The following is a 72089-nucleotide window of genomic DNA, read 5'->3' on the forward strand; positions in this document are numbered from 1 at the left end:
TCACCTATAAGCAAGTCTTTATAGCTTATAAATGGACATTGGAATGTAACACTTGTTTGTTTTGTTTTTATTTCTGGCATGTGTCACACCAGGAGTAAATAAATATTTGTGGATTATGCTTCTCTGTTGCAAAGAAAATACTTTGATTGAGTGGAACTAGGAGAAAATATTTTTATTTAAATGATCTACATTATTAAAAACAAAGATGCCAGGGACAAAGTTAATTCAAAACAAATGTCAATGTTCTGGAATATCTTTAAAATAGAAACTGAGAGGCAATTTTCTAATTTTGAATGTAGAAATGTTTCTTGGTTGTATCATCTGATGAGTTGATTTCACATGTTTTGAGCTATGGTAACAAGGAGACAAATTGGTGGGCCACCAAGAGTAAATTCTGAGGGTAAACCAATATTGAGGAGTTAAGCCCTGTTGCTGGGGACTCAGCAACCGGAAGAGAACCCATAATCGGGAGATAAAAACCACCCCAGGATAATATTTATGAAAAGATAAGTAAACAGTGAAACATTCTAAATAGATATTTAGACAGAAGAATAATTTACTTCAAAAAAGATAGTTTACATCCAGTTTATGTGATTATTGACGACTTTGGTGAATGCATATTTGGCAAAAACCAAAGGTGAATAGATGTTCTAATATTATATAGAACACTATCCTAAAGCTTGGTTTTCTATTTTTCTCATGACCTTGTGAGTCAGGAATTTAAAAGGGGCTCAACTGGATGGATGTCTCTGATCTATACAAAAGATAGAAGCTAAAGTGCCTGGGCCAGAAGGACCCACTTCATAGATATTTGGTTCATCCATTTTGGTTGATCTTTCCCCCATTTCTCTCTCTTCTCTTTTTTCTCTATCCCTTTTCCCCTTCTCCTCCACTTTCTCTCTCATCTCACAATAGCTCTTACATCTTCTACCACCATTTCACAGTATTGTGATCGCAGGACAACTATACTTCTTAAATAGTAACTGCCCACCAAAAAGTAGAAAGCAGATGTTGCCAGGCCAATATCTGTACCTGATATTGGCAGAATGTCATTTCTATCATATTTCGTTCATCAAAACTTCATGTTCAAGAAGATGGCAAAAGAAACTCTCCCATTTGATGAGGAAGTTCCAAGTTCAAGTACAGAAGAATATATAAGATTGTGTAGCAATCTGAGAAAATACAGTCAGTCCAATTAGAATTAAGGAAATTGTAAATAGAGAGAAGCCTATCAGAAATGATGAGGAAAGTTCAGTATGTTTGGTATACACTGGGTAGTTCATGGTAGTTTCAACAGATGATATAGTGAAGCGAGTGGTGAGGATTAGACAGAGCTGATATCTTGATCCTGGAGCTAGGAAGAATGCCTGAAAAAATATGTTCATTCAAGACACTGCCAACATTTTTAGCAATAGCATGACAATCAGAATCTACTTTATCATTTTAGAAGTTTTCTCCACAAACAAATAAGCATTTGAGAAGATAGGTATGCTTAGCTTGATTTGAATATCACACAATTTATTGAAGACATCACATCACACCCCATAAATATGAATAATTTTTATGAATCAATTAGAAATAAATAAAAGAAGAAAATAAAATTTAAAAGAAAATGTAGTATAGAGAGACTAGCAGTAAGAGACTGATTAGAAGGCTATTATGGTTATCCACCTAAGATGGCAGTTTAAGTAATATTTTAGCATAACGATAAAGAAGAGGGAATACATTCAAAGGGTGATTCAGCTGTACAGAGGGGTATAGTCATCAACATGTAAAGAATGGCCACAGAAACTAGCAATGAAACTTTTTTTCTGGCTATGGGCAGGACTGAAGGCAATTTTAAATCTTTTTCTCAGCTATCCACTGGAAAGAAATCTTAAAAGGTTTTCAAAAGATTTCATTTAGGTTTACATAATCCCATAGCAAAGATCAAATGACTGCATCTCCATGAGGCAGAACTTTCCTAAGGAGGAGAATACAGCAAAAGAAGAGGCTTACAACTGAAGATGGTGGAATCATCTTCTCATGAAGAAGGATTCATGTGTCCCCAAGGCAGAGAGAGTGGGTCTCCTTGCAGGACTTTCTTATGCCCCTCTAGAGGACAGAAGGGAATTTGTATGTTTAATATTAACATTTAAAAACAGCATTTATATAATTGTGTTTCACTTATTTGATTTCATCTATTATTTTGGTTTTTAAATATGAATCCTTCATATTCTTCTATATTTCAACTTATTTCAAGATTGCTGGTATTAACAACAAATCTCAGTTTTACAACTATTATACATACACACTAATACATATCCTACTGTGGTTGGTATAATGCCTAGCATACTGTAGATACTCAATATATTTTTGTTGAGTATGTGAATGGATATTTAAGTAATTTTAATTCTCATGTGGCTTTTTTTGAAAGTCTTGCTTTATTATGGGTAAATACCATAATACCAATTATTCAGGTCTATTTTGATTCCTTATCTATTAAGACAGAAAATGGCATTAAAAGATATGGGGTTGGGGGATGGTTATGGTGGTCCCAAGAATGTGCTATGCCATAAGCTCAGTAGTGCTCTCTGTCTGTCTGTCTCTGTCATTCTCTTTGTCTCTATGTCTCTCTCTCTCTCTCTCTCTCTCTCTCTCTATATATATATATATATATATATATATATATATATATAAATGTTTTCTTTGATATAAGGAGCAGCCTCCTTATATTCATAGTGGGATACGGAGTGGGAGAATGTGAGGAATAGATGAACTTCAGATAGGGCAGAAGGGTTGGAGGGGAACGGAGAGGGCATGGGGTTATTAATGATGGTGGAATGTGATGATCATGATTATCCAAAGTACAGGCATGAAGACACTAATGGTGTGAATATATTGTGTATACAACCAGATATATGAAAAATTGTGCTCTATATGTATAAGAATTTTAATGCATTCTGCTGTCATATATAAATTAAAAAGAAACAAGAAAAAATATATATTTATATATATATACATATATGTATATATTTATATGTATATATAATACACACACATCTTCTACTTGATATCTCCTTGACTTCAGTGCTTTTCAAAGGTACAGAGAATAGAAAGATTTCACTCTTTTAGAAAGGGACAGCAGTCCTAAAATCTGACATCAAATGAAATATCATCACATTTTCTCCTTTTTACTCAGCCATGGTTCTTCTAGCTTCTACCTAGGGATGCATGTGTTAGGAGTATACAGATCTTTGCAAGAATTCTTAGAATATTAAAATTCTACTATAGTTTTTACATTGAACAAGAATGAGGTATAGGATATAGGAATTAACTGGATTTTTCCCCATGTGCTATAGAGGGCTAGGGCAGGTCTCATGGCTTCTTTGAGATCTGTCAGGCAAAGATCCAAGAAAGTCCTTGAGTCATATTTAGTCTTAATAACAGTCTCATTTTAGTTTTTGAATTACCCAATCTTGTCTAGTAAATGACTTCTGTGGACACCTTATCATCAGGGATTTCTCACCTGTCCTTCAAATGTACTTGATATTTCAAAAAAGCTAGAAGAATGAATTTTTAATATTTTCACCACAAAGAAATAATAAGTGTTTGAGATCATATCTATGCTTACTCTTATTTGAATAATATGCAATGTGAATGTCTATTGAAACATCACATGACACCCCACAAAAATGCATGATTTTTATATATTAATTAAATGAAAAATCAAAATAAACAAAAGCCAGAAATTCCTCTTTCATTTTCTGGGGTTCTGTTAGTCCAGCAGTATTTTATTCACCTTTTTTGCTGCTGTGACTAAAAGGTCTGATGACAACAACTATAGAGGAGGAAACGTTTATTTGAGGGCTCACAGTTTTAGAGGTCTCTGTCCATAGAAGGCCAACTCCATTTCTCAGAGCTCAAGGTAAGGCAGACCATCATGGCTGGAATGTGTGGCAGAGGGAAGCAGCTCCTATCATGATAATCAAGAAGCCGAGAGAAAGTCCTCTGGACAGATTCAAATATATACCCACAGCCACACCCTAATGCCCACTTCCTCCAGCCACATTCAACCACTTCAGTTACCACTCAGTAACTGAACTTAATCCCTATCAGAGGAGTAAATCACTGATTGGGTAAAGACTCCTACAACCCAATCATTTCTCCTTGGAACCTGCTTGCATTGTCTCACACATGAGCTTTTGGGGGAAACCTATCATCTAAACCATAACAAGCAGAGACTCTCTCTGTACCCACTTAGCTCTGTGGCTGTCTTCAGTCATAGAAACATCTTTCCTAGAACCATGTATTCTTTGATTCAGTCTGTTCTGGTTACTTTCTAAATCTATTGAACTGCTGTCAACCTTGACTTTATTTCCACTACCATCTAGAATTTCTTTTTATATTTCTATTTTATTAGATGCTCTGATTTTTGGCTTCCAGGATATTTACATCCTACGTTGGGTGGTACATATTCATACAAGAAAAAAAAGGAAGTTGTTTAAATTCTTTACTTCAAAAGATTTGCATGACATGCATATATGGAAAGTTATTCATTTCTCTCACATACTGGATTGTAAACCAGGCTTGGTACAGGGTTTTAGATAGGGAAACATGACTGGTATGTCTACTCTTTGGCTATGTGATTTTTGAAATTTTCTGTGAGGGGTGTGTGTGTGTGTGTGTGTGTGGTGTGTGTGTGTGTGTGTGTGTGTGTGTGTGTGTGTGTGAAAGGGGGGGAATGAGAGAGAGAGAGAGAGAGAGAGATATCAGGGGCTGGAGAAGGAAATAATGACCACATTCTAGAAAGTTTTATGATCTTCTTTTTATCCTTCCATAACACTCTGAAATTTCTTTATCACTTGCCTTGGTGTAAATCATTTTCTACTTATTTTTCCTGGACACTTAGTAGCCTTTCCTCTTGAAATTCATGTTATGAAAATTTTTCTTTTGCTTCATATTTTAAAGTTTCTTCCTTTGTTCATTTTTTAAATTTTTATCTGTTTTTGTCAGTATTCACTCTTGCATAGTTATGGAATACCCTAAATCAATACTCCAGGTTCTTGTTTGCTCAATTTTTTATCTCTTTGTTGACTTTATCCACTACAGCTTTTTTTCCCCAGAATGTCTGAGACTGGCAACATCAGCATCATCTGCGAGCTTGTTAACAATACACAATACCAGATCCATTCACAGAAATATATAATCAAAGTCAGAATCAGAAGTATTAAAATCCATTGCCAAAAATATTGCATTTAATCAAATTTTTCAAGTTATTTGGGTGCAATAAAAGTTTGAAAATTGTAGCTCTAGTATTACTGGGAATTTTTGCTTTGGTCATTATGTTGAATTTTTAAATTTCTGCTCCTATGTTTCTAATTCCCCATATTCCTTTTGTCCTCTGAACATTACTTTTTAATAATAGCACTGTCTCCTATTTAATGAATAAAGTATCTCATTTTAACTATCTGATGATACAATTATAGATTTCTTTCACCTATACTTCATGTGACCTTTGTTCCTCCAAGTTTCTGGGGTCTGTTTATTTGTTTTTTGTGTCAATCATCCATCATAGAGTTGATTTTCAAATATTTGGTAGTTTTGATTGTTCATTTTTAAAGTTAGACAAAAAAATATGTGTGGTAGCTTTTTGTATGTTTTGTGTTTGTTCAAATGGAGATGAGCTGAATATGTGGCCTTATTATATCGACATGTTTATAAGTTTTTTTTTTCTTTCCTCTTAGAATAGTCAATTTCTATCAGGTTTATAAGCCTGAATGTCATCAGCATTCTAGTGAATTTCAAGAACAGGGGAATGAGAGATGATCACCATTCAGAACATAGATTTTACTTAAGGCATTTTTGTATGCAGTAAAATTAAATGCCCATTTTTCGGTCTCCCTAGTAACCTTAAATTCAAATCCTATTGAATAAACCTACATAGAAACGAAATCTCCCAATAGTTGACATGAGGGAAGGTTAGGAAATTGAACCTCTGCTGGCTCACATGGTTTCCAGCAGTTCAAATGCCCCACGCACTAATTTTCCTATGTTTAGGATCATGCAAGTTCCTTGGCCTTGGGATGGGTTGTCATCAATTCTCAACTCTGTCTGAAGTCTTGAAATGGCAAGTTAGCCTGTTAGATTTGCTCCTGTAGATACATAATTTTCAGCTTTCTTAACTCTAATAAAGCATCTGCCGCCGTCCACATCTCAGCTTTCCAAATTCAAAAATTTTGTTGATGTGTCTAGTCTCCATCATCTTCTGTCTTATCACTTTTGAACTTGTGAACTTACATTTTCTTTTCATTTACTTTCATGTCAGTGGAGTTATTGATGGGGTAGTTTTTAAACGTGCGTGTTCCATTTACCAGAGCATCTGTCCTCTCATTTTATCTGTATTGCACTCTGACCTCTATTGATTATATTACAGTTAGCCAAGAAGGGAGATATCATTTTTCACCAAAGGTGGGGGTAAGTGAAGAGAACCATGGGTGGGATGTTATTGTCTGACTTTCAGTTCTCTGGTCTTTATGTTATTATCTACATCAGTGCTTTGAGCTAATATGTCCCACTGAGTGTTTTTGTGAATAGTTTTATTGAAATACAGGTATGTGCAGTTGCTTACATATTTTCTGTGAATGTTTCCACACAATTTTATTTTATTTTATTTATTTTATTTTATTTTTTTAAAGAGAGAGTGAGAGAGGGAGAGAGAGAAAGAGAGAGAGAGAATTTTAATATTTTTTTTTTCAGTTATTGGCGGACACAACATCTTTGTTTGTATGTGGTGCTGAGAATCGAACCCGGGCCGCACGCATGCCAGGCGAGCGCGCTACCGCTTGAGCCACATCCCCAGCCCTCCACACAATTTTAGAATTCTTATTTTTCCCAAATAGACTGCAGCACGTAAAATATATGTATCTGAATCTATGCAAAAAAGTCTGCCAATTGCTACTCTAAATCTTCATGTTCTTCCTTTTTAGTTAGAGTCCCAATTCTGGAAAATGTACTTTTCTGTATCTCACTGTGCCATGTCCTTTTTAGATAAGTGTGCACATGGATCTGATTCTATTTAACAGCCCCTTAAAATACTGGGTAAGTTACATTAATACTGATTTTATTTATTCCTGAAATTACCTGAGGCAAAGTTTTTACTTTGTAATTTTCTTTTTTTGTTTTATTTTTCTTTCTTTCTTTTTTTCTTTTTCTTTTTTTGTTCTTAACAATATTATTCACTTTCCAGACGCCTGGCAGATTTTTGGAACAGAACACTTGGAAATTGTTATAACTCCTTTGGTCTAAAATGTTTTGTACAGTTTGTGACTTTAGAACTTCAATCAAGCTGTATGAACACATCTGGATTTGGTCAAACAACATCATCATGATCTTGTTAAACAAACAAAAACTTTCTTATGTCTACATGTCTTATCAAATCAGAAGAAACATTGGTCTTATTAAGCATTTACACTCAGACAAGTGCTTAAAATCTGTCTCATTCATCTGATAATTTATTTATATAGATGGTTTTCTATCTCTCTACCCACAAAATAAGTAAATCCAAAGTCTAATCAATATGCACCATTCATCATGAATATAGCTATTCTAAAGTTTTAAATTTGTGTTTCATTAGGAGTCATGTTTTAATTTCAAGGCATGGCTCTGATGAAGAGTTTTCATATGTATATTCAAATACCAGAAATCACAATTTTCAGCATGATGGACTTTACTATTTTGCCATCATTCTTTGGTGATAAGCTAGCAGCATAATAAAATCTCACTTTGAAAAAAAAAAAAAAACAGAAGGGAAGACAGAAAGAAAGAAGTGAAGGAAGAATGGAAGGGAAAGAGATTAACTTTGAAAACTAGGAATATATTTCAAAATGAAAAACAATGCACTGCAAGAATTCTGTATAACAAAATGTTACCAGAGATAGATGTAAGCAGATTCTGAAGGATCAGGTAAGCGTTACTGTAAATACAATGTGGTACAATTCAAAGATAAGTGGGCAGACTCCAAAACTGCATGTACTTGGCATCAAATGACCTGATTTCCATTCTAAAGTTGGCACTACCTTGTTCTGTGACATCTGATGTATACTAGGTATTGACTTCATCATAAAAAGCTAAAACATATTAAAACACAGCTAATGATTCGACAGAATGATTTCATGGGGTCTTTCTAGCTCTTTCAAATTTTAGATCCTATCAATGTTTATAGCAGCATAATTCACAATAGCTAAACTGTGGAGCCAACCTAGATGTCCCTCAGTGGATGAATGGATAAAAAAATGTGGTTTATATACAATGGAATATTACTCAGCAAGAAAAAGAATAATATCATGGCATTTGCAGGGAAAAGGATGGCATTAGAGAAGATTATGCTAAGTGAAGTTAGCCAATCCCAACAAAACAAATGCCGAATGTCTTCTCTGATATAAGGGGGGTGACTCAAAATGGGGTTGAGAGGGAGAACAAGGGAGGAAGAAGATTACCTCTAGATAGGGAGTAGGGGTGGGAGGGAAAGGGAGAGAGAAGGGGAATAGCATGGATGGTGAAAGGAGACTCTCATCATTATACAAAGTACATGTATGAAGATGTGAATTTGGTGTCAACATACCTTATATATAATCAGAGATATGATATATGGTATAATGGTATATTAAGAATTGTAATGCAAAAATAAATAAATAAAATAAAAAATTTAAAAAATATGCTTTCAAAAAAAATTAGATCCCTGTCTCTCACCCTGCAGATAAGTCAAATTAGAGTAGAAGATAGACTTAGACAGAAATTTTGCAACTGCTTGAGAAAACATAGGGTCAATACTCCAACACACTGGCACAGAAACTTAACAAGGCCTCTAAAACTCAAGAAATAAAACCAAGAATCAATAAGTGGGATTATGTGCATTTAAAAAACATATGCACAACAAATGATGGGAAGAAAGAGTCTATTGAATGGAAGAAAACTCTTTGTCATTTACTCCTCTGAAAAGGGATTAATATTCTGAATATATAAAGAACACAAAATACTTATCCCCCCAAAAAAAAGACCCAACAATAATTGAAGAAAGACCTAAACATACATTTCTCAAAATAGTAAACACAAATGGCCAACAAATACACCAAAATTGTTCAGCATCCCTAGCAATCAGGGAAACGCAAATCAAAATTGCATTGAAGCCAGGCACGGTGGTGCATGCTTGTAATCCCAGAAGTTCCATAGGCTGAGACAGGAGGTTTGCAAGTTCAAAGCCAGCTTCAGCAAAAAAAAAAAAAAAAAAAAAAAAAAAGAGGCACTAAACAACTCAGTGAGCTACTGCCTCTAAATAAAATACAAAATAGGGCTGGGGATGTGCCTCAGTGGCCAAATGCCCCTGAGTTAAATCCCTGGTACCAAAACTAACAAACAAACAAAAAACCTACATTGAGATTGCATCTCACTCCAGTGAGAATGGAAATTTAAAAAAATATAAATAATAATAGATACAGGTGTGGATATGGGGAAAAGAATACACTCATATACTGTTGGTAATACTGCAACTTTGAAAGCAATATGAGAATTTCTCAAAAAACTGGAAATGGAACCACCATATGACCAGCTATTCCACCCCTCTATATTTATGCAAGAGTTAAAATCAAGAGTTAAAATACAGCCACATCTTTTTTATAACAGCATAATTCACAATAGCCAAGATATGGAACCAGCCCAACTGCTTTCCAACAGATAGATGGATGAAGAAAAAGTGGTATAAATACCCAATTAAGTTTTACTCAGCCATAGAAAAGAATGAAACTATGGAATTTTCTGGTAAATGGGTAAATTGAAGAATATGATATTAAGTGAAATAAGGCAGACTCAGAAAGTCAAGGGTTGAATGTTTTCTTTCATAGGAGGAAGCTAGAATAAAATTAAAAAAACAAATGTGGCAAGGATTCAATGGAATTAGAAGGGACATGAGTGGAGTAGAGGAAGGGGATTGATTGAAGGGGAAGAAAGAGTGATGGGAAAAGAGAGTAACAGTGGAATTAAATTGTAAATTTTGCTATGTACATATATGAATATACCTCAGTGAATTTCATCTTTTATATATATATATATATATATATATATATATATATATGCTAATTTAAAAAGAAAAGCTATAAGTAGAAGGAAGGCTGGTAGAATATAGAAAGGGAGAGGAAGGAGGGAAAGGGAAAGACAAGTACTCGGGACTGAAGTAGAGCAAATTATTTCTTATGTGTGTATAATAATGTTAAAACGAATACCAATGTTATGTATAATCATAATGCACTAATAAAAACAAAAGTTGCTAGGTGTGGTCATGCACTCCTGTAATCCTAGTATCCTGGGAGGCTGAGGCAGGAGGACCACAAATTCAAAGCCAGTCTCGGCAACTTGATGAGGCCCTATCTCAAAATAAAGAATAAAAAGGAATTGGAGTCTGGCTCCATGGTTCACCCTGTGGGTTCAATCCCTAGTAATAAATAAATAAATGAATAAAACATAAATAAGTAAAATATTAAAAAGTAAAAACAAACAAACTCCAAACTACACTGAGGTTTCATCTCACTCCATTCAGAATGGCAATCATGAAGAATACAAATAAAAATAAATGCTGGTGAGGATACAGGGAAAAGGAAACTATTATACACTGTTAGTAGGATTACAGATTATTATAGCCTTTATGGAAATCATTACAGAGGTTCCTCAGAAAACAAAAAGTAGAAGTACCATATAATCAGGCTATACCATTCCTTGGTAATTATCCAAAAGAAATGTAGTCATCATACTACTTAGATCTCTGAGTGCCCATATTTTTTCATGACACAATTCACAACAATAATGTAATAGAATCAGAAAATGCTTATTATTTGCCCATAAAGAACAAAATCATGTCTTTTTGCAGGAAAATGGATGGCACTGGAAATCATCATGTTAACCAGAAACAATACTCAATAGGCAGATGTCACATGCTTTATTCTCATACGTTAAATCCAGGGGGAAAAATGAGATGACCTGAAAGTAGAAGGGAGACCATTAAAGAAGAGGACAGGGATGAGAAAGAGTGGAGAGATTAGGCTAAAGGGGGGTAATGGAGCATGAAAATATCAGCATTTGTTATATGCACAAATGCATATGCCACAATGAAACTCTTTTCTTTTTAATTAACATGCAGTAATTAGAAAGACATTGACATGTAAACTTATCCCAGCAGTGTTGCTATTATCAAAAAAAATCTAAAGACAACAACTGCTGACAAGAATGTGGAAAAAAATAAGACTTTGCACACTGCTGGTGAGAATGGAATTAGTATAGCCATTGTATTAGTCAGATTGTCATTTCTGTCACCAAAATTCCTGACACAAATGACCTGGGTAGGGAAAGACTTGATTTTGGCTTATGGTTTCAGAAGTTTTAATCCATGGCTGGCTAACACCATTGGTTTGGCCTAGAGTGATGCAGAAGTGTATGACAAAGAAAAACTGTTCAACGCATGGCAGCCAGGGAGCAAAGGGAGAGGGTAGGGTGGCTAGAAAACAAATTCTTCTAGCCATACATTAGTGATTTACTTACTCCCTACACTCTACCTTCAAGTAATTCTTTCAGCCATGAATGAAGTAATCCACTGATGAGTTCTGAGCCCTTGTGCTCCAATCATTTCCCCAAAACCCCACCTCTAAACACTTGAGACTTTAGGGGACAGTAAAGATCCAAACCATAACAACCATTATGGAAAACAATAGGATTGTTCCTGAAATAGTTGAAAACAGAATTACCTTATTTTCCAGTATCTCAATTCATTGGCATAGAGCCAAAAGAAATGAAATCAATATGTCGAAGAGGCATCTGCATACCTATGTTCATTGCAATGGTATTCATCACAGCCAATAAATGCAAACAATTTATCAACCAATGAATGGATAAATAAAATGTGGTACGTATACAAAACAAAATGCTATTTTGTCAAAAAAGTGATGAAATCTTGTTACTTGTGACAACATTGGAGGAACTGAATATCACCATATTATGTGAAATAAATCAGACACAGACTAGTACCAATGATCTCAATCATATATAAAATCTAAAAATATTGATATCAGAGATGTTGAGTGATGTATGGTTACCAGAGTCAAGGAAAACAGGGGTGAAGAAGCAATGGGGAAAGCTTGATCAACGTTACTAAGTACAAGGTTATAAATTACCCTTGACAGCAAGAATTTCTTCACATTATGGTGACTGTGATTAATAATATACTGTACATATCTGAAAATATCATGTGATTTTATTAATATATAAATTTTATGTTTTTATGTATCAGTTGAAATTAAAATAAAAAGGTTTTAAAGACATAACACAAAAATAGGAATGAATGCAAAAGAAAACCCCCCAAAAGTCAACCACATCAAAGATCATATAAGGCAAATAAAAATATGGAACTATACTAGTGTATACACCAGATTACATTTGTTTATATTTAATTAAATGTAAATGGATTAAACATCCAAATTAGAAAGGAGACAATCACCAATCATTTGCAAAAACCAAAATTCAACACTATATTTTCTTTTTTTCAATTATTAATTATTTTTTAAATTTATTTATTTTGCATTACAAATTCTTAATACACCATTATACAATAATTTATCATATCTCTGATTATATATAAAGTATGTTGACACCAAATTAACACTATATTTTCTATGAGAGATAAAGTTTAAATAGAAATGTGATTTCAGTTGAAAGAAACAACATAGAAAGGGATATACTATGTAAGTATTAAACATAAGAAAGGTGACTTGCTTATGTAAATGTTAGAAAAAATAAATATTAATGCCAGGAGCATTTTCACATTAATGGATGACATTTCATAAAGATAAAGTGGTCAGACTAAATGGATGACACACAAACCCTGAAATTATATATATGCACTGACAAGAACCTTCAAAGTACATATAGTTGAGTCACGCACAGTGGCACATATCTGTAATCCCAGCAACTTGGTGGCTGAGGCAGAAGGATCAAAAATTCAAGGACAGATTCAGCAACTTACTGAGACCCTCAAAGAGGTAACTTTGAATGCAGATTTACCTAGCATCTATAACCAGCGGTGTACAGTTTTAGAGAGGTGAGGAGTTAAATACAAGGACTTTGATTCTTCAGGGGTGGCAAATTATGAAAAGACAAATAAATGGTAGACAAATTCTAGTTAGTGAAGTTTGTCACATAGATTCCTGAGATGCCATCTCCAGACCGATAATGGTCTAAAGCCATTTCCAGGTCTCAACTTTGTTCTTAGTGGTAGAGGGAAGGAGGGATGTTTTGTCTTTGTAAACATATGCCCTGCTTTTGGACAAACAGGTAGAAGAGAGAGAGAGAATTTCTCTTGTATATTCCAGCAAACAATTCAAAGTTAAAATAAAAGCAATTCCATTTATAATAGTGTTAAAATATAATATAAATTAAAAGTATGTTCAAGATCTCTACATTGTAAAAATTTTGCCAAAATAAAATAAAGATTAAACAAATTACTAAAGATATATACACATATATGTATATATATGAACACATATGTCTATTTACATTTATTTTTGGATTGCAATACTTGATATAACTAATATAAGAGTTTGCCCCCCAAAATCCACAGATTCAATATAATCAGTCATAATCATAGTAGGCTTTTGCAAAAACAATTAATAGTTCATTTAAAAATGTAAATGGATGGGAATGGAACCACCATTTGACGCAGTTATCCCTCACCTCGGCCTATACCCAAAGGACTTAAAAACAGCATACTACAGGGACACAGCCACATCAATGTTTATAGCAGCACAATTCACAATAGCTAAATTGTGGAACCAACTTAGATGCCCTTCAATAGATGAATGGATTAAAAATGTGTCATATATACACAATGGAATATTACTCAGCAATAAAATCGAATAAAATCATGGCATTTACAGGTAAATAAGTGGAGTTAGAGAATAAAATGCTAAGTGAAGTTAGCCAATCCCCCAAAAATCAAATGCCAAATGTTTTCTCTGATATAAGGAGGCTGATTCATAGTGGGGCAAGGAGTGGGAGTGTGGGAGGAATAGACAAACTTTAGATAGGAGAGAGAAATGGGAGGGGAAGGAAAGGGGTAAAAGGTTAGAAATGATGGTGGAATATGATGGACATTATTGTGCAAAGTACATGTATAAAGGCACAAATTGGTCTTAATATACTTTGTATACAACCAAAGATATGAAAAATTGTGCTCTATAAATGTAATAAGAATTATAATGAATTCTACTGTCATATATAAATAAAATTAATTAAAAAGTATAAATGGAAATTCAAAGAAGTTAGAATAGACAAAAACAATGGAACAGAATATTTAAAAAGATTGAATACTCATAATTCATGATTTCTCTACATAATTTAGAGCAACAATAATCAAAGCAATGTCATAGTGGCATAACAAGTGTCAGATTGGTGATTTAAGCAAAATAATAATCCTGACATACATCCAAACATGTATGGCAATCTGATTCTTTGCAAAAGTTTTAAATCCAATGAATTATAAAGATAAGTTGTTTTCAAAAGGCAGTGGAACAACTAAATATCTGTATATGAAAAAGAGAAGATAAATAAAGCCCTTATCCCATCTCATATCTCACATAAAATTAATTTTAGATAGATCATACTTTTAAATACAAGTGTCAAAGCTACAAATATTTTAAAGGAACACATTGGAGCAATATTTTTATAATCTTTGGCTAACAATTGTTTTCCAGACAGAACACAGAAAGAAATAACTGAAAAAAAATTGATAAAAGAGATCTGTCAAAATGAAAAAGTTCCTCTCATCAAAAACCATCAGTCACAAGCAAGGCAAAGACTTGAAGTGAATATTGGATAGTTTTATATCATAAAAAAACTCCTTGCATCCTGAATATAACATACTCCTACAACTTGGAAAAACTAATCCAATGAAAAATAGACAAAAGAACTGAGCAGATACCTCACAAAGGAATGTATAAAAAATATGCATGTGCACATGAAAAAGTTCTCAATATTATTGATTTTCAGAGAAATTCAAATTAAAATCACAAGGTATCACTAAACATACACTAGAAAGATTGAACCAAGATGTCCCTGATTACTTCTGATGACATAAAATAATACAACCACTATGGGGAAAGGTAGTTTCTTACAAACTTTAAGATGTATCTGATTACAGCCCAATGATCATGTTTGTAGAGACTTACACAGGAAAATTTTAAAAATATATAGTTCTTCATAAAAATTTTATAAAATATTCATGATAATTTAACTCACTAGTAGTCAGTAAACATAAATGTCTATCAACAGGGGATAGAATAAACAAATAGTGGTATGTTCATGCATGGAATATTATTCTGGGATAAAGAGAATGAACTAATGATACATCCAACTTCACCAGTAAATTTCAGTCACTAAACTTAATGACAGAAGTTGGACATAGATGAGTACATGTCATTTGATTCCATTTACTTAATAACATATATAGACAAAAATAATTTATGAAAGAAATCAAAATAGTGGTTACTTTTAGAGGAAATGAATCACAAAGTGTATATAAGTGACCTTTCTCAGTGATAAAAAATATGTTGTATTTTGACATGAATGTGGCCTACAGAGGTATAATTCACTGCTGAGAACCATAGCCAAGTAGGAATGACGCATGGCATTTTGCTTTGAAAGGTGACCCTGCTCAGGGATTAGGGTGGCTCCAGGTTTAGGGTGGATCCTGCTGGGAATAGGGCATATCCTGCTACCTCAGGCTCCCGCTCCTGGAGTTGCTGTGGAGTTCTTGCCGGGTTCTGAGAGTATTTGGTATGCAGAGCCCGGTGGAGGGAGAGTATTTTCCCAGAACGTGCCTGTAGAGTGCCAGTGAAAGTTCGGGAATAAAGAGTTGCTGTTTGAATCTACAAGGCTTGTGGTGGCTCGGTTATTTTGTGCCCAGCCAGACTGCGGCAATTCACCTTAAAACTCTAACTTAAAAACTAATTATAAATTTAAGATTTGTGCATTTCACTGTATGTCAAATTCATCTACACAAAAATGAGTTGCAAATAATTATTGTCTCTTGCTTGTTTTTTCATAATGATATGGGTTACATAAACTAAAACTTAACGCCTGAGGAGCTTTTTACTTTTTATTTTGAGACAGGGCTCAATGAGTTGCTTGGAACTCACTAAATTGCTGAGGCTGGCTTTGACCTTGTAGTCCTCTTGCCTTAGCCTCCCTAACTGCTAGGATTACAAGCATGAATCACCACACCTAGGTGACATTTGAATATTCTAAGTATCAACAAATGAATAAGTACATTCAGAATAAAGCAAGCCAGTTACTCACAATTGAAGAGGTACAAATATGAAGAAAACAATATCTAGAATGTAAATTTTTTTGAGGGGATGGGTACTGGGGATTGAACTCTGGGGCACTCGACAAGAGACAATTTATTTAGAGACAAGATATATATATATATATATATATATATATATATATATATATATATATATATATCACATTTTCTTTATCCATTCATGTATTGAAGGACACCTAGGTTGGTTACATAGTTTAGCTATGGTAAATGGAGCTGCTATAAACATTAATGTGGCTGCACAGTATGCTGATTTTAAGTCCTTTGAGTATAAACCAAGAAGTAGGATAGCTGGGTCAAATGGTGGATTCATTCAGAGTTTTCTGAGGAATCTCCTTACTGATTTACATAGTGATTGCACCAATTTGCTGTCCCACCAGCAATGTATGAGTGTACCTTTTTTCCAACATCCTCACCAACATTTATTGTTGCCTGTGTTCTTGGTGATTGCTATTATGATTGGGTTCTAGTGTAGTTTTGATTTGCATTTCTCTAATTGCTAGAGATGTTGAGCACTTTTTCATATATTTGTAGTTTGATTGTATTCTTCTGTGAAGTGTCTGCTCAGTTCCTTAGCCCATTTATTGATTGGATTATTTGTTTATGGTGTTAAGTTTTTTGAGTTCTTTATATATCCTAGAGATTAATGTTTTATCGAAGGTGCATGTGGTAAAGATTTTCTCCCAATCTATAGGCTCTCTCCTCACATTGTTCATTGTTTCCTTCTCTGAGAAGAAAACTTTTAATTTGAATCCACCCCATTTAAAGCTTCTTCTTGATATTACAGAGACATGTCCAAACCTAAATGGCAAATGCCAGTATGGACAATATTTGGATGAACTCATATTTGCTTCCTGATGTATGGCATTGAGAAGGACAAACTATGAGGAAAACACAGACAACTCCAAATTAAGGAATATTCTTCTCAAAAGAAAAATAATATACTCTTCAAAACAGTTGATATAAAGTCATTGTACAAAAATTATTTTCACACCATTTGTGTCTTCGTAGATATATTTATGGTAATGATGTCTAGCTCTTTAAAATACTTTGTGTACAATCAGTGACTTGAAAAATTGTGCTCTATTTGTGTAATATAAAATGAATTGCATTCTGCCATCATGTATAACAAATTAGAATAAATAAATAGTTTAATTTGAAAAAAAACTCTTGGAATCTTTGGGGGGAAAAAAAAGAAAGAACTACTTATAAGTGACTTCTTGCACTGCTTCTGGCCCTAAGGGTGTCAAATTAAGTGTCAAGGTAAAATAATTTAATTAAATAGAAAAGTTAAGATCAAAGAACAAAAACAAAGCAAAGGAATTTCTCTAAGTAGTAAAATACAAAAAGGAACATGACAATTAAATTCCCAGGATGACTACAGATTAAACCCTGGACCAGGAAAAGATTCAAGCTGTCAATGACCTCATCATGATAATCAGTAACCATTTTTTATAGAATGATGTTTAGATACTAATGTACCAATATTAAATTTCTTAGTTTTTATGACCATTCTTTAATAAGGATGGTTCTTTGATTTAAGAAACAGAAACAAAATCATTTAGGGGAAAGTAAAGTTCATGGTGTCACCAAATTACTCTTCCTTCAAAATGCATTTCAAAAGTCATATATATTTATCTATCTATATAGAGAGAGATAGATATGACTTATACATATATATATATGACTTATATAGATATAATACATATATATGACAAATATATATGAGAAAAAAATAAGGCAAATGTATAGTTATTGAATCAGAACATGTACATAGGATTTCACTGTTTTATTATTGAAAATTCTTATAAGAACTCAGAACTGACTACCACAAGAATGAATTTATAAGTTTAAGACTAGAACTGGTGACAGATGGTGATTATTCCTCAAAAAATGGATTTCAATGAAGGGCATTTTTGACCACACAGTTACCTTTGTGTGGTCAAATCAACAATTTCAAGGAGACTCATCGTAAGTTCCCAAAGCTACATGGAAGTTAACATTTCCACTAACTACAAATTGACTCTCACTGCAAAAAGCAAATCCTTTCATTCAAAAATAAAATTAAAACTCTATTCCTTGGGTGGGAAGGACAGTGGAATTAGATGAACATTATTACCCTACATACATGTATGACTACACTACTGGGGTGACTCTACACCATGTATAGCCAGAAGCATGAGAAGGTGTGCTCTATTTGTACACAATGTGTCAAAATGCATTCTACTGTCATGTATAACTAATTAGAACAACAAGAACAAAAATCTCTCACTTTGCACAAACTCAAAGTGGATAAAGGACCTAGGCATTAGACCAGAGACACTGTGCCTACTAGAATTAAAAGCAGGCACAAATTTCTATCATATTGGCTCAACTTTCTCAACAAGACTCTTAAAGTGCAAGAAGTGAAATAAAGAATCAATAAATGGAAAGGAAACAATCAAGAACATGAACAGGGAGCCAACAGATTGGTAAAAAATTTTTGCCAACTGCTCCTTAGACAGAGCATTAATCTTCAGGATATACAAAGAACTCAAAAACTTAACACCAAAAACAGATAACCCAATGAATTCATGCACAAAGGAACTGAACAGACATTTCACAGAAGAATAAATATGATCAGTCAACAAACATAAAAAATGTTCAACATCTGTATCAATTAAAGAAATATAAATTAAAACTACACTAAGATTTCATCTTAATCCATTCAGAATGGCAATTATGAAGAATACAAGTATAGTTAATGTTTGCTAGGATGTGGGGAAAAAGGTTCACTCACACATTGTTGATGGGACTGCAAATTGGTGCAACTACTCTGGAAAGTAGCATGGAAATTCCTCAGAAAACTTGGAATTGAACCATCATTTTATCCGATTATCCCACTCCTTGGCATAATATACCCAAAGAACTTAAAAACAGCATACTATAGTAGTGCAGCCACTTTAAAAGAGAGCTTTAAAAGAGAATAAAATTATGGCATTAGCTGGTAAATGGATGGAACAGGAGACTATCATGTTAAACGCAATAAGCCAATTCCAAAAACCCAAAGGCTGAATGTTCTCTCTGATATGCAAATCCTAACACAAAATAAGGGATTAATAGAAGTTTATTGTATTAGACAAAGGGGAATAAAGGGAAGGGAGTGGAGATGGGAATAAGAAAGAATAGAATTAACTGGACATAACTTTCTTATGTTCATATATGAATACATGACCAGTGTAACTCCATATCATGTACAAACACAAAAATGGGAAATTATACACCATGAGCTTAACACCAAAAAAACAAAAAAAAACAAAAAAAAAATTAATGAATGGGCTAAGGAGCTGAACAGACACTTCTCGGGAAAAGATGTACACTTGATCAACAAATATATGAAGAAATGTTCAACATCTTTAGTAATTAGAGAATTGCAAATCAAAACTAATGACAGTCAGAATGGCAGTATTAAGAATACAAACAACAGTAAGTGTTGGCAAGAATGTGGGGGAAAGGCACACTCAGACATTGCTGATAGTAGGAAATTCCTTAGAAAACTTGGAATGGAACCACCATTTGACCTAGCTATCCCACTCCTTAGTCTATACCCAAAGGACTTAAATACAGTGTACTATAGTAACACAGCCACTTCAATATTTATAGCAGCACAATTCTCAATTGCTAAACTGTGGAAGTGACCTTGATGCCCACCAAAAGACGAATGGATAAAGAAACTGTGGTAAATATACACAATGAAATATTACTCAGCATTAAAAGAGAATAAAATTATGGCATTAGCAGATAAATCATGGAGTTGTAGAATATCATACTAAGCAAAGTAAGCCAATCCCAAAAAACCAAAGGCCAAAAGTTCTCCCTGATAAGTAGATGCTGACCCATAACTGGGAAGGGTGAGGCATAGAAAAAACTGAGGAACTTTGATTGGGCATAGGGGAGGGAGTGGAGGGAGAATGCATGGGGGCAGAAAAGATGGTGGAACAAAATGGACATCATTACCCTAGGTACATGTATGACTGCACATATGGTGTGGTGCTGCATTGTGTACAACCATAGAAGTGTAAAGTTGTGCTGCAATTGTATACAATAAATCAAAATGCATTCTGCTGACATACATACCCAATTAAAATAAATAAATTTTAAAAATACACTCTATTGTGTAAAACTAAAAAAAAATAAAAATTAAAAATTAAAATTTCAAAAAGGTATTCTAAAGCAATTCTTTATACCCAGTTACCTACCTCACATCCTACTTTCCTAACAATAGGTTATTTGTTTATTAGGTTATTTTTAAAGCTTAGCTTTAAAATTAGCTCTGCTATTTCCCCCAACTCTCCATATCTCTATATCATAATCAAGGTATTCTAAGCCATCAACTATCCTGAATATCTTCCTTCCTGAGAAGAAAAGCTGTTGTTTTTTTTTCCCAAAAACTTTTTTTTTTTAAAGCAACCCTTTCACTTGGCTCTTGGTCTCATTATTACCAGCCTCCTAAATAAGAATCTCACATTGTCACATGGTCAAGAGGCTCCTACACTTCCCATTGTATCTTTACTCCAGCGCTTTTCTAGTAACTCCTTTTCCATTTGGTTACAAATATATTTTAGATCACTTCCTTACCTTAAAAAGTAGCCCAAAAGAAAACAAAAACTCTGGATTGTGTTGACTCTCTGAATGATCTTTATTTATACATCCTTCTATTATCACTGCAGCCCTGCCCTCATATTACCTCCCCAAAAAATGGCTCTTAAACAATTGTGTTGACAAGGTACCAGAATGGTTTACCTGTATTAATTAAATAGTTGCCATGTATCATAGAATCTGTTGTTCATTTTATAGGAGAAACTTAAAGAAATTCAGAGATATTAACTGATTTGCCCAAATTATGTTGCTAATAAGTAGGAAAGTAGGTTTTAAACCAGGGTATCTGACTTCAGAGCTTAGTGTCTCAGTATATTAAATTTTGCAATCCTGAATTATTTTCAAGGCATTCACTCTGGTTTCTCCTCTCAACTGCCTTGGAAAGAGTCACTTGTAGGTAACCATGACTTTTTTCAGTGTCTTTAGGGCTTGACATGGCTAAGAAACAACACAGTATTGTAATTTAAAGCTTAACTACTAAGGAAAAAAAATGGGTTTACATTCCAGTTCTACTTGTAGCTTTGTAGTTTGGGCATTGAGCATTCTAAGCCAGGTTCTTTATTGGTATTAAGTAGAAGTAAATATTAGATCTACCTCATATTGTTTCCTTTAAGAATTAAATTAAATGTAATCACACATTCAAGTATTCTAGTGTTTAACAATATTGTTTGCCATGACTCAATTTCAACAAATGGTAACAATACTTCATTAGCAGACTTTCTTTGCTTTCTATACACTGCCTTAATTAACTTATTTCTTTGATATTTCTTTATGACTTTTACTCTCTTCCCCCTCAAATTACAAAATCCCATTTGGCTTTCTCTTTCTATATATTTTTCTTCACTGCTACAACTATCACATTTTGGCAAATGACTTGGAATTAGTGTCTTTGACTATGAATCTTAATATTCAGAATTGCTTCACCATTTTCACTAATTCAAACTTTGCTAGCTTTTTTTACCTGGCAGCCTACACAATGGTACAAACATTCTTGGTAAATTGTTTTGACACTCTCCACATCCACCTACTTCTTTGTTCTTTGAGCATCTTCTATAACTTCATTTTGAACTATCCTTTCTTGTGTATGTCTCCACCATAAAGGTCAATAGGACTATGGCCAGTGAAGCCTGATGCTAACTTTTCCTGTAGACCAGGCAAGTCAAACATACAGACACTAACCATGCTCAGGCTGACAGGAATACAAGGGGCACAGAGTTCTAAAGACAATCCAAGTATGGAGAAGAAGAGTAAGTTGTGATAACAGAATGGTGGGTTAGACAAGGTTTTAAAGAAGGCCTATTAAGGAGGGCTGGCAGAAAATAGCATTCAAAGACTCATACATAGATTGGCAAGAGGCAAGATGACATCCCATGTAACCTATTAGATAAGCTGTTAGAAAACTTTGTTCTAACATTTTTAAATTCAATTTTTTCCTGAGAAGCTTTATTCCCTAATGACTTTTGTATTGGACAATCTCATAGCTTAATTGATTTTGTTTTATAAGGTTTGATCATTTTTTCAAAGTAAGTCACTACAGACTTGGGATCAGTGAGGTAGTATTATTTTTGTTTTCATAATTACTCTGAGAAGTTTGGTACTGCTTCCTTTTCTGGCATCTAAGGATGGGAAAAAGACTCTAATTTTCCCATTGAATGTGACAATGATCTTTGAATATATCATTCTGAAGTTTTATATAAGAATAAAAAATAGAAACATTATCAAATTGCATATATTATGAAATGATATTTCATAATATCATTTTACCCTACTTTCTAAAAATCTTATTATAACCCAAAATATATTAATGTGGTTATACTTAAAACTTTGCTTCTTCCTTTTACACATTTTTATTTAAACTACTCAAGGAAAATTAATCTGTTGATTTACATAAAATTGATACACAAGTATTATATGAAAGTGCTGACACCATTTAAATCATAAAATATCTTGTATCCTTAACATTGTTTTTCTTCATATGAGTTCTCATTTCTCCCATGCCACTCTGCATGCCACTCCTTATGGCTGCCTTACTTCATAGTCACCAACCATGGACTACAGTGTGAGTTGTACCTTGTAGTCACATAACATTGTGGCTTGATCTATCACACCCACAGAAATAGTCATCCTGAAAAGTATAGAAACCACTTGTGTGTAATGCACATTTTCCTGAAGCTGGGATTGTCCTTGAGTTCATAGTATATATGTAATGCCATACACATACATACATGAAATTTACTATGAATTATATTTAAAAGATGGAAATACATACATATATGTGTATAATATATATATATTAGAAAATTAATCAATGAAATTTACTATGACTTGAATCATATTTTAAAGATACATACATACATATGTATACACACATATTACAATGATTAACAATATAGTTTGCCATGCCTCAATTTCAACAAATGGTAACAATACTTTATTAGCAGACTTCCTTTGCTTTCTATACACTGCCTTAATTAATTTATTCTTTGTTATTTCTCTATGACTTTTACTCTCTTCCTTGTCAACCAAATTACAAAATCCCATTTGGCAGTGTATAGATGTATGTATTTCCATTTTAAAAATATGATAAAAGTCATAGACAAATGTGATTCTGCAACTTGTACAATCAGAAAAATGAGAAATTATATCCCATTTGATTCAAATGTATGAAATGTCAAGATCATTGTACTGTCGTGTGTAACTAATAAAAAAATCATAGTAAATTTCATTGATTAATTTACTTTTAAAAAATTTATTTATTACACGATAGCTAAATGCATTTCAATTCATAGTACACATACAGAGGGCAATTTTTCATGTCTCTGCTTGTACACAAAATAGAGTCACACAATTTTTGTCTTCACACATGTACTTAGGATAAGGGTGTCCATCTCTTTCTACCATCTATCCTACATTCATGCCCCTCCCTCCCTTTTTCCCTATCTAAAGTTTGTTTATTCCTCACATGCTCACCCCCATCCTCATTATGAACCAGCCTCTTTATATTAGGGAAGAAATTCAGCATTTAGTTTTTGGGATTGGCTTACTTTGTTTATCATGATATTCTCCAACTCCATCCATTTACTGGCAAATGCCATAATTTTAATCTCTTTTAATGCTGAGTAATATTCCATTGTATATATGTACCACCGTTTCTTTATCCATTCATCTATTGAAGGGCATAGAGGTCACTTCCACAGTTTAACAATTGTGAATTGTGCTGCTATAAATATTGATATGGCTGCGGTACTGAAGTATGCTGTTTTTAAGTCCTTTGGGTATAGACCAAGGAGTGGGAGAGCTGGGTTAAGTGGTGGTTCCATTCCAAGTTTTCTAAGAAATCTCCTTACTGCTTTCCAGATTGGTTGAATCAATTTGCAGTCCCACCAGCAATGTATGAATGAGTATGCCTTTTTCTTCACATCCTTGCCAACATTTATTGTTGTTTATATTCTTGGTAACTGGGGTGAGATTCTGCTTCTTTCTTTTGATTTGCATTTCTCTAATTAATTAGTGATATTGAACATTTTTTTCATATATTTGTTGATTGATTTTATATCATCTGAGAAGTGTCTATTTAGTTCCTTGGCCCTTTTATTGTTTTGGCTATTTTTTTTTTTTGTTTTAGGGTTTTTTGAGTTCTTTATATATCCTAGAGATTAGTGCTCTATATTATGTGCATGTGGTAAAATTTTGCTCATATTCTGTAGGCTCTATCTTCATTTGAATGATTTTTTCTTTTGCTGAGAAGATGCTTTTCAGTTTGAATCCATCCTATGTATTGATTCTTGATTCTATTTCTTCAGCTATAGGAGTCTTGTTAAGGAAGTAGGGGCCTAATCTGACATGATAAAGATTTGGGGCTATTTTTTCCATTAGGTCTCCAGTTTAATTCCTAATTCCTTGATACACTTTGAGTTGAGTTTTGTGCATGGTGAGAGATAGGGGCTTAATTTCTTTGTGCTGCATATGGATTTCCAGTTTTCCTAGAACCATTTGTTGAGGAGGCTGTATTTTCTCCAATATATGTTTCTGGCACCTTTGTCTACTATGAGATAACTGTTTTATGTGGGTTTCTTCCTGTGTCCTCTGTTCTGTACCATTGGTCTACAAGTCTGTTTTGGTGCCAGTACCATGCTGTTTTTTTTACTGTTGCTCTGTAGTATAGTTTAAGGTCTGGTATAGTAATGCCACCTGCTTCATTCTTCTTGCTAAGGATTGCTTTGGCTATTCTGGTTATTTTATTAATCCAGAAGAATTTCATGATTGATTTTTCTATTTATATGTGGAATGTCATTGACATTTTGATTGGAATTGTATTAAATCTGCATAGTGCTTTTGGTAGTATGGTCATTTTAACAATATTAATTCTGCCTATCTAAGAACAAGGTAGATCTTTCCATCTTCTAAAGTCTTCTTTAATTTCTTTCTTTAGTGTTCTGTAGTTTTCATTGGTAGAGATCTTTCACCTCTTTTGTTGATTCCCAAGTTTTGTTTTTTTTTTTTTTTTGAGGCTATTATAAATGGCATAGTTTCCCTCATTTCCCTTTGATTTATGGGTATTGATTTTATATCCCACTACTTTGCTGAATTCACTTATTAGTTTTAGAAGTTTTCTTGTGGAATTTTTTTTGTATCTTTTAGGTATAGAATCATGTCTTCAGCAAATAGTGATAGTTTGAGATTTTCCTTTCCCGTGTGTATTCCTTTAAATTCTTTCATCTCTCTAATTGTTCTAGCTAGAGTTTCAAGAACTTTGTTAAATGGAGTGTTGAAAGAGGGATCCTTGTCTTTTCCAGTTTTAGAGGGAATGATTTCAATTTTTCTCCATTTAGAATGATGTTGTTCTTGGGCTTAGCCTAGATAGAGTTTACAATGTTGAGATATGTTCCTGCTATCCCTAGTTTTTCTAGTGTTTTGAACATAAAATGGTTCTATATTTTGTGGAATGCTTTTATGCATATATTCAGATGATCATATGATTCTTATCTTTAAGTGTATTGATGTGATGAATTACATTTATTGATTTCCATACATTGAACCAAACTTGCGTACCTGGGATGAACACCACTTGATCGAATTTGGTAACATTTTTACATTCAAAAATTAGACTGTGCTTGGTTATCACTACTACTCGTTCATATAATGCTTAAGTCTGTTTGCTAATATTTTTGATGAACTTTGTAGATATTTCATTTGGGGTACTATTCTACAGCTTTTCATTTTTATTTTGTTTTCTGATTTTGCTTACCTAATTGGAAAATGTTGTTGTTTCTATTTTCTGGAAGATATTGTATATAATTTATGTTAACTTTTCTATAATTGTGTGATAGACATCATAGTGAAGCCACTTGTTCTAGATGTGTTCTAAAGCTTCTTTCTTGGAAAAACTTAGCTGAAAACTTGGTTTATTTAAATGTAAATGGCTCTTCACATAATTTACTTTTTCTTGAGTAAGCAGTAGGGCCTGGGAATGTGGCTCAGTGGTAGAGTGCTTGCCTAGTATATACAATGCTTGGGGTTTAATACCCAGAACTGCAAAATTAAACAATGTGAGTAGGCTTTAGTCAGTTGTGCTAAGTAATTTGTTTTCTTAATGTTGACAACATTTTTGGAAAACAATTTTTACAATTTTCTTTTGGTACAATTTTCAAATTAGTATCTTGATATCTCACTTTCATTCCTGTTGTTTATTTTTGTCTTATCTTTTCATCAGTGTGGTTACAGATATATGATTTTTTTTTTCTGGAGGGGTTTCAATCAGAGAACCATTTTTGTTTCATTAATTTTCTCTCGCTCTTTTTTTAAACTTCCTGTTGTCTTGATGCTTGTTCTTGTTTTATTTTTCTTCTTATACTGGCTTTGCATTTGGGTAACACTTCTTTTACTACTTTGTAGAGGTGGAAGACTATATCACTAATTGACCTTTCACATTTTCTAATATAGCATTTTAATGCTAAAAAAATTTCTTCTTGGCATTTTTTGAGTGTGTTTTATCACAAGGTGTTGTATGCTTCATTTTCAGTTGCACTGAATTTAAAATATTCTTTATTTTTCCTTTATTGTCCTCTGTGACCTACAAATATGTTATTTAATTTCTATACATTTGAGAATTTTCCATGAGCCTTCTGTTAATTTCTTGCTTACTTCCATTTTGCTAAGAGAAAGTACATTAAGATTTAAATTCCTTATGTTTGTGAAGGTTTGTTTTACCGACTATGATAAGGTCCATGTAAGTAAATATTCCACATGCATTTGAAAACAATGTGTTTTCTGATTTTAGGGTAGACTACTCTGTAGATGTCAATTAGATCAAGGTGTTTGATAGTGTTGTTCAATTTCCTATGTCCTCAGTGATTTTATGTTGCCTTTTCAATTAATTTCTAAAAATTGAATATTGAAGCATTCAATTGTACTTGAGAGTTTTTATATGTATTCTGTCAGTTCTAAATGTTTTTGCTTCCAGATACATTAAAGCACATGTTTTAGCTGCATTCCTTAGTTTCTTTCTAGTCTCATATTCCTGAAGAACTTTCCTGAACATTTTTTCCCTGAACATTTTCTGTAGTAAATTGAATTCTTTCAGGTATCGCTTGTTGATATACAAATCATAGTAAATCAATTTCTTTACTATTACTTAATGTACCTTTGCTCCTTGGCATTATTTCTTCTTCCACAGTCCACTTGATTCAATATTAATAGTTTTCATGGTATAGCTTACCTCTTCATTTCTTCCACCTACATATGATTTTATATATAAACTATTTAGTGCACATTTCTAAAACTCAGCATATTGTTTTCTTTCATTCCAAAAGGACAATCAATATATTCTGATTGATATATTAATATTTTGTATGCATTTCACATAATTGATGCGTTTTTTATTAAAATCTCTCATAATCGTAGTTCCTTCTGCTATTTGTTTCTTTTTCTTCAGTTTTATGTGATTTGGAGTTGAATTTTCTTCTTATAATGATTCTGTTTATTTCCACTCTTGCTTATTTGTTATGCCATATTTCTTAATTTTCTTTATTTTAGTGCTTGCTTTATTGTGCCCAATATAAATATGTAATTTATCACAGACTTACTTGCAAATAATATCATTCCATTTCTTGTATAATTTAAGAACCACATGATACACTGTCTTTAGGATATATCCTCCCATTCTATAGTCTATATTGTCATGCATTTTACTTCTCAATAGATCATACACTCCAAAAAATATTGCTACTCTTTTTGGAGCGGTATATGATCATCTAAAAGTGATTAAAAATAGAAAGCCTTTTGAATTTTATTTCATGTTTATCATTTTTTAATCTTTCAATTTATTTTACTTGTGTTATTTTTAGTTTCTTTCTAGTCTCATATTCCTGAAGAACTTTCCTGAACATTTTTTTTCTCTGAACATTTTCTGTAGTAAATTGAATGCTCTCAGATATTACTTGTTAGAAAATTTTTTATTTCCATCTTAATTGCTCAAGGATATCTCCAACTGGTATAGAATTCTGGGTTTGCAGGTTTTGTTTTTCTGCTTTTGTTAGTTTGTGCTTTTGATCAACAGTTTAAAGGTGTTACTCCATTGTCTTTTTTCTTTCATAGTTTCTGACAAAACAATCTACTATAATCCATATCTTTGTTCTGTATGGTAGTATTATTTATCTGGCTTCCCTCACAGATACTATTATTACACAGCTCTGTACACTATATTCAATTTTAATATGCTTGTTTTTCTCTTTGTATTTCAATTTGGTTAATTTTTTTTAAAAATATTTCTTTAAGCTTTCCAACTCCTTTAGTGCTGGTGAATCTAATAGGAATCAGTCAAAGGCTTTTTTAGTCTGTGATTTCTTCTTTAATATTTCTTACATTTTAATGTGGCTCTTTTTTTTTCTCTATCATACTGAAATTTATAACTTATTGATGCCATAATCCACAGTTTGGCTAAATCCTTTGGCATTTTATATATAAACAGATGAAATCCTGGTTTGATATGTCCACATCACATGATTCCTGAGTTCTTTGGAGGTTTTTATCTTTGACAATTGTTTTTTCCTCCTTTATTTGAATATTGTGACTTTTTGGTAAATGCCTTATGTCATTTGCATAACAGTAGTAAATTAAGCAAACAGTATTAATAGCTGAAAACATGATTTTATACAGCAGGGAGTGTTAGGTCAATTTTGTCAGTATTTGAGCTGAGTTTGAGTTTGTGGTTGCTATGGTAACCATCAGTGCACTATAGGTTTCAAATTCCACCAACAGCTTTCTTGTATGAAGAGCTGGGGTGCTGAAGAGTTTTTGTATTTGTTTTCTTCTTCTTTCGCCTTTTGACCAATGCTGAACACCTGTGTCACATTGGTTTCTCCATACATTTTCTGCCCCTCCAAGAATAGTCAATACCATGTAATACTTAATAAAAACTTGGCATATCAGTATTAATATGTTAGTGGAGGTAGCGTTTTTGTCATTGTCCAACTTCAACCCTAAATAAGCCCCATGTGCCTGCATCCTTTGAGCTGTGAGTTTTAATAATTACTGTTACTGTCATTCTTCCCCAAGGAAGGTGCTGAGAGCCATAGCCAAGTAGGAATGACACATGGCATTTTTGGGTTGAAAGGTGACCCTGCTCAGGGATTAGGGTGGCTCCGGGTTTAGGGTGGATCCTGCTGGGAATAGGGCGGCTCCAGGATTGAGGCTATCCTGCTGCCTCAGGCGCCTGCTCTTTGGAGTTCCCGTTGAGTTCTCACGCTGGGTTCTGAGAGAATTGGTGCGCGGAGCCCGGTAGAGGCAGTGTGTTCACGGGTAGTGTGGGAGAGTGTTGGTGAGAGTTCGGGAATAAAGAGTTGCTGTTTGAATCTACAAGGTGTGTGGTGGCTCGGTTATTTTGTGCCCAGCCAGACTGCGGCAAGAAGGCAAACCTTGTTTGTTTTTATGTTGCTTGTCTTTTGTGAGAGAATTTCCAGTTCCTCCCTAATAGGAGACTTCTAATTGCATTTTTCAGTATTTAGGTATGTTCTTTCTTTCCCCAGCAGCAATAGATATTCACTCCCTAGAAGTGACATTGTTTACTGCCCTTCCCACCATGGTTTGAACATTTTGCTCCACATGAGACAATGGAATGGGGCGAGAGGGGATTCATACTTTGCCTGAAACAAGAATTGATCTGTTCTCTAGCAATTAGAGTTCACTAGGAAAACTAGAACCACAAATATATACATAAAAATTTACTACAGGAACATGACCTCAATTAATTTTGCACCTAACAATAGAACTTGAAATCCATAGAGCAGCCAATTTAGGAAAAAATCATGAATGCAAAAATGAAACTGTGATTTTGTTTCTTTTGAACTTGAGAATATGAATGTCCTAGAGAAACTGGACCCATCTCTACAAACCAGTCACACATCTGGTCTAGAAATTAGAAGTTGAATTATCTCGGGAAGGGTGAACAAGTTCCAGGTTGCAAAGATAAATCAGGTATTAACAACAATGTAGGAGAACTACAACAAATTTGCTTATTTCTTTCCACTTTTCAAATCTCCTAGTGACATCTAGTCTGCTATAATTAAAAACATAATTATTCAGGAAAATCTAACGCATGCTAGTCAAAATGAGAGATAACAAAGTCCTCTCCGTCTGCTATTTCTGCACCCCATGGTAAGTTCTCTGTGATTTTTCATCTTGTCCTTAATATTCTCATATGTACCCAGTGTTATTATTGAGTCATCAAAAAGAACTGGAAGTAAATAGGAACTTCAGTTGTGTCTTGTGAGCACAGGGATTCTATGCTGTCATACTAGCTCAATATCATTTTGAAATCTTGCATTTAATCCAGATTTTCATCTTTATGAGGTTGAGGGATACTGTTTTCAGAGGTATATGCATAGGCAGAAGCATAAGTGCCAGCCTCCAGATATTGTCTCATCATTTCCCAAATCCTGACATTTTAGATGATATCTCCAACGATTTTTTATTTACTTAATTTTATTTTATTTTTTACACAAATGAAACACAAGTTTTCATTTTTGTTGAGTAACACCATTCATGCAATCATATCCATACACAGGGTAATAATGTCCATCTCACTCCACTGTCTCCCCACCTCAAAACACCCTCTCCCCTCCCCTCCCTCCACTCTGCTCAATCCAAAGTTTCTTCATTCTTCCCTTGTTCCCCCTATTGTAGATAAGCATTTGCTTATCAGAGAAAACATTTGGCCTTTGTTTTTTTTTTTTTTTTTTTTTTTTTTTGTGTGTGTGTACGTGTGTGATTGGCTTACTTGATTTAGCATGATATCCTCCAACACTGTCCATTTACCTGTAAATGCCTTAATTTTATTCTTCTTTAAGGCTGTTTAATATTCCATTGTGTATATATACCATAGTTTTTTATCCATTAATCTATTGAAGGGCATCTAGGCTGTTTCCACAAGTTAATTATTGATGAGTTGAGCTGCTATAAATATTGAGATGGCTGCATCACTGTAGTGTGATGATTTTAAGACCTTTGGGTATATACCAAGGAGTAGAGTAGCTTGGTCAAATGTTGGTTACATTCTACATTTTCTAAGGAATCTCCATACTGCTTAAAATATATTTTCTTCTCTTTTATATATCTCCCACATGAGTAGTTCATGGGATATCTTTTCCATTAGATCCAATATTGGATTTGAAATATTTATCAGGATGGTATAAGATTTAAACTTGCTTACTTTAAAATACAGAAGACTTTGGACATGTATAATACTACATAGGGAAGATTTGGCTTAACAATATTTTATATGAAGAAAAATATTGTCCGCATTTAAGTTGAATACAAATCAAATATAAAATTGTTCGATGTGACTGTGAAACTAAACCAATGAATGTTCTAGTTGCCTTAGAGGAATATTGTCAGCAACAGCATTTGACAATTGGAAATGAGTTAAGGAACACACCATCTCAAGGTCTAAGGACAATACTATGAAAACTAAGAAAATTATACTTAGAAAAGAGAAAGTTTGGGGGAATCTCAAGTATTTTAAGTATAATCATAAATAAGATGAAACATTCTGTTTTAATACTTGTAGAACTTGTGGTAAGGCAAATGTTGATCAGTTATATGCATAATATAAGAAAGAATAAAAATAATTCATTAAAATAGGCCTACTTGTGAAATAGTGCAATATCACTGAGAATGTTCCTGCAATATCTGGGTGTTCCCTGGTCCAGTTACTTGGACAAGAATAGAGTTGCAAATATTCAATAGGTATTTACATGAAAGTCATCTGAAAATGTTGTAGAAATGTACCAAGCTGGATCCCAAATAAGAGGCTCTAATTTAAATAAGTCTGGAATGGCCACCAGGACTATATTTTAAAGCACATCAACAGATACACTAATTGTCCTGAGACTCTCTGGAAAATGAAGTTGGGAGAGAAAGGGTAAGAAATGGATTCATAATTTTAAAAATATATGTGAGAACATTTGAAGTTGGAGTCAATATACCTTATATACAAACAGAGATATGAAAAATTGTGGTATATATGTGTATTAAGAATTATAATGTAAAAAAAAGAGTACATGTATAATGGCATAATTTGGCATGAACATACTTTATATACAGAGTTAAGAAAACTTATGCTGTAAATGGATAATAATGAGTGTAATATATTCCACTATTGTCATGTATGTAAAAAATAAATAAATTAAAATAAATTTAAAAATTATCTTCACAAAATGATCAATTTTAAAGTTAATCAGAGCCCTAAAACTTAGAAAGTCCAATTTAATAACTGTAGGAAGAGAGGGCTTGGGAAAGAGGATGTTAAAAGATTGTCCTAGATGGATTTAACAGACTGCCATGGTCAAAATTCAGTGTACCAGAAGGTCTGCAGGATCAAGACAAACTCTGTCTAAATCTTGGGATCTTCTTTAGGCTAAATTTCAATGTTAAAGATGGAAAGATATAATAGGACCACATTATTTTCATCATGGTTTTCTTCTGAGGTTGATAAGTACAAAGGTAAATTCATATATCAACCTTGTTCTGGTTCATCTCCTGCAGTTATTCTATTCTAGCATAATTGCTGCTCCAATTCATCCGGTTCTCCTGCTCTTAATGGCTGGTCCAGTTTTGATTTTTGTTTATAAATTCTTTCTTTTAATGAATTCAGTTTTTCTATTTTAGTGTCATAATATTGATGCCACTTTATGTACTGAATCCTTCTTTTCCAATATTCACAGGCTTTCATGTCTGTGTCACTCATAAGAACTTTTACCTGAAGCAAACAGAGATACTTTTGGATTATATCTGGAGATAAAGACACTTTCTCCATCTGAAATTAAAGTCTTTTTGTAGCTTTCCAAATTTTTATCCAAATCTCCAACATTTTTACTATCATTTATAAGGCCCTAAAGATCTACCATCTCATTTATCCTCAGTAGTTATCTTCTGCTGTACTTCCTGTCATTGCCTCTACTTGAGTTTCATGGGTATTCTTGCTGTTCCTCTTGCATACCCAGAACACTCTTCCTCTGTAGGGTCTTTCACATGTTGAATCCTGTGCATGGTGCATTCTTAATAGAGAGCTATAGAACACTCTAACAGTTTCCTCTCTAACCAAATCAGAGATACTAAATCACCCTATCAGAGATACCCTCCCTTAGTAACCTATGAAGGATATAACTACTTTGTCTCTATTGCTCATACCCTTTGGTAACCTTTCATACCACTTACTTCGTGTCTTAGTTTTAATTAATTAATTTCTAATAGATAAGCTAAAAGATAAGATTCATAAAGGGAGAGATACAGTGAATCTTGACTATTGATTTATGACTAGTGATCATATCCAATATGTTACATGTATTAAGTACTCAGTAAATATTTGTGGAATAAATAACTATTTAAAAGAATGGGTAATAAAGAATTTTAGTATCAGGGATCACAACTTGCCAGTCAGTTGGGACTGATATTTCAGCAATATCTGGAGTGTCCTCACTCCTGCTTTTCTCTATATTAATGTCACTAGTTCCAAAGAGGACAGGCAATGCAAGGAGAAGTAAAAGGATTTGAAAGCTGGCCAAGTTGAGCTTCAGATATTTATTCTTTTAGTGACGGTTGTAAAACTGTGTACTAGTTAATTTAACTCATAATTAGATACACAAGAGAGCCATCATGGACAGATATGGAGACATATAAACTACTAGGAATGGGAGATGCAATTTCCAGACCCAGCACAATAGAGGGGCATGCTGTGTGCACTGCTACACTTTCAAGGTAGAATATGATCTTGGTTTTTACAGAGTATTCCCCTAAAGCAATAAGCATAGTAATTCAATTATCTATTCCATTTAATTACTGTGTAATATACTTAATTGATATACTCTAATTTCAGCCCTGTTAAATGTAAGAAACCTCTAGTGTGAAATAATTTTAACAATCAATATGAAAATGATGATCACACTAGTGTTCTTTTATATTTTGCATAGATCTTAAGAGTTTAGCTCAGCCCATAATTAAAGCTTATAGTACAAATATGAATGGTTTGTGTACATAAGTGGTTTGCATTTGAAACAGCTGCCCTTATAAATAAAAATTGTAAAAATACGCTTATCAAATTAACTTGTTTTAAGTTTCTCTGGAGGATATTTTTGAAAAAAAAGTTTTAGCCAGCAGAAGTCTCTGTCAATTTGTGAAAATTTCAACACTGCTACTGTATATGTCAGACATTGCCCATAGCCAGTTAACCCATTGTGGCTCCTAGCCTTTCCTATAATCCTTTACATATTCTTATGTTTACAGAACAAAACTCTGTTTTAGTCAAATTCTTTGTCATTCTCTAAGTGACAAAATCCCATATATCAACTATAGAAAAGTAAATAGAAATATGAATTGCTTGTTTTGATGTATTATTGAATTTAATTGGAAGTATATAAAATGTATATAAATAAAATAAATAAATATGGACAAATTGTACCTGACAAATACTGCTGACCATATCTAAGCCAAGTATACATGTATACATATCTAGCCTTTTAAACTGGTTTTTGTCACATAGGAATATGTATTTAAGTTTCCTTTGTGTCTTTTCATACCCTGAAAGTTGGTTTTAGTGCTGAATAATATTTTATTGTTGAAATATACCATAGTTTATTTATCCAATATTCATCTATTGAAGGACTCCTTAGCTTCTAACTTTCAGCAATTAGATATTAAGCTGCTATAAATATTCATGTGCAGGTTTTTGGGTAGACATTACTTTTTAACCCATTTGGGTAAACACTAAGGAGCATGACTGCTGACGTGTTGGGTAAGAGTATGTTCACTTTTGTAAAACTCCCAAACTATCTTCCTAAGTGGCTGTGCCATTTTTCATTCTCACCAACAGTGAAGAAAAGTTCCTTATGCTCCACATCCTAGACAATGTTTGGTGTTGTAGGTGATTTTGAGTTGACTGATTCTAAATGATGTGCAGTGCTTTCATTGTTTTTTTTTTTTTTTTTTTTTGCTTCCCTAGTGATATAGGACACTGAGCATCTTTACATTTCTTTCTTTTCCATCTGTTTATCTTCTTTAGTGAAGGGTCTATTCAAATATTTTGCTTACTTTTAAAATTAAATTGTTTGTTTTGAGGGATCTGTATAGATTGCATATAGTCTTTAATAAGGTATATGTTTTACAAATGTTTTCTCACATTCTGTGACTTGTCTTTTTAAACTCTTAATTCATTGACTTTTTATTCAAGAATAGCACTGCCCTAAGTGAAATATCAAACAGAAACATTCAAAGAATATGTCAGGCATTGGGAATGGGGAATAATGCCAAATAAGATGATCTTTGCATTCAAGAAGCTCAGAACACAAAGAGAAAGGCAAGAATGAATAAATAGATAATTACTCCAAAATGAGTGTTTTGATAGGGGATAAAGGAGGCATATTCAAAGAGAAGATAACAAATTACAGAGAATCAGTCAAGGCCTTTTGGAGGAGATGCCTTCAGGTATGAGATTCAAAATATATTAGAAAGTAGGTAAGGAAAAGACTGTAGGAAGTGGGGCCATCCTGAGGCAAGGTATCTAAAAGAGAATGGCATGATTTGTGAAGGGTACCACTACTATTTGGTGTTTAAATCAGGGCATGGCAAGAGATGAGGCTGGAGGGCTGAGGTGGAAATTGATTAAGAAGTCCCCTCATATTCCCAAAGATATTGACCTTTATCCCAGAGGTGGTTAGGAGCATGTGGAGAAAATTAAAAACTGGGTGAAATTGGAGTTCTGTAACCAAGAAAAGCAGACAGAAGAAAGCATAAGTAAGAAATAATATTTGTACAAAGTGGATTGCAATCAAAAGAAGGCTATGGTTTCTTAAATTGAGGAAAAGAGCAGGATAAAAAACAATGCTTAGTTTGAGGGTTTTTTTTTTTTTCGGGGGGGGGGGGCAGGTACAAGGAGAATTTGAGTACTCAACTACTGAGCCACATCCCCAGCCTTATTTTGTGTTTTTATTTAGAGACAGGGTCTCACTGAGTTGCTTAGCATTTCGCTTTTGTGGAAGCTGGCTTTGAAGTCGAGATCCTACATCAGCCTCCTCAGACACTTAGTTTGAGTTTTAAGGAATATGCAGAAGTTCATATGCAGGAGTGTTTAATTTGGCAAATAATATGAAAAGAGAAAGCAAGTAGTCATACACAACTGATAACATGGAAAGAAGTCAACAAGTCTAATATACGGGTGGGTCTTCCTCACTAGCATTCTGAAACAAGTCTTAATGGCCAATTTATATTAAAATGTCCCCATTTAATTTAGTAGTTTTATCTTCATGATGTGAATACACAGTGATCATAACAGCAGTTCTTCTTTCCTTATTATTTTATTTTACAGTCACTTCAGGTTCCCCTGATGACTAAGCTAAAGAGATGAATTTGCATTTAAAATTAAAAAAAAAAAAATTTCCTCAATGATCACCTTCACCAAGTAGCACATTCACTTCAAAATGTTCATGTCCATCACATTCCACCATCCATGCTAATCCTCTGCCCCCTCCTTTTCCCTCCCACCCCTCTGCCCTATCTAGAGTACATGATAAAGATATGAATTGGTGTCAACATATACAACCAGAGATATAAAAAATTGTGCTGTATACAAGTAATAAGATTTGTAATGCATTCCACTGTCATTTATTTTTTAAAAAAATCAATAAAAATGTTCATGTAAAATTAAATGTACTTGAGAGATCAGAAATTTTTTTAATTTTTTTTTATTTATATATAACAGCAGAATGCATTACAATTCTTATTACACATATAGAGCACAATTTTCATATCTCTAGTTGTATACACAGTATAGTCACACCAATTCATGTCTTCATAACTGTACTTTGGATAATAATGATCATCACATTCCACCATTATTATCACATGCCCCCTCCCTTCACATCCAATCCCTCTGCCCTATCTAGAGTTCATCTATTCCTCCCATGCTCCTGCTCCCTATCCCACTATGAATCATCCTCCTTATATCAAAGAAAACATTTGGCATTTGTTTTTTGGGGATTGACTAACTTCACTTAGCATTATCTTCTCTAACTCCACCCATTTACCTGCAAATGCCATGATTTTATTCTCTTTTATTGCTGAGTAATATTCCATTGTGTGTGTGTGTATATATATATATATATATATATATATATATATATATATATATATGCCACATTTTTTAATCCATTCATCGATCGAAGGGCACCAAGGTTGGTTCCACAGTTTAGCTATTGTGAATTGTGCTGCTTATAAACATGAAATTATGCCACAGTCCGGCTGCAGCAAACTAACCGGGGGGTGACGAACAACTTGTGTACATTGATACAGCAGGAGTGGGAGCCGTTTATTGTAGGACAGGAGGGGTATATCTACATTACACACAACTTATCTTAATTAACATAAACTAGATACAGCAGTCAACCAATAAGGAATCTCCACACTTAATGGCTTGCTGGCGTTACTTCACAAACCACTCCCTCTGGCAAAATGCCAGGCGCCATCTTGCCTTGTTTACAGACCCTAAAAAAATTATAATTTCATCTCATTAAAAAATTAAACTTATCTCTGCTTGGGCATGGAGTAGAAAAGAGGGAAGGCACTCTGCTTTCATTCTAACAATAAGAAAGCACACATAGGAAAATCACAAGTTTTCTTGGACTCATCAGAAAACTAGTGTTGTCTAAGCAAGTTGAACAACATTTAAACAGATCTAGGAGTTCCCTGGAAGGGTCAGGACTTTAATGTGAGATGAGCTGGCAGGGCAAGAGGAAGATATAACAGGTGTGTACAAGCCAGGAAGAGTTTAGTTGCATGTTTAATAAATCACTAAGGGTTGAGTGGAGGCTAGTGTCAGAGTATAAGTGCATGGAACACTGAGGGGAGGGGACACCAAATACTTCACTCACAATTACCAACTCTTCTTCAAGAACCCCTACTGGGTGCTCACCAGAAAACAGACCAGACCAATAGGCCCTGGTGATTCTTGCCTAGAAAGACAGCTTGGCAGTTTCCTACAAAGTTAAATATATACTACAAATAGAATTGAATGACCCCATTTCTAAATATTTATCCAAGAAAAATGAACATTTTTACTCACTCTATATCCTCCATGTGAATCTTTTTACTGGTTTTATTCATAACCACCTCAAGCTGAAAGAACCTTAAATATTCATCTAATATTTATTATTCATCAAATAGTAGGTGAATATATAAAACTGTGATGTATCTGTGCAATGGAATACTAGTCAGTAACAAAAAGAAACAAACTGATATGTTCTATAGCATGAACAAATCTCACATTCATACCAACTCAAAGAAAAAAAAGGCAGACTACATCTAAAATAATGTCATTACTATTGCACCTGGAAAAGACCAATGTAGAGATGGAAAACAGATCAGTGGCTTACATGGAATAGGGTTGGGTTAGGTTTGACTATATAGTAGCATGGAAGAATTTTTGAGGTGATAAAATTGAACTATGGTTTGGTTACACAAACATACCTTTGTCAAAACCAGAGAACTGTGCACCCAGAAGGGTGAATTTTATTTTATGAAAATCATACAAAAATTAAAATAATATAATAAAACTCCTCTTTTTTAAAAAAAAAAATAGTGATTGTTCCTGGTTTGAGGAGAGAGACAAATGCAGAGCAATATTAGATTTTGAGGTCAACCTAGTTCCAAAATTTCACTTCTCATCATGATTCTGCTCTCTTTTCTTTAAAACTGAGCTATAAATGACTAATAGTCTATTTGGAAAGCTCAGTTCAATACAGCAAGCAAAATTGATTAGGAATGCAATTTAAGTCTGTATATTTAAATTTGCAGCAATAGTCTAGAAACACAATGAACAAATTACAAAATATTCTAAACATAATATTGCCTACCACTACTAAATAGCAAGAAGAATAAGGATTCTAGACAAATTTTTATTTAGCCTGTTAGTTTTGAGACAAATTAAGAATTTGAATAAAAGTTACAACCATGTAGTTTAAAAATATGTTTTCATTACAGAAAATTTACATAAAAGTCAAGCCAAAAATGGTTTGTGTGTGTGCATGTATATGTGTTCATGATTAGTTTAAATTTCCACTAGTATTAACTGCAACAATATCTCTAGATAGTGCAAATAGACAAAATTTCCTGTAAAGTACAAAACCAGGAAGTACCTTTGGTCACCTCCAAAACCTATTAGCCATCTATGATTTTTCCTTAGTTATTAATTGCATGAAAAAATGGAAATGATAAAAATATTTTAAATAATGTATTTTCTGTGCAAATACTGCAGACAAGAATAAATGAATATCTGTACTTCTCCTGTGGCATGAGGAAACACCATAGACCACCTGAGATCACAGATGTCATGTGAGGAGCCATTACTTTTTCCATAGTGCCTGACTACTTGGCAGACTCTTCCAGAAGCAGTTGGTGAGACCAGCAGCCCTTGTACTGCCTTAAGGGCTGTCATATGCCTTGGTGGTTGTTGAATTAATGGTCCTTTCAGCTCTTCTGACCTCAAATTCTTTTCTAAGATGATCAAGCTAAATAAATAAATGAAGATGGAACAGAATCAAAATCATTTTGGGATTTCAGTGGTCTCATGCAATTAAATGACAATCATTCCCATGCTAAATATTTTATGCTTAATGTCTCATAGAGTCAAGAAAGTTAAAGTGAACAGTTTATATAGTGGCATAATGTAGTCAGGACCAGATCTCTACTTGTCCATTTATTCCACATGTACTAGATGCTAGGCATCTTGTAGACATTGAACATGCATCAATGAACAAGGCCTAGACTCTGTGCTCAAGAACTCAGAGTTGAATAAGCAAGACAGATATGTAGCAAAATTGGTACATTGCCACCCAGTGATTTCATAGTTATGTGAATGTGAGAACACGGAATATAAGGAAAGTATCATTAAACCTGCTTCAAGGAATTGGAAAAAACTTCACAGAGGTTGAAACTTTATTTAAAGAATTTTAAAATTAAAATTTAATAATTGAATTATACAGGTAGAGAAGGAGAGAAAGGCAATTCACACCAAAGAAGCAGCATGTATAATCATAATCACATGGGAAAGGACATAGTGTTCTATGAAATTGGGATGTTAGGAATAACATGTTAGGAGTACACTGAGAAAAGTTAACAGGATGTAAGGTTGAAGAGTTTGACCTGGGTTAAATTAAGAAATGCTGTGTATATTGTTCTTTTGTTTTCAGTAAGGCATAGAGATTCCTAAATAAATAAAATAGGGGAAAGATAAAAGAAAATCTCTTAGGATATAAGGGTAAAAGACAGAGTGTAGCGAGGCCTTGTATGTATAGAGAATCACACCAGAATCTTGGATACTCTCTTCACAAATCAGTGACCACATCAACTCATTCCTACTTCTGAGGCTATTCAATTATTCTCTTTTCATATAATCCCTCCTGTCAGGTAGTAGACATTTTCTTAAAACAATTCAGTTTGGAAATGTAAATGAACCTCACCTCAAGTCCAGACATTGGATTTCCCATTCACTCCCTCATTGCCCGCTATTACATACAGTGCATTTGACATTCTGTAGTCTTTTTCTAGTTTAAGTCTTGAAGGAGAATTTAGTGAAGAGATTTTGTTTATTTGTTTTTGTTTTTGGTCTTTTCCCTTTGTTATAAATTTGTCTATCTCCATTCTCTCTTGAATGCCCCTTAAACTTTGTTAGAATCTTTGAATTGATTCTCTGCACATCTTAAAATTTTTCCTTTACATCAGATTTCTTTGTCCTTGTGTACTTCAGTTTGAGGGAATTTCTCAATCTTCTATGGCCTTGTTTAATTTTTTGCTATATTCATTTAATTAAGCTCATCTACTGCAACATGACTTTTTAAAATGAGTATTTGTCAGGCTATACTATGGTATGGTAATAAATTAATCCTAAAATTTTAGTGACAACACAGTAAAAATTACTGTTGACTTGATTATCTGAAGCAATCAGGAAATCTTCCTTTTGTGGCTATGAAATCGAAATAATGTAGCCTTCGAGGTTACCATTGCAGAAGAGGAGAGGCTGGATGATGCATAGGGTACCATTAAGAGACAAGTCTATATTACTTTCACTCACATCCCATCGTCTAGGACCCAATCACACACTGAACTGCCACACTGAAGTTGGAAGAATGAGCTAAGAAAAAGGAAACATTTTTAAAAGTATTCAGTAAAAAACACATAACTTTGTCTCTGCCAAAATTTCAATCTACACAATATCTCTATATATGACACCACTGACAGTATTACTTGAATATTATTTAACTTTATCTGAAGTTTTTTGTTACCTTTTACTGATTATCGAGTTTATGCAGCAGTTGATTCCAACACCACAATTGATGTTTCTAATTCCCTTTTCCTACTGCCAATTCTAACAGCAATTCTGCTGGTCCAGAAGTCAGAACTTCATCTGTAATTAGATGACTCAAATCTTCATTCTAGTTAACATGCCCTTTCCAACCACACTTACTACAATTGCTCACCTGTATCTATCACAATGCATTCAGGAATCAAGAGCAACCTCAATAAATCCGGAAGTTTCAGACTTATTCCTCTCTATTCTAATAATATAGCAGCAGCCCTATCATCTCAATACAATAAGTCAGTTATTTATGTTAGAATAATATCTCCTTTTCCTTCTAGACAACTTACATAGGACTGGACAAATAAACTTCTAGCTAAATAAAAATCTACTGGGTCCCTGTGTAGAAATACCACTAACTGAAAACTAGAACTTTAGTGAGACAGAGTTTCAAGTTGGGAGGAAAGGAAGTTAAAAATATCCAAGTGGGTCAGTATCAGTCAGTACCAGTGAAAGGAACATACTCTGACTGTTTCTCTCAGAGATATGCATTCTACCTATTGAGGATACAGCACCATACAATAGTGTTGGCTTAAAGGGTATATTTTATAATGTCATCCAGTTCCCCAAGGATTCATCCCAAAGTTGTTAACATAGATATATTTTTAATGAGATCATTCTAATGATCTATCATGAAATAGTTTCCAAATGATGCAGTGTAATATGGGACCAATGATCTCATGGTCCTATGCTTTTATGCCTCTTTCCTGACAAACAGATCCATTATCCCAAAGCAAGATACGAAAATCCAATTAGTATAAAATAGACAATTTGTGGGCCTTGAATAGTGATGCTAGATAAGACAGTGAGCAAAAACCTACATCAAGAAAGTACAGCAATCTTAATAATGACAACACACTTCTAACTTTTTGATGGAAGGGATCTGATTTGATCAATTTGCCACTAAGTAGTCCTTAAGGAATGCCATATTGAAAGCTCAATATCAGTCTCCTATGTTAACAGTTCTATATTCATCATTAGCATTGATGGCGAACAGTTAGACACGAGTGATAGAAACGCGAGATTAAGCGGTTAATTCTACAGAATGAGCTTCTAGCTAGTCCTCAACATACTTTTAAAGAAACAGCTTACACAAAGTCATCTTGCCCCTGCTCTGACTTAAGATAACAACCTGTGACAAATAGTATATTAATCCCAGAGCTAAAAAGTGTTTGCCCAAGGCTCCTCCTCAATAAATGGAAGACAGATTCCCTTGACCCGAGGGTGGAAAGCTCAACAGCCTCAAGGTCCATAAAAACAAATTTCTGATAAAATGTGCTGGCTGGCCAGGCTGACAGAAGTTGCCTTTAGGTCCTGGTATGTTATTCAATCTTATTGTAATTATAAAACCTTATCCCAACATGTTTCACTTAGACATTAACAATAAGATATATGCAATGCGGAGTTAGAAATCTGATACAATACAACTGTCAATCAAGAGTCAAAAGGTGGTAATCAAACAGGACCCTCTGGAAACTTGCCCTCCATCATAATAAAACTTAGTATATGAAGAAGTGAGTTGTTCCTTTCCTTTTTGAATTGACCCACTCTCCCCCTCCATTGAGGGTGCTTTTCCTCAGCCCTCTTTTCTCTCTTTTAATGAACTCTCTTATCCTTTTACTGTATACATTTTATCTTGCTTGAAATCTTCTCTCACAAAGACACAAGAGTCAAGAACACACTGCAACTTCCGGAAACAACAGGGACATCAATCTTGGCAAGAAGCAGCCCATGCTGTTGTTCAATCCCTACCACCAAAACTAGGCCATTAACTGGACTATTTCAAAAGTGGTGGGGAAGCCAAGGGCAAAATCTGCCTGTCATTGGGAATTTTGTTATATCCATTTGGTTTCTCAGTGATTCTTATATATTATTTGCTTTCTTTTGAGCATTGTATTAATTATCTAGAGTTGAATAACAAATTATCTTCCAAATTTAGCAGCTTAAAAGAACATGTATTTCTTTCAAATTTTATGTGGGACAAATAAGCTGACATATTTTAAATTTTCCTATTGAGAAGTCCATGTGGCAAGAAACTGATGTGTCCCTATCCAACAGCCTGCATCCTGCCAATAGCCACATGGGCACTCTTTCCTGCAGATCCAGAAATTTTAGAGGAATTCGGAAGTTCAATATATTAAATAACTTATCCTTACATTCCTCTCCCATATTTTACTGTCCTATCTTTTATATATCACATCTTCACATTTTAGTATAAGATTTGTTGAGGCTTTAAATTCAACTCTATTTATTGCAATCAGATTTCAGTCCTATTTTGGCTCAGTGTGCCTTCCGTCTGTCTCTTTAAATGTCACTATATATATTTTTTTTTCTATATCCTATCTTAAATTGTTATTTGACCTGAGTCTTTCATTTTTTCTTCATTTTAATTTTCATTCTTTTCTGCTTTTATGGCAGTTAGTCCAAATCCCAAAATCACAGCCTTTATAAGATACCATTCTTTTCATCTAGGTCTCCAGTGTCCCACCCCCTTTCTTGTACTGGAGATTGAGCCCAGGGGCACTTTACCACTGAGTTTATGTTCCCTGAGCCTTTTTACTTTCAGGCGTGGTCTACTAAGTTGCTATGGGTCTTGCTAAATTGTTAAGTTTGGCCTCCTCTTGCTTCATCCTCCTGAGTTTCTTGAACTTGCCAGTTATGCACTATTGTACTTTGTTCATATCTCTTAAATACTTGGTATTTTCCACAGGCTTGTTGAAGTTGGTAAAATAATGCCCTTTGAATATATCCAAACACTAATTCCCAGAACTGTGAATGTCCTAATTTACATGGCAAGAGGGAATTTACATATATGATCAGGTTAAAAGCCTTAAAATGATGAGATTAAACTAGATTATCAGGGTGGCCCAGTCTGATCATATGGGTCATTCAAAGGAAAAAAAAAACCTTCCTAGTTGTGTTCAGAAGGAAATATGACTGAATCACAGACAGAAAACATTACTGAATTTGAAAATGTAAGAAAGACACAAGGAAGGAATGCAAGTGCTATCTAAAATCTGGGAATGGCAAGGTGATGAATGCTCCCTTAGACCATACAGAGGAAACATAGATATACCAACACCTGATATCAACCTAGTGACACCTGTGATTTGTATATTATATTTTGTGTATATGTATATTATGTGGTTATTTTTGTATGATAAAAGAAAAGGGAAATCAACATCATATGTTTATTATACAAACTACTTTCTATTATGAATGTTGAATGCAGTTTTCCTATGCTGATTTTGTAACAGTATGTGGAAATCATTTTGAAATATTGGTAACCAAGTTTGTATTTTTCATAATTTCATTATATAATACAAAAATATAACATTCATTAATATACTACAGATCTCAACAGAAACATCTTCAAGTACTGGCCAGTTCTTAAGCACATGCTAGCAGATATAATTTTTCCATAATTATACTTTTTGCTTGAAAGCTTCAATTTTATTCTTGATAGAAAATATTATTAGTTATTTACCTTAAAGTAACAGTATGCTTTATATATATGAAAATATTATATTAGAATATTATTATATATTATATATTATTATATATATTATATATATATATTAGAAGATATTAGGAAAATGTTCAAGTTTAAATAAGCATTGTTTATAAGTGTGTTGAAATTACAGGTAAAATGGTACTTTATAAATGCAGGAACCATTTCAGCTAGCACCTGAAACAAACATAGAGAGCTTTACCTAGAGACAGACACAGCATGTAGCAGAAGAGCTTTTACACATCTCTCATTCCATTACACAGAATTATTAAAATGACATATATTCAAGAGTCAAGATTTAATAAGATTAGTAACTTGTGTTGCTTTGTTGAGGAAAATCATAAATAAAACTGGCATCAGTGTTCGTCTGTGTGTGTACATGCATATGTGAAACACATATACACAGAGAAAGCAGGGGGGGATTGGAGATTGGACACAGAGGTGCTTTAGCCCCAGGTTACATCCTCAGATCCTTAGCCATTATTTTTTTTAGACGCAGTCTCTCTAAATGGCTGAAACCAGCCTGGAATTTGTGATCCTCCTTGTCTCAGCCATCCAAAATTGCTGAGATTGTAGGCATATGTGGAGGGAAGGGGAAAAAAATCTAGTAGTAAGGGAAAACTTAAAGGAATGAAATAAAAAGATACAAGAGAAAGAAAAGCACTGATGGAAGTTTCCAGAGCAGAGGTCAAAAGTAGAGCAGAGGATGTAATCTTAGAATAGATCATTTGTCTATTTAATCATTATGATAGAACCATCACCACGGTAAAATCATGGATATTTTAAAGCACAATAGTCTGTTTTTAAATTTCAAGCTAATTTCAGAACATCTTGAGACAGCTAAGAGTTATATTTCCAAATATAAGATTCTGTTTTTAAGAATTTCATCTATAACCTTGACAGTACCTATAAACTTCATTTATGCACCATGGAATTAGTTTGTAGAGTCATAAATATCAATGTGAATAGCATAAAGTGTCAATTTGATGAGTGCTACAGTCATGAAAATTCAGTTTATTTAAATATAACCCTAAATGTTTATCTCACTGAATAGAGGAGGTATTGAAATCTTTTTTAGTGTAATGCCTTTTTGATGGCTTTTATGGGGGCAAAAATATTCAGCCTGTTATCTACATAGAAAATTGGATGAATCAGTGTTTCCAAAATGTATCACTAAGATTCTTATACCACACTGTGAATGTGTATATTTAACCTTTATGAAGATAGCTTGAGAGAAAGACTTTTTAATATACATATTTCAGTTAAAAACCACTGAAATGTACGTTTCTAAAAAGTTAATATTGCTGAACTAAAGAATGACACTATACTGGTTTAGACCAGGGAGTCTTCTATGTTTTGTTATAACTTTTGAATTTTTTTAATGAACAAGATTAAGAGTAAAGATGAGGAAATTGAATGAATTAAATTAATATTTGTCTTTGTATCATGAGAAAAAGAAAAGACCTAACAGCATTGGGAAAAAGAATTTCATGAGATATTTATGTCGCAAGCCATCATGGGCTGTGTGTGTGTGTGAGCTTTGCGCATTTGAGCATATGAGGGGACTGGCCTGACACAACTGCCTGATTGGGCTGTGTGACATAGGTGTGCCCTTTCTCTCACTCTGCCTTTGATCCCACACAGCACCTGAGATGGCTGTGGCTTCCCAAGATGTCAATCAAACTGCTGACCACAAGAAATCACCAAGACTCCACCCTTCAAAACCCAATCCCTTGCCTTATTTGGGTGGAGTATTCTATGAGGCTTTTTCCCAATAAATAGGGGGGTTTCAGGCATGCTCTCTATCTTGCCTCTTGCCTCCCTTGCTCCCCTTGCCTTCCAGCTAACACCTGGGGTTTCTGAGCCATCCCTGACCCCCCAAAATGCTATTTCTGTGTTTGCATAGTTTCTTCACCATTTTCTTAGTTATTGATACAGCCAGGTCCTTTGAACCTAATTCATATTGCCAGCCTAGCCAGCTGGTGATATATTTATATGCTGTTTAAAAATAAAAGACAATGTTTTCTTTCCTTGGAAGACAGAGCATTAGAAATGTTCAATTCTAAGCTTTTTATAATTTGCATTTCCTTTACAGTGTCCATTTCAAAGTAAAATAAACACCTACTGTGCAACATTCATCAGATTTTCAATGACTAAGATATGCATCCTAAGAAAACACTACGCTGCAGAATTAGTAAACAGCACAGAAATAAATTGTTTTTAGGTAAGTAATATAAAATAAGAATTCTTTCTTCAGTATTATTATAACAACATAGAGGAGAATAAACAGTTGTAAGATGGGCTGAAGAAGGCCTCAGGGGAGAAGGTAACTAAAGAAGGTGTACAGTTTATCAAGAAAACAGAGCAAAGTGTGGGACTTAGCAATTGTAGGCAGTATCCACAAGGCTGTGTTCACGGCAAGTGTTTAGCACTTTCTGGTGGGTAACATGCTTGTGTGTGCCTACAGAGGCAGAGACAAGAGGAAGGCTGATGGGAAATGAGCCTGGAAATGAGGTAGGGGACAGATCACCTGAGTTCTAATATCAAGTCAAAATATTCCAAGCTTCACCTGGAAGCTTCAAGAAAGAACAGAGAGGATTAAGTAGTGAGTGGTATGCTCAGTTCTAGAGTATGTGATGGAGTAGGTAGAGCATCATCAGATTAATACCCAGGAAGGCAGTTGAAAAGTAATTATCACAGGCCAGACATAACAGGAAAAGAGAAAGTTGAGAGACATGCATCAGGCAGAATTCCAAGCAGTGTTCTTTGATTGAACATAGGGTTAACAGATGAATTGGTGATAATACTTAGAGGGTGACACAGGGTAATTTAAGTGATATTAATATTTATTCAATGCTTTACTCCTGAATGGAATTAATGCTTTTAGTCATTGGAGCTCATGGTTCTAAGAAAGACTGTGAGCTGCATTAAATGAATGTAAACCCTTCTGTGACAGTTTTAAGACATGCAGAATGTCACTTATTTGTGGTGATAATGTCCCAGGTGCCTATGATTAGTGAGCACGGCCTTCTTCACAGACCTTTAGCTGACACATAAATCATCAGTATATGTGCCTTGGTGAGCATTTGTAAATAACTTCCAAATTAATTGTGCCTACTTGTTTAGATAATTCTGCAGAAGGATGAATTAAATTAAAGTTGCTCCATGGTATATTTGATAGAATGGAGAGTAACTGCAATTTCTATTAACTTATGCAAAGGAGGACATTTATGTATTTACCTATATAATGATTTATGGTTACCATAGTAATCATAATTTAAAAAACTTTTTGATGTTTTGATATATAGCATTTTACAAAGTTAATTTCTCCTCAAAACAATATCACTGGGCCACTTCACAAATGAAGATGTGATAAAGAATAAGGGATATATTTCCTTTTATTGAGGAACTAATGCCAAAGTCTATTTCTCAGTTAGTCTTTTTGTATTTTCAGTTTACTAAGGGTGAGCTTTATAGAAAATTATGATTTGGCTCTAACTTTGTGTAACTCTTGGTGTAACTCTCCTGGGACTTTTGGATTGCTTAAAAGAAAAGAAAATTTTAGAAGATTTGAAATTTCACTGGTGAAATTTTCTACATTTGAAATCTCAAACTCAAGTTTTAAAGGAAAGCCAATTCATCTTAATTTCCATTAATAAATTTGTATTTCTGATGGCTTCTAGATGATCCTACTTGTATTGTATTGTGGCACTCACTGTACCAGTGTACAGGCTAACAAGGACAGCATCACTAGAACACCCAATCTGTGAAAAATTAATAATGTGATACATAAGCCAGAAATCATAAGATAACCTAGATATACTATAAATATTTCCCAATTTTATTGAGGTATGGTTTATAAAAAACGAAGCCTGTGTATTTTAGGTCGACAGATGATGAAGTATGGCAATTTCGTACTGTGCAATTATCACCATAAGTGAGATAGAGGGCTGGGTGTGGTGCTGCATGCCTATAATACCAGCAGCAAGGGAAGCTGAGGCTGGGGATGTGGCTCAGTGGTTAAGTGTCCCTGGGTTCAATTCCCCATAACACCTCCACCCCCCAAAAAAGTGAAATAGAGAACATCCTAAAACTCTTCATCACCTCACTAAACTCCCACTTTAAGCAAAAGCTCATTTGTATTTATTACAGTAATTGACTTTTCTAGAATTGTAAATAACTGGAAATATATTTATTTGTTTTTTGTATTTGACTTCTTGATTTGAACACTTCATGGTGCTCCTCGTTCTGGTTGCACCTATTGTTCAGTAGTATTACTTAGTATGTGTATATTCTAATTGGCTTATTCAATTAGTACTAGGATGGTACTTGAATTTTTAAAAGTACATATGTATTATGAATAAGGTTGTTATGGTCTTATAGGTGTTAGGATTATGGAAACATGAAGTTGGAATAATTCAAGGAAGGGGACCTACACCAAGAATGAAAGTGGCCTTTAGAAACTGAAAAGGTAAAGAAATGAATTTTTCTGAAAATTTTGGGGAAAAAGTCCTGCAAAACCTTTATTTTTAAGCTGGGTGTTGTGTCACACACCTGTAATCCCAGCAGCTCAGGAGGCTGACGCAGGAAGATCGCAAGTTCAAAGCCAGCCTCAGCAATGGTGAGGTGCTAAGCAATTCAGTGAGACCCTGTCTCTAAATAAAATACAAAATAGGGCTGAGGATGTGGCTCAGTGTTTGAGTGCCCCTGAGTTCAGTACTCAGTACCAAAAAACAAACAAAAAATAAAAAGTTTGATTTTATTGACTTTATATTCTGGCCTGAAAACCATAAGAGTATTAATTTGCATTGTCTTAAATCAATAGTCTGTGGTACTTTCTTATAGCAAAATAGAAAACTCCTCTGACTTCAAATTCTTCACATATTGTACAAAAAGACTATTTCTCTTGGATAAATACATAGGAGTAGAAGGAGAAAATCATATGGTAAGCAAGTAGGGATTATTTTGAATAAACAGATCACCTTGAAAAGAAATGCTTATGTTCAATACCCTGTTTGTTTTCATGTGCATCTTACCAATGAAAGTTATTAATTGAAACACTGCCAGGACAGATTAATTTTTCATTTTATTGAATACTTTCAGTTATATATAAAAGTAGAATCCACTATTATATAATTATATAAGCATGGAATATACTTTATTCTAATTAGGACCCCATTCTTGTGGACGTACATGATGGTGGGATTAACTGTGGTGTACTCATATATGTACACAGGAAAGTTATGTCAGGTTCTTTCCACTATCTTTTCTTATCCTATATCCCCTCTTTCCCTTCATTCACTTTTGTCTAATTCACTGAATTTCTGTTCTTTCTGTCCCTCCCTCCTTTTTGTGGGTTAGCATCCACATATGAGAGAAAAGATTCAACCTTTGGTTTTTTGGGATTGGCTTATTTCACTTAGCATGATAGTCTCCAGTTCCATCCATTTACTGGCAAGTGTCATAAAGTCATTCTTCCTTATCGCTGAGTAATCATATATATATATATATATATATATATATATATATATATATACTCCCACATTTTCTTTATCCATTCATCTATTGAAGGGCACCTATGTTGGCTCTTGTGAACTGAGCTTCTGTTAACTTTGATGTGGCTGTGTCATGGTAGCATGCTGATTTTAAATCCTTGGGATATATATACCAAGGAGTGGGATAGTTGGGTCATATAGTGGTTCCACTCCTTGTTTTTTGAGGACAAAGGGGGTCAAAACCTAGGAATTAGACCAGAAAGCCTGAACCTACTACTAGAAAATGTAAGCCCAATACTTCAAGTTGGTTTAGGAAGTAACATCCTTAACAAGACTTTTAGTGAAAGAAGTAATCAAAATCAATTAATGGGATGGTATCAAACTACAAAGCTTTTCATAGCAAAGGAAACAATCAAGTGCTTTAAGAAAGAGCCTATAGAATTGGAGAAAAATTTTGTCAACTGCACCTCAGATAGGGTGTTAATTTCCAGGATATGCAAACTCAAAAAAACTTAACACTAAAAAACAAATGGCCCAATTAGCAAATGGGCAAAGGAATTAAATGGATCCTTCTCAAAAGAAGAAATATGAACAGTCGACAGATACATGAAAAAATATTTAATATCTCTAGCCATTAGAGAAACTCAAATTTAAACTACCTGAGATTTCATCTCACTCCAGTCAGAATGGCAATTATTAAGAATACATAACAATAAATGTTGGTAAGGATATTGTTGGTGAGACTGCAAATTGGTGCAGCCACTCAGGAAGAAAAAATTAATTTTGGGACTAAAAATATGGACATGGGAGTGGGATAGACCTAAATTTTAATACTTGTAACCTGGAAGCATTATATATCTTCTTTAGTATGTAAGTGAGAAAAATGCATATAAATTGAATATGTGAGTCAGGTACAAAGTTCATATTAAATGTGGTGATTGCTAATATTTACGACTTCTACAAACATACTCCTTAATACCTGCCTATTGTAGTCTCCCAAGTAACCAACTAAAATTATGAGAGCAAATGTAATTCTGAGTAATGTTATATTCTGTCAGTGTTATAGATTAGAATATTTGCAAATTTAGATCCATATATAATCTGTCCAGCTCAATTAAAATCATTATAATATAACTTAGAATATAAAGTTGTATTTATCATAATAAAAAAAGAATAAGAGCATAAAATCAATTAATTAAATTATTACAATTTCAGGGCCTCTGAATCTAACCACCAATTTGGCAATGAAGACAGGGAAATGAAATAATTTATAGCCATGTGTATTGAAAACCAGAAAATTACTTCATAGATTTTTTTAATATTTCTCTCATATCTGACTTTATATTTTTGAGATGCCATTTGCCACTGATGACACTAATTAGATCCAATAATTCCTTAGTCATTGCAAGACGGTGCTCTTCTAGTTCCATCATTCTTTCCTCCTTTATGAATATAAAAATATTCACTTAGAAAGCAAATTTACCTTATCAATTATTTAATTGCCTTGGGGTAATTTTGTGTATGAATACTAACATAAATACTTTACAGTATTTTAAATATCCTAGTATCCTCTTAAAGTTACTATTTTTCTTCCCTTAGATCTGGGTGCCTAATGTGAAACTAGAATTCTATATACAGCTATTATTTGGATGATTTTTTACAAAATTGTATAAAGGAAACTATCCTAATGAGAAAATAAAACAGAATTTTATTAGATTTTAAAATTGTAGTTTTTATAAGGTTAATTTCTTGTTTGTTATCGTTCTTTTGTTTGGTGGATAGGGTTTTGTATGTGTGTGTGTTAATGCCCAGTCTGGCCTTAAACCTTGGGCTCAAGCGAGTCTCCTGCCTCAGTCTCCTGAATAACTGGATTATAGGCCTTCACTACCTTACCAGACTAGAAGCTAATTTTATTAAATAGTTAATTTAAGCAACAATGAATAAGAATTTCCACATGCTGCATGTTGCATGTGAGTGGTAAGGTAAGTTTCATTACTGTAAGTAGAATGAAAGAAATTCACTTTTTAAAAATACTCTTCTGAATAAATAATCCTTCTGTTGTAAAACTGTCCATGTCATTCCAGTCAGAATGGCAGTTATCAAGAATACAAATAACAATAAATGATAGCAAGGATGTTAGGGTAAAGATATACTCATACATTGCTGGTGGGACTGTAAATTGGTGCAACCACTTTGGAAAGCAGTATGGCAATTCCTCAGAAAATATGGAATGGAAACACCATTCAACCCAGTTATGCCATTCCTTGGTATATATACAAAGGACTTAAAATCAACATACTACAGTGATATAGCTACATGAATGTTTATAGCAGCTCAATTCACAATAGCCAAGCCATAAAACCAACCTAGGTACCCTTCAAAAAATGAATGGATAAAGAAAATGTGGTATGTATACACAATGGACTATTACTCAGCCATAAAGAAGAATGAAATTATGGCATTTGCTGGTAAATGGATGGAACTGGAGAACATCTTGCTAAATGAAATAAGCTAGTCCCAGAAAAAAACAAAGGCTGAATGTTCTCTCTGATATGAGGATGCTCACACATAACAAGGGAGGGTTATGTATAGAGGGAAGTATAGAGGTTCACTGGGTCGGACAAAGGGGAAGGGAGGGAGGATGGGAAGAGAAAAGACAGTAGAATGAATCAGACATAACTTTCCTATGCTCATCTATGAATACACGACCAATGTAAGTCCACATAATGTACAAGAATGGGTTCCTAATTGGAATGGGTTATACTACATGTATATATAATATGTCAAAATACACATACTGTCATGGATATCTAAAAACCACAAATAAAAAACAAGAATTAAAAACAATGAAACTCTAAATGCCCATAAGTACCTCATCATTTACCTCTAATAAATAAGGATGTTTAGAAAATATATCTGCAATAGTAAGAGTCAACACAATTTATAATAATTCCTTAATATCATCTAGTATGCAGTTAATAATATTAAAAGAGTTTAAATCAAAGTTTGGGAATTTATTGTGTTTGATGGTTTAAAGGTTTGGTGTATTTGCTTTAAAATACTCAATAAAACAAAGGAGACATAGATGAATTATGATTAACAAGTATTATGTTTCTGTAACTGAATGTCTAATGGGTGTCCTACTTTTAGTATGTGTTTGAGGAATTTTACAATAAATATTTAAAATAGTGGTTACAGACTTCTAGTTTTCACTCTGCCATGTAGAATGCTTGGATGCTATCACTACTATCCTTAAAACAAGTAAAAAGCTGAATAAAAAGAATATCAACAACTCTCTTGGGCCCATCAAAGAACTGAAGTCACAGGAAAAGTGGCACCACAAACTCTGAAGAGATATACACAGAAAACCACAGCTGAGATCTGCTCATTTAGAAGAGAAGCCACTGCTCCGAATGAGCCACAAATTGTCAGAAAATAATGTAAATTATATCTTTGAAGCATTGCTGGAGGCTGCTGGTGCACTAGTTTGAGAATGAGAACTCCTGGGGGCCAAGTCTGAGGGGATGTCCCTACATTCCGGGGCGGGGGGGGGCGGTTACTAGTAGGAACCCCCTCAGGTACACAAGGTGATAATTCAAGAAAAATCCTCTGCATTCTTTGGCAGAAATGACTTGAAATACTCCCAGGGCATTTGCTACAACATTTTCTCCTACTGTCCAAGGAAAATTACCACTCCCTCAGGTTTTTATCCAAGGTGGGAAAAAGCAAGTAGGCAAATCTAGTCCCAATTAGCCTTCGTGTTTCACATAAAGGGAGAAGAAGAAATGGAAAGAAACATTTGCAAAAGTCACAGCCTAAAAGACCCAGGACTACCCCAAAACCTGAGATTTGATAAGGAAACTATAGAATACTTCCTTTGACCCACATCTTACCACCACATCAATAGGACTTTAGTTTTCTAACATGTTATACTGATATAGCTGCAAGAAAGAGCCCTTTGCTCCCCTTTCCCAAAGATGGTGGGAGAAACAAGGACTCTAGAAGAAACTGAGACTCTGATACCTATCACTATAGCAAACATTAAACACAGTTCAACTCCTAGCAGGATTAGCATAAGACCTTATACTAAAAGGCCTACCTATCACAGTTTCTATATCTGATTTATTATGTCCGACTCTGATTTATTATGTCCGACTCTCAACAAAAGTGTTATAAGTTCTAAAAAGGATAAGAGAAAATAAAGTTTGAAAACTGACCCAGCACTTGGTTGGTTTATTTTGAATTAAACATTTTACCAAATTTGTAAAATTGGTAAAATTCATAAAAGACATAAGTAATAAATATATACTCATTCTGCATGATAATTTATGTTCTTGTTCCTTTTGGTCTCAAATTATTTCTAGGACATGTTTGTTGACATCTATTTGTAGGAATGTGTGAGTTAATCCTAGGTAATTGTATAGTTGAGTAATCAGATTTTTTAATCATTCTTTTAAAAAATTATAATATTTATGCATAAGACCATATCAATTATAATAATTCTTTTCATGTTCCTGGGGGAAAGTCAGAACTTCTAACTCATAAGAAAACATACATTTTTATTTCTATCAATTAAATTTTTTACTGAAAAAAAAAAAACAGAGCAAAGGCCATAGCTATACCACTCTGTGCAATGACAACATTCTTGTTGACTTCTTTGAAGAAATAACATCTGACAAGGTTAATACCAGCAATTTATTCTGAAGGTGAATGTTATCTCAGTAACTGTAGAAATGTTTCAAGGATAAAACACAGAAGAACAAGAACCACTATGGATAAATGAACAACTTTAACTGCCATGAAAGACATAGCAGCTGCAGGATATATATAGAGGGAAATTACATATTTAGAGAGAAAGACTGAGATGTTGAAACAAGAGCTAAATTAGAGAGGGCTGCACTTAGAGTGGGAAAAAATAGAAGCCAAAAATGCAAAGCTCAGGTCATTAAAATTAAATTCACTGGATTGCCTTAATAATTAATATATATTCCTTGATGTTTTGTTAAGATATCATATATGTATATAATATTTCTAATGAACATGTATTATTTGTTCCTATAAAAAGGGTTCAGTGTGATACTTCACATGCATACTGAATGCACTAATCAAATTTTCTGTTTATGGATAGATGAGATTTCATATCACTCCCCTCAAAGTTTTCCTAACAAAAGATTTTTATTCCTCAATATTGCTTTAACAAAATACTTCACATATTTTCCTCTAATATTGAAAAAGTAAATGTATTTTTTACTGGGCTTACTGTCACAAATATCAAGATCTTTCTGTGCACTCATTCTTTATTAATTCAATATCAAACTTGTATGTACATAATCCCTAAATTTATTACACTTTTCCACATATCAAGTTAGGGAAGTAAAAGAAATGATGAAGTTCATCATCAGACTCTAACGAATAACAGAACAATGATAATAATGCTGAATTTGTAAGAATAATGTAATAGTCCCCAAACTTTAATAGAGAACAATTGAATAAATTCAAAGTAATCAGTACTCTGGCAGAATAATCAACAATTTGTGTTCAAAATTTTGCCAACTAGAGCCACCTGCATTTAGCCTGTGCTGCTCAGTAAGAGGAAGAATTTTACATTTTGGAATAATTATCTGATCATCAGATCAGAATATAAAACTATGCAACTTTCTGCAACAGTTTCTCTTCATTGAAGATATTTATACTGGAAAAAATGGAAAAACCCACAGTAATGTTGGCAAAGAAAAAGGAAAGTGAGGTATTTGACATTGAGGCCCAACTAGCAAATTCATCCTCAGCCCAACTAGCAAATTTTTCTCATTATCAAAATCATCAATGGCATTTCTTGAGGATGAGACACAGTGTTCTAAACAACAGTTCAAGTAGAAAATTAAGCTACCAATAATGCAGACCAATTATTTTTTTTTAAGAGAGAGTGAGAGAGGGGAGAGAGAGAGAGAGAGAGAGAGAGAGAGAGAGAGAGAGAGAGAGAGAGAGAGAGAGAATTTTTAATATTTTTTTTTTTTTAGTTCTCGGCGGACACAACATCTTTGTTGGTATGTGGTGCTGAGGATCGAACCCGGGCCGCACGCATGCCAGGCGAGCACGCTACCGCTTGAGCCACATCCCCAGCCCGCAGACCAATTATTGATGATTTCACAGTCATAAAATTTTTACTTTGTAAGAATTTAATGCAGATATATGAACATTGAGCTCAGATAATACCTTAAGCACAAATCAGGAACTTTTTGGAAATGAGTTATTTATGTTTAGAAAGATATTTTATTCAATGTTGAGTCTTCCCATTTTCTCAGCACCAAGTTACAACCCAAGCTTTTCTCAAGAGCCGTTGAATGTGTGGGTTAGCATAATATTTCCTCCTTTAGACCTGCTTTTCTTGGAGGCCCACTCATTTTTTCCCCTGAACTATGGCAGGAGCAATGGTCCTGTCTTCTTATTCCAGCAGTCAAATATCATACACAGTATGTTAGAGGGGCCCTTCATTAAAGCCTTTGGTAGTTACCCATTGTCTCCAGAAAAATACCTGAACCTTTTAACTTCAAACAGTATATTTGTTATGACCTTACTCCTTCCTTACTTCATTCATCCCTTGTCATCCTGCACACAGATCCGGAGCTTTGACCAGCACAGGCTCAAAATGTCATTCATTACTGGGCGTGGTGGCACACACCTGTAATCCCAGTGACTCAGGAGACTGAGGCAGAAGAATCACAAGTACAACAACAGCCTCAGCAACTTTGCAAGGCCCTAAGCAATTTAGTAAGACCCTATCTTAAAATAAAACATTAAAAAGGCTGGGGATGAGGCTCAGTGGTTAAGTGCCTCTAGGTTCTATTCCTGGTACAAGAAAAAATAATAATTCATTATGCTGTTGTATATAATATTCTTCTATTTTCACATATTCAACCATTCACACATGTTACCTTCTATTGAGATTTAGAACCCTTTGCCTTAGGGTCCTTGTTTTGGAAGCTTTTGATCCCTTTCCTTTCCCCAAAGTATCCCGGTGTGTTTCCATATGCATTTCCAGTTTACCATCTACATCTCCATCTTAACTTTACACTTTACTCTTGAGGTGTTCCTTTTCTTAGTGTTCTTTCAGTAAACTGGCTACTTTTGAATGAGGACTATGTCTTAATTCTCTATAGAGTTAATGTCTAATACTTTGTTTAGAATATAGTAGAACTCAGAGTACAAACTAAATGTTTGTATGATGGGCAAATAGTTTATAATAACAATATCACTTTTCCAGGTAAGTTTTCTTGCTAATTGTGCCTTTCACTTTGATTTCCCACTAATTTTAAGAATACAAATCTTTGATCACATCAGCCTCATTTTGGAAATCTTAAAACATTCCCCACTGATAACTAAATAAACTTCAAATGTCTCACTCAGGGTTTATTTTCAACCTCATGTCAAGAAGTCCTTTTTAGATACCATATAGATAGTTATCCAGAAACAAAGTCTTCCCTCCCTTTTTCTATACACTCCATGCCCATCCTCATTCTCCGTAGTTCTGGCTATGTATCCCTTCTGCCTTTGCAGTTTTCATTACTTAAAAATACAGAACTTTCCATAGAAAAAACATAGGCAATCTTATAATATTTAATTTTATTTCACTTTGCTTTCTACTGTTTTCTTGTTTATAGTTTGGATTAATTGAAAGCAAGAACTATACATTATTAATTTAAATTCCTATAATAACTTGCATTGCATTTGTGACCAATAAGTTCTTGTTGTGTGAATAATGAATTAATAAATCAATAATAAATGTTTGGTTAGAATTTGAATGTATGTGCATAGGTGTGTAATAAGTTGGTGCAGTGACTGAATTCTGCAGATTCTTGTATTTTCTGAGCCCATTTTTTACTGGAAAAACACTGATGATCTCAGTTTAGTCTATCATATGATATAATTGCATAATAACTAGCAGTCAGTTAAGTCATTTTAATGACTAGAAGTAACTATTCTAAATCTCACAAAATTAATGTAATGGAAAAGCAAGAGTTATAGCATTGAAGAACAAAGCGGAAAGAATTATTATTATAGTTAGACATATGTGTCTGTTTTCAAATGTTATTTCCAACTTGCAGAAATTCTCCAAAACTAGACAGAAGAAAGAGGAAAAGGGAAATCAGAGGAAATAGTTTCTTAAATAACTTTCCGGCGAGAAGGGGGAATTGACTTCACTCCCAGAAGGATGGGAACTTAACCCAACAGTACTTCTAATTAGACTACTTTTAGAGTATGCTAACACCTCCTTAAATTGAGTAGGCTCTGACCTTAACATGTTAGGCATTTTAATAATTACCTTGGGAAAGGCAGAAAGTTCCTTTCTTTGTACCTTCAGTGTTTCTCTGAATTTACTGAAATTTCAGATGCCACAGGTTCATTGCGCATTCCCCATTCATTGGTTGTATCCACCAACACATTTAGCCACATCAGAAATGCACCCACAGGAAAAGAGGAAAGACAGACACATGAACAAAACAATGCAAACCTATAATTATGAGTAATTATAAAGTCATCCAATATTGTAGGGTCATTATTAAAGGAAAAAATTAAATATAGCCAATAAGAAAATCTTGCTTGAGGTGAATTAAGTACTATTTAACAATAAATTTTAAATAATATGTACAATTCAATTTAAAATCCTATTTCTTGGAACTGGAAGTAAGCAAATCAAGTGAAGTACAGAGATTTGTTTATAGAGATGATTACTGTGGCACTGTTTATTAGCAAATTATTGCAAACCAGCCAAATGTTTAATAATAATACTGATAGGAATACTATGTAACCATTACAATAATGAGCAAACTTGCTATACTCACAGGATAGCTCTTTACACACAAGAAAAGATACAACAACTATACACAAGGTAAGATTTTCAATTGTATGTTATATAGATTATGAATAGCAATGAGGCCTTGATGTCAATACAGCAGGCCCAAGGTATTTATTACTTACCACTTTCGGGACAAATTGTTTGGTCTTTCTAGGCATGAGTTTTTTCCAGTTCAAATTGGTTTGCCTTACTAAATGGCTTTAGATGCCTAATTTATTACAAAATGTTTTTATTTCACTGTTAGATACAATCAAAAATATCTAACCATCCTCCAACACACAGACCTACAGCTCTACTCAGTTTGATTTCCAATTTTCCCTAGCTAGCCACTAATATACAAAGAGATGATACAGGGCACAAAATCTATATACTCATTGCATTTTATTACTCTGACCACACATTTTGGGAATAAAATTAAAACAAAATGATTTCAGTTGTATCACTATCCTATACAAATAGTGCTGAAATTGAATTTAACAAGAAGCAGTCTTTCATTTTCTGAAAAAAATACTTCGTTATTAAATTCCAAATCCATTAAATTTTATCATAGTAACATTATATTGTCTTTTCACAATATTTACAGTCCTCTTCAAAACAAGAAAAATGTCTTGCAAAGGACAAGGTGTTGTGTACAGAATCTGTGGCATAGCCACAACATAATTGTTGAAAATATGTTAGTTATTCTTTTTTTTTCCTAAGACACTCTGATTCAAGAATTGTACATAATCTTCTCTTTGCCTTCCAAACCTGGGTTTCCTTAACTGCTGCAATTATTAGGAATGCTATGTTGTGCCAATACTGAGAAACTACCCTTTTCAAAATCCTGTTCCTGTTTTTGCTTTCTTTATGGCTACTATAACACATCTCCACAAATTCAGTGATAGGACACAAGACAAATGCACTGTGCTATAGCTTTAGAGGCATGAAGTCAAAATGGGTTTCACTGGGCTAAAACTAAGGTAGCTGTAGGCCTGTAGCCCATCTGGAGGCGCCAAGAGAAAAATACATTTCTTCACCTAAACATATAGAGACCACCTGCATATCATGTCTCAAGTCCCTTTTCTTCACCTTCAGTAGGATAGCATCTTCACAGAACCACCTCATCTTTCTGCTCTGTTCCTTTCCCTCGTTCTTTTTTTTCTCCTTTGTTTCAAATGTCACATTTCTTTCTCTGATCCCTGCTACATTCTTTCTCTTATAAGGGTCTTTGTGATTACTTTGGCCCCTTCTGGATAATCTCCCCATTTCAAGCTCCTTAAAACTTTTCTGCATCAAACTACATATCCACAGGTTCCAGACTTGACCTTTCTAGGAAGGTCATGATTCCATCTACCATACCTTCTAAACAATCCTTTATCACACTAGTAGTTTTATTCTCTCATCATTGCATTCAAGTTTTAATATCTTCAGTGATTCTCCATCAATATCAGGATAAATTCAGAAGGTTTGAAATGCAGGACCCTTGTCAGTTGATCTCCATCACCATCCTGAATTTGCAACAGTCCATATCTTTTATTCCATCCATACTAATATTGGCCTATCCCCTCCTTTCTAACCATTGCCTTTCCCTCAGCCCAGAAAAAGAGTTTTAAAAGCCATAAATTAAGTAGTGACATGATAGAGAAAATTGTGTAATATATTTAAAAGTCTGAGCCAGATACACAGTGGCAAAGACCTGCAATCTCAGAGACTGGGGAAACTGAGGCAAGAGGATCACAGCCTCAGCAATTTAGTGAGGCCCCATTTCAAAACTAAAAATAATAATAAAATAAACCAGACACAGTGACATACCTGTAATCCCAACAGCTCCGGAGGATTGCAAGTTCAAAGCCAATTTCAGCAATTTAGCAAGAGCCTAAGTAACTTACCAAGACCCTATCTCTAAATAAAATATATAAAAGAGACTGGGAATGTGGCTCAGGGTTAAGCATCCCTGGGTTCAATTCCTGTAAATAAATAAATAAATAAGCCTGGAGGTGTAACTTAGTGGCAAAGCATCCTTGGGTTTGATCCTCAGTACCAAACTAAACTAGACTAAAATAAAGTAAAATATAGTTTTTCTAATGATTCTTTAATTATGGAGAATTGTGAGCTGAAGGGTGTGAGGAAAGCATTTAGAAAAATAAGATTCTGAATAAATAATATATTTTAGGACAGAGAAAGATCAAGAATTCAGGTTGGAACATAAAGATGAAAGTATATAATAGATGTTAGAATAAGAGAATTTGAGGTTTCATGGATCTCCACAAAAATTTAAAAAATTACCTTTTATGTCAATGGCTTAGTGTGCATTTTATTTTCTATATATCCTTTTTTAAAAATTAGATAGAAATCCAACAATACAGGAGCTATTGCTGTCTCAAAATATTCCCTTATAAGGGCCTACAAGTGTTCCTTTTTTGCTTTTCTGCATAGTCTTGCAAGCCCAATGCAAATGATAAATGATAAAATAATTCTTGATTTACAGGGTAGTGCCAAGCATCTTGTCAGCTGTAAAAGACAGTTGGCCCGCAATCTTTAGACGTTAGTCTATTCAGTGCTTTTGATTTAATTCCAGGGGCAGGCTATGAATAGCTAACTTGGTAAGATTTGTCTTTGGTTTGCTTGCAAAGCTTTATTTGATGCTGATTCATAAATTATACTTGCTGCATTACAGAATCTCATTATCTTTCATTACAAAAAGCATACTAAATAGAAGTTAGTATTACATGTCAGGCACTGCCTGGGGATTAAAGAGCCAATGAAGGCAGTGGCATTGCAGCATGCTGTCATCAAGAGGCAAGAAGCACAGGCTTTGATCTTCTCATCTTTGATATGTGGCATAGCATGTCTTATAATACTAAACTTAGGTTAGTGTCTGATTACTAAATAATAAGAATCAGTAAACTCTTAGGTGAGGAGATATTTATTACATCTCAGCCCTCTACCAAGGACTGTGACTATTTAAGTACCACAAATTAAGTGAATTATAAGTACTATTTCAGTAAATGTGAATGGAAACTTTACTACTGTGAGTGAAATCAATTATACTTGTTAATCTGAAATTTTTAGAATCTTCACAAAGGGACATTAAATATTCCTCATATAGCAATTGTAACAAAGGTTTAGAGTGTTTATGAAGATTTCTCTTCACACACAGTGTAAGAAAAATTCGACACCTACCTGCACTATTCCCTCATTTTTCTGTTGTAATAATGCTTGCAAAGATAGTTTAATAAGTTTTCAAAAACATTGAAGACATAGCCTCTTTACTGAAAGAGTTCATGGTGCACTTGGGATAATAGAACAAACATAATGGGTGAGGGGAGCTAAAATACCTCTAATAGTCAAGCTAGTGACTTCAGATACATTTACATCATTTCAAAGAAATGTGTATAAAATAACTAGTGCTATACTTTGAATCTCTACAAAGGCCCATGCAGCATAGATTCTGTTTACAGTTTAGTACTTTTGGGAGATAGTGAAGCTTTTAAAAGATAGATCCTATAGGAAAGAAGTTTGGTCATTGGAGGCATCCCTTGAAGGGTATATTGGGACCTCAGTCCCCTTTCTTTTTCACCTCCCTGCCACCATGAGGTAAGTAATTTGTTCTACTATTCATGCCCCACCACAATGTATGGTCTCACAAAGGACTAAAAGCAATGGAACCAACAGACTAAAACCTCTAAGATTGTGACAGACAAAATAAACCTTTCCTCTTTTTAAGTTGATTATCACAGGCATTTTGTTAGAGTAATGAAAAGTTGACTAAGACTCTGGGAAATAAGTAGTAACCATAAATTTAATTTTTAAAAACTGAAATATTTTAAAACAACTTTTAAAATGAAACAGTATTATTTAGTATATAATTCAGGTTCTCTAGAGAACAGAACCATTGATAGAACAATAGCTAGCTAGGTAGCTAGACAGATATAATAAATATATTTAGAGAACTACTTAACAAGCTAGCTAGATATATATATATATATATATTTAATGTGGGAAATGGTACATGAAATTATGGAGACAGAAGTTGCAGCTAGCAATATGCAAGCTGGAGAACTAGGAAGGATGGAGGTGCAATTTGTTCTGTATTCCAAGACCTGAGAACTAGAGGAACCCATGGTATAAGTTCCAGAGTCCTAAGTCCAACAAGCTGGAGCTCTGATATTCAAAAGCAAGAGAAGATGTATATACCAGCTCCAGATGGGAGAGAACATTTGCCCTTCTTCTCCCTTTCCGCCTCTAGGCCCTCGGTGGGTTGGACGATACTTGCCCACATTAGGGACAGCAGGTCTTCTTTACTCAGTCTGCTGATTCAAATGCTAACCTCTTTAGAAACAGTCTCGCAGACACATCAGGACAAAATTATTATACTAGATTTCAGAATTTTTCTTAACTTTGTGAAGCTGACATATAACATTAATCATCACATTTAGAAATACAGGCATTTATAATTCTGGGGAAGCCAGAACTGAAGGGGTTTAGAATGGAGAGACGTCAATGATTCAGGGAAAAAAAATCATAGCTGGAGAGAACTCTGCAGCTTCAGGCCCTCACCATACTAACATGACATTAGCTTATTAAATGCTAGGTCAAAGTGCTGTGTCAAACCAGGTATGCAAAAAGAAAAAAAAAAATGGGGAAGACAGGCTAACATAGACCACAGGAGAGAGCTGGACAGATTTTCAGATAAAAGATAGGTCTTTAGGTATTTTTAATGGTTGAGTCACAGGGTAAGGTGGTGGGAAGAGGAAGAAGATGACCACAGCTCCTGGATTACATAAGGAACAGTAGCACTGTGGGGATATAGGTATGTCTTATTTCTCAGAACATTATTTGTTTCACCAAATGAAAAGAAAGTAAGTTTAAACAAATTCAAGTGAGGTGAGATGTACTGATTTTATTGTTCTTAACTTAGTCTCCTTTGAAAATGATAGAATTTGACACAATCTAGACAATTCAGAGAAATTAATGTGGTCAAAGGTGACCTAATCAGATTTCCATAGGGAGACATAATAAATGAACAGATTCAGAATCAATGTGCTGCAAAGATGAGCATCATGAAAGACCTATGTAGTTCAAATATGAAATGGAACAAGAGAATCAGGAAAAGCCAAGTTGAATTTCATCATTCTCTAACTGTGGGTTTTGGGGCTCAGAAAATGACACCTAAAAGACTGGTGTACTGTCATGCTGGGTGACCTTAGAAAACCCCTCTAATTCATGGTCTCTCTGAACCCCTATCCTATTCTCACCCCATGCAGAGGGAGAGGTTTTCTTCAAAGCTAGTCTTTCTGGTAATTGGCTCATGAAATTATGGATACTGCCTAATGTGAAAGCTTTTGATCCACTAAAAAAATTTAGTTTTCTTTCTGAAATTTCATTAATGAGAGAAGATTAAATTCATATCACAGTAAGAAAAACTGAAGTATGTCAATTAATTTACCTGCACAGACTTTTCTTAATACAATTATCTTCTATGTTAGTCCCACAGAGTTTTCCAAAAAGAATCATCTATAAACATTTTCTGTTCTGCAAGCCCAATGTATTTTGTCCCTGGCTATCATGTATTTATTATATAAACACACTGAATTCCCTAGAAATGATTTTCTAGTCCCTCTAAAAATTATCTACATTCTCCATTCTTTCCTTCCACTATAGAGAGAATATATAAGCCTCTTGCTAGTGGGAATTATACTTTGGGATTTCTACATGTATGTCAATAAATTTGGATGACATTTTCTCCAATTAATCTCTCTGTTATCAACTTATTTTATCAGCCTTTGGGGAGCATGAGAGACTTCCTTCTTACCCCATAATTGGAAAAACAAAAAATATCATATTCTCCCTCTAAAACAGTGCTATTTTATTTTTTAAAATTTGTTCTTTTTAGATATAAATGGCAGTAGAGTGCATTTTGATATGTCATACATACATGAGGTATAATTTAGGATCCTATTCTTGTAGGTGTACATAATGTGGAGTTTCACTGGTAATGTATTCATATATGAACATAGGAAAGTTACATCTGATTCATTCTACTGTCTTTCTTTTCTCAACCCTCTTCCCTTCATTCCTCTTTGTATAATCCAAGGAACTTCTACTCTTTCCTTCCCACTTATTGTGTTAGCATCCTCATTGAGAGAGAACATTCAGCCTTTGTTTTTTTTTGGGGGGGATTGTCTTATTTCACTTAGCATGTTAGTCTCCAGATCTATCTAATTGCTGGAAAAATCATAAATTCATTTCTTTTATGGCTGAGTAATATTCCATTGTGTATATATACCAAATTTTCTCTATCCATTCATCTGTTGAAGGGAACCTAGCTTAGGTGTTCCATAGCTTAGCTATTGAGAATTGAGCTGCCATAAACATTGATATGGCTGCATCACTACAGTGTGCTGATTTTAAGTCCTACTGGTATATGGTGAGGAATGGGATAACTGGGTCAAATGGTGGTTCCATTCCAGTTTTCTGAGGAATCTCCATACTGCTTTCCAGAGTGGTTTCTCCAGTTTGTGGATCCAATAGCAATGTATGAGTGTGTCTTTTCCCCAACATCCTCAACATTGTTACTTGTATTCTCATTACTTGCCATTCTCACTGAAGTGAGATAAACTCTCAGTACAGTTTTAATTTGCATTTCTCTAATTGCTAGTGATGTTGAACATCTTTTCATATATTTTTGACCAATCATATTTCTTCTTCTGTGAAGTGTCTGTTCAGTTCCTTTGCTCATTTATTGATTAGATTATTTGTTTTTTTGATCTTAGGTTTTTTGAGTTGTTTATATATCCTGGATATTAATACTCTATCTGAGGTGCATGCACGGTGGCAAAGATTTTTCTCCAATTCTGTAGGCTCTCTCTTCTTATTCTTGATTGTTTCCTTTACTGTGAAGAAGCTTCTTAGTTTGAAACCATAACATTTATTGATTCTTGATTTTACTTCTTGTACTTTAAGAGTCTTGTTGAAGAAATAAGTTCTTAAGCTGACACGATGAAAGAGTTGGGCCTACATTTGATTCTAATTGGCACGGGGGGTCTCTGATCTAATGCATAGGTCCTTGATCCACTTTGAGTTGATTTTTGTGCAGAGTTTGAGATAGAGGTTAAATTTCATCCTGCTACATATGGTTTTCTGTGTTTCTAGCATCACTTGTTGAAGAGGTTATCTTTTCTCCAACGTATTTTTATGGTGCTTTTGTCTAGTATTGAGGTAACTGTATGTATGTAGGTTTGCCTCTGTATCTTCTAAAACAGTGCCACTCTTTTCCTACAGAAATATTTAATAATTGTGTCAATTTTAATATGAACAAATAGATGAATCAGTGAAGAAGAAGACAATATTTGGATATTTAAAATTATTATCCCCTAAAATAACTTTTTATAAAATAATGAAAGAGGAAAACTTCAATGTCAGCAATAAACATAAGAGAGCTATTTTTCTATATATTCAATCTGATTTGCCACTTAATATGTCACATTTTTTCTTTTTTTTTATTGGTTGTTCAAAACATTACAAAGCTCATGATATATCATCTTTCATACATTTGACTCAATTGGGTCATGAACTCCCATTTTTACCCCAAATACAACTTGCAGAATCACATCGGTTACACACTCACATTTTTACATAATGGCATATTAGTGACTGTTGTATTCTGCTACCTTTCCTATCCCCTACTATTCCCCCTCCCCTCACCTCCCATCTTCCCTCTCTACCTCTTCTGCTGTTGTTCAGTTCTCTCCCTTGTTTCCCTCCCCCTTTCCCCTCACAACCTCTTATATGTAATTTTGTGTAACATTGAGGGTCTCCTACCATTTCCATATGCTTTCCATTCTCTCTCCCTTTCTCTCCCCCTACTCATCTTTGTTTAATGTTAATCTTTTCCTCAAGCTCTTCCTCCCTGTTCTGTTCTTAGTTGCTCTCTTTATATCAAAGAAGACATTCGGAATTTGTTTTTTAAGGATTGGCTAGCTTCGCTTAGCATAATCTGCTCTCATGCCATCCATTTCCCTGCAAATTCTATGATTTTGTCATTTTTTAGTGCTGCATAATACTCCATTGTGTATAGATGCCACATTTTTTTATCCATTCATCTATTGAAGGGCATCTAGGTTGGTTCCACAGTCTAGCTATCGTGAATTGTGCCACTATGATCATTGATGTGGCAGTATCACTATAGTACGCTCTTTTAAGATCCTCAGGGAATAGTCCGAGAAGGGCAATAGCTGGGTCAAATGGTGGATCCATTCCCAGTTTTCCAAGGAATCTCCATACTGCTTTCCAAATTGGCCTCACCAATTTTCAGTCCCACCAGCAGTGTACAAGTATACCCTTTTCCCCACATCCTCGCCAACACTTATTGTTGTTTGACTTCATAATGGCTGCCAATCTCACAGGAGTGAGATGGTATCTTAGGGTGGTTTTTATTTGCATTTCTCTGACTGCTAGAGATGGTGAGCATTTTTTCATGTACTTGTTGATTGATTGTATGTCCTCCTCTGTGAAGTGTCTGTTCATGTCCTTGGCCCATTTGTTGATTGGGTTATTTGTTATCTTATTGATTAATTTTTTGAGTTCTTTGTATATTCTGGATATTAGGGCTCTATCTGAAGTGTGAGGAGTAAAGATTTGTTCCCAGGATGTAGGCTCTCTATTTACCTCTCTTATTGTTTCTGAGAAAAAACTTTTTAGATTAAGTTGTTTATTCTTGTTATTAACTCTTGTGCTATGGGTGTCCTATTAAGGAATTTGGAGCCCGACCCCACAGTATGTAGATCGTAGCCAACTTTTTCTTCTATCAGACATAGTGTCTCTGATTTGATATTTAGCTCCTTGATCCATTTTGAGTTAACTTTTGTGCATGGCGAGAGAAAGGGATTCAGTTTCATTTTGTTTCATATGGATTTCCAATTTTCCCAGCACCATTTGTTGAAGATGCTATCCTTCCTCCATTGCATGTTTTTAGCCCCTTTATCAAATATAAGAAAGTTGTAATTTTGTGGATTGGTTTCTGTGTCCTCTATTCTGTACCTGTGACCTCTAGTCTGGTCCACCTGACTGTTTTGGTACCAGTACCATGCTGTTTTTGTTACTATTGCTTTGTAGTACAGTTTGAACTCTGGTATCGCTATACCTCCAGATTCACACTTCCTGCTTAGAATTGCTTTTGCTATTCTGGGTCTTTTGTTTTTCCATATGAATTTCATGATTGCTTTATCTATTTCTACAAGAAATGCCATTGGGATTTTGATTGGCATCGCATTAAACCTGTAGGGATCTTTGGGCAATATCGCCATTTTGATGATGTTAGTTCTGCCTATCCATGAACAGGGTACATTTTTACATCTTCTGAGATCTTCTTCTATCTCTCTCTTTAGGGTTCTGTAGTTTTCATTGTATAAATCTTTCACCTCTTTTGTTAGGTTGATTCCCAAGTATCTTATTTTCTTTGAGGATATTGTGAATGGAGTGGTTTTCCTCATTTCCATTTCAGAAGTTTTGTTGCTGATATACAGAAATGCCTTTGATTTATGCATGTTGATTTTATATCCTGCCACTTTGCTGAATTCATTTATTAACTCTAGCAGTTTCTTTGTAGACCCTTTTGGGTCTGTTAAATATATTATCATGTCATCCGAAAATATCGATAATTTAAGTTCTTCTTTTCCTATTTTTATGCCTTTAATTTCTTTTGTCTAATTGCTCTGGCTAGTATTTCAAGAACTAAATTGAATAGAAGTGGTGATAGAGGGCTTCCCTGTCTTGTTCCATAATTTAGAGGGAATGCCTTCAGTTTTTCTCCATTTAGGATGATGCTAGCCTGAGGTTTAGCATATATAGCTTTTACAATGTTGAGGTAAGTTCCTGTTATCCCTAGTTTTTCTAGTGTTTTGAACATAAAGGGATTCTGTACTTTGTCAAATGCTTTTTCTGCATCTATTGAGATGATCATATGGTTCTTGTCTTTAAGTCTATTGATGTGGTGAATAGCATTTATTGATTTCCGTATATTGAACCAGCCTTGCATCCCAGGGACGAATCCTACTTGATCATGGTGCACAATTTTTTTGATATGCTTTTGTATTCAATTCGCCGGGATTTTATTGAGAATTTTTGCATCCAAGTTCATTAGAGATATTGGTCTGTAGTTTCCTTTCTTTGAAGTGTCTTTGGTTTTGGGATCAGGGTGATGTTGGCCTCATAGAATGAATTTGGAAGAGCTCCTTCTTTTTCTATTTCTTGAAATAGCTTGAAAAATATTGGTATTAATTCTTCTTTGAAGGTTTTGTAGAACTTCGCTGTATACCCATCCGGTCCAGGGCTTTTTTTGGTTGGTAGTCTTTTGATGACTTCTTCTATTTCTTCCTTTGTTATTGGTCTGTTTAAATTGTGTGTGTCTTCCTGACTCAATCTGGTCAGATCATATGACTTAAGAAATTTATCGATATCTTCACTATCTTCTATTTTATTGGAATATAGGGTTTCAAAATACTTTCTAATTATCTTCTGTATTTCTGTAGTGTCTGTTGTGATATTGCCTTTTTCATCCCGTATGTTAGTAATTTGAGTTCTCTCTCTTCTTCTCTTCGTTAGCATGGCTAAGGGCCTGTCGATCTTATTTATTTTTTCAAAGAACCAACTTTTAGTTTTTTCAATTTTTTCATGTTTTTTTTTTGTTTCAATTTCATTGATTTCTGCTCTAATTTTAATTATTTCTTGTCTTCTACTACATTTGCTGTTGTTTTGCTCTTCCTTTTCTAGGTTTTTGAGGTGTAGGGTGAGTTCATTTATTTGTTGGTTTTTGCTTTTTTTGAGGAAAGAACTCCAAGAAATGAATTTCCCTCTTAAAACTGCTTTCATTGTGTCCCATAGATTCCGGTATGTTGTGTCTGTATTGTCATTTGTCTCTAAGAATTTTTTTATCTCCTCCTTTATGTCTTCTGTAACCCATTGATCATTCAGTAACATATTGTTCATTTTCCATATGATGTAGGATTTTTCCAGTTTCATTCCATTATGATCAGATATGGTGCATGGTATTATCTCCACGTCTTTATATTTACTAAGTGTTGCCCTATGGCACAATATATGGTCAATCTTTGAGTAGGATCCATGAGCTGCTGAGAAGAACGTGTATCCACTTGATGATGGTTGATATATTCTATATATGTTGGTTAAGTCTAGGTTATTGATTGTGCTATAGTTTCTATAGTTTCTTTATTCAGTTTTTGTCTAGAGGATCTGTCTAATGGTGAGAGTAGTGTGTTGAAGTCACCCATAATTATTGTGTTGTAGTCTATTTGACTCTTATACTTGAGGAGAGTTTGTTTTATGAACGTTGCAGCTCCATTGTTTTGGTGCATACAAATTGATAATTGTTATGTCTTGTTGGTGGATGGTTCCTTTTAACAGTATATAGTGTCCTTCTTTATCCCTTTTGATTAACTTAGGTTTAAGTTGATTTTATTCGATATGAGTATGGCCACTCCTGCTTGCTTCTGAGGGCCATGTGAGTGGTATGATTTTTCCCAACCTTTTACCTTCAGCCTGTGTATGTCTTTTCCTATCATATGAGTCTCCTGAAGGCAGCATATTGTTGATTTGTTTTTTTTTTTTTTTTTTTTTTGATCCAGGTTACTAGCCTATGTCTCTTGATTGGTGAGTTTAGGCCATTAACATTTAAGGTTACAATTGAAATATGATTTGTACTTCCAGTCATGTTTATTTATTTATTTATTTTAGTTTGGCTACTTTTTACTTTTTGGTTATTTTCCTCCCCCTTTACTGAGATACCCCTTTACTGAGATACCTCTTGCTATTAGGTTTGGGCACTATTTTTTAATTCCTCTTCTTGTAGTATTTTGCTCAAAATGCTTTGCAGTGCTGGTTTTCTGGCTGCGAATTCTTTTAGCTTTTGTTTATTGTGAAAGATTTTAATTTCATTGTCAAATCTGAAGATTTTGCTGGATACAGTATTCTTGGTTGGAATCCATTATTTTTCAGCGTTTGAAATACATTGTTGCTATTAGGTTTGGGCACTATTTTTTAATTCCTCTTCTTGTAGTATTTTGCTCAAAGTGCTTTGCAGTGCTGGTTTTCTGGCTGCGAATTCTTTTAGCTTTTGTTTATTGTGAAAGATTTTAATTTCATTGTCAAATCTGAAGATTTTGCTGGATACAGTATTCTTGGTTGGAATCCATTATTTTTCAGCGTTTGAAATACATTGTTCCCAGATCTTCTTGCTTTCAAAGTCTGTGATGAAAAATCACTCGTTAACCTAATTGGTTTACCCCTGAATGTAA

Source organism: Spermophilus citellus (genome assembly GCF_964194105.1).
Source record: "Spermophilus citellus genome assembly, chromosome: 2".
NCBI classification, from domain to species: domain Eukaryota; kingdom Metazoa; phylum Chordata; class Mammalia; order Rodentia; family Sciuridae; genus Spermophilus; species Spermophilus citellus.